Here is a 72089-nt window from a genome sequence, read left to right on the forward strand (position 1 = left end):
TCGAGCGTCTCAGAATTGTCATGCAATGAGACCCAAAGTTTCTTCGTGGTATCTAATATGCTGGAGTTGCACAATTAGATGCTGCAGTGGCTGTGATTGATTATACATTTCATGTACAGGACAGGATCTCCAAGTTGGCCCTCCTTTTCTAATGAGGTATCATTTGGACTAATGGGACATAGAGCATCTTTTAACCTTGCAAGCTTTGCTTGAGAGTTGGCAAGGATGCATTTATTACAGAGCAATAATATTTAAAGAAAGGACAATAGGTAAATTAAATACAACAAAGATACAGCTCCAACTGCCCACGAGGGAACATGTTATCCTTTAACCCAATGAATGCACAGCTGCCATGGTGGTTAGTGCACTGCCCTGTATGGTACCAAGCCATACAAATCTGGAAGATCTTATGTTCTGTTCCCAGTTTATGCTGAGCTAGTTGATCTCACCTGCGACAATGGTCTGCAGTCCTTCTGACCGCTGTGAAGCAAGTCCGGCTGGAAAGTGTGCATATGATGTGGTTGGCTGAGGACAACTTCAAGCTCATCTGTGGTGCTTCCCACAGTTCAGAACCAGCAAATACTCACTGTCTTTGCTGATGGATGAAGAAAAGGTTCAGGGGGTGGGGGTGTGCCTGATATCTGTAAATCCATACCCCAGAACAGTCAATATTTTCAGGAGAGGAGAGAGGGAGGAATTGGAGAATAATAAAACCCTATGAATGCTATAGGCAGATTTGGTCAAGTAAAATCCTTTAATGTATTAAAAACAATGTGGCAGTGTATGCAGATGTTATACTCCAGGCATTATACATTGTTAGAGGTAAAACAAATGCTGGGTCCTTCTGATCAGTAACCTGAAACGGACAAGTACGTTTCAAACTGCAAAGTTCCCCGTCCAAACAACAGTTAAACTCTGAGTGACCTCCGCCCGCTGTGTTTACTAAGAGCAACTAAACTTTCTAACTCTAGATGGACAAGCCAATTTAAATGCACCTAATCAGCAGAATAATACATTGTGATTTACATGGTATAATAGTCCTGTCATCATTCAATTTACAATGGGCTGCACTGCAAGAGGTCTTCTAGGGATGTATTAAAAATGATGCAACAATGGACGTTATCTTCACACTTCCAATATGTCACTTCTGGCAAAACAGTTTGGTATCACACTTATGTGAAGATTATTGCAGGTAACTGACTTAAAATTTTGAATTGTAAAACAGCAATAATGTAGAACAGCCCCAGAGAATCTACTAACTGAAATAAAAAAACACAGGAACCGAATTAATCAGATCACTTTCGAAATGTTTTTTGCTGCAACTATAACTATGAGCCCCAAACAAAATCTACCGTTTTAAAAAAAGCAGAAATTTAAACAATCAAATTGCTCAAAATGCTTTTCGAAAATGTTGCACTATGCACAAGTAAACATTGTTGAAAATAAGCTGTGTAACATTAAAAAGGCATAAAAAAATTCATACTTTGTAATATAACGGGCTCAATTTTCAAATCAAAGTGCGGGTGCATTGGGGGCGGGGGCGGGGAAAATCAGGAAAATCCCAAGCAGGTAAGGGACCCGGCTCCAACCCCCACACACGCATCTGTGTGCGCGGGCAGTTCTGGAATCCAGAAGTCCCGCCGGCAATTAAAGCCAGCGGGACCATATTTAAAGAAGCAAATGTACCTCATTAAGATACTTAAGGTACTTTACAACGATTTTGAACTTAGCTGAGCAAGTTTCCCATGGCTTCCGATTCACGCCTCGTTGGGCCGGATCAGGCAAAAATAAACTAAATAATTTAAAATGTAACATTTCACAAAGTTAAAAAAATAAATAAACCTACCTTTCAAACGATGTCACCTGCACCCCCCTGCTCCGATGTCCGATGTCTCACCCCCGGATGTCTCTTCTCCGATGTCTCACCCTCCGATGACTCCCGATGTTTCCCCCTCCTCCGACGATGTCCGATGTCGCCCCCCACATCTTTGTGTCCCCCCTCATCTTTGTCCCCCCCCAATCTTTGTGCCCTCCCCACTCTCTGTTCCAGCGCCTAATGAGGTCCCTCTCTCTTTTACCACCCCCCCCCACCTTGTCAATCAGGCTGGTTGCTGGGCGCGATACCCGGAAACAAGATTAATGAGCATCAAATACCTCATAATCACATGGCGAACGGTACAATTTTATTATCCGGATTTGCTCCCCCGCTGCCATCCTGCTGCCATTTGAAAATCGAGCCCAATATGTCTAAAGCTACCTATAATGTTTTTTTTGTGTGTTTCAGTAAATTCATTAATGTTGTTATTTGGAGGTTTCAACCTCTCTGAAAACACTAGGCTTTGAGTTGACTTTTTTCCCAGAACTTTTGCTCTATTAGTTGAAGAGAGTTAACTACACCAGCATGCCATTGTTTTACCAAATGCATTGTGGAGAATCTCGCACCAGGCTATCTTAAATAATTTTTGCAACGACTCAAAGCTTCTCATTCCTCAAACTGTAACAGTAATTATGTTTCTCTAATTGATTTCAAAACAAGCCAGAGCATAAGCTTTAAAACTTTCATTGAGGGTTTGACTATTTTCAAGTGCTTATTTTTACTTCAAAGAGAGAGACTGGCTGGGAGATGTGGGGCGAGAGGGCCACATACAGCATCTGCCTTTTTTGTTGCTTATACTGAGAACTCAAAAATAATGAATGTACACAGGGCAGATTCATTTATGTAGCTGTATTTGGATTTTCAGAAGGCTTTTGATAAGGTCCCACACAAGAGGTTAGTGTGCAAAATTAAAGCACATGGGACTGGGGGGACTATACTGGCATGGATTGAGAATTGGTTGACAGACAGGAAACAGAGAGTAGGAATAAACGGGTCTTTTTCCAGGTGGCAGGCAGTGACCAGTGGGGTACCGCAGGGATCAGTGCTTGGGCCCCAGCTATTCACAGTATATATCAATGATTTGGATGAGGGAACTAAATGTAACATTTCCAAGTTTGCAGACGACACAAAGCTGGGGTGGAATGTGAGCTGTGAGGAGGATGCAAAGAGGCTCCAATGTGATTTAGACAAGTTGGGTGAGTGAGCAAGAACATGGCAGATGTAGTATAACGTGGGTGAATGTGAAGTTATCCACTTTGGTTGTAAAAACAGAAAGGCAGACTATTATCTGAATGGTGATAGATTGGGAAAAGGGGAGGTGCAACGAGACCTGGGTGTCCTTGTACACCATTCGCTGAAAGCGAGCATTCAGGTGCAGCAAGCAGTTAGGAAGGCGAATGGTATGTTGGCGTTCATTGCAAGAGGATTTGAGTACAGGAGCAGGGATGTCGTACTGCAGTTATACAGGGCCTTGGTGAGACCACATCTGGAGTATTGTGTGCAGTTTTGGTCTCCTTATCTGAGGAAGGATGTCCTTGCCATGGAGGGAGTGCAACAAAGGTTTACCAGATTGATTCCTGGGATGGCAGGACTGACGTATGAGGAGAGATTGGGTCGACTAGGCCTATATTCACTAGAGTTTAGAAGAATGAGAGGTGATCTCATTGAAACATGTAAAATTCTAACAGGACTAGATAGACTAGATGCAGGGAGGATGTTCCCGATGGCTGGGGAGTCCAGAACCAGGGGTCACAGTTTCAGGATACAGGGTATGCCATTTAGAACCGAGATGAGGAGAAATTTCTTCACTCAGACAGTGGTGAACCTGTGGAATTCTCTACCACAGAAGGCAGTGGAGGCCAAGTCATTAGATGTATTCAAGAAGGAGATAGATATATTTCTTAATGCTAAAAGGATCAAGGGCTATGGGGAAAAAGCGGGTACTGAGTTAGACGATCAGCCGTGATCATTTTGAATGGCGGAGCAGGCCCGAAGGGCCGAATGGCCTACTCCTGCTCCTATTTTCTATGTTTCTATGTATCTATTTAGTTATTTATCTAGCTGCAGCAGGTAAGGAAAACATTTGCTTCCCTGTTTCTGGGGAGAGCTCTTACAAACTTTTTTATAAATTCTTTTACTTGAAGTGTTTGTTCCGTCCCCATTTCCGCATCCCAGCAACCCCCACCCTCTAGGAACAGCTTTACACCAAGACCGTTGCTACATCCGACCAGTTTCTGTGGTGTTAGCTGAGAGGTAAATGTTGGCCAGGACATTGGAGAATTCCCCTGCTGTTCTTTGAATAGTGCCCTGGGATCTTTTCCATCCACCTGAGCAGATGGGCCTCGGTTTAACGTCTTATCTAAAAGACAACACCTTCGACAGTGCAGCACTCCCCCCATACTACACTGAAGTGTCAGCCTAGCTTATGTGCTCGAGTCTCTGGAGTGGGGCTTTGAACCCTCTACCTTCTAGCTCAAAGGTGAAAGTGCTGCCACTGAACCAATGCTGACACCTATATATTATGTATTAGAAGTCTTGTGTATAGAATGCACTTTCTGTAAGTGCCACACTTATTTCCTGCAATGCCTTCATGTTTTATTATTTCCATCATGCTATTTCTGTCACAACTGTCACATTTTTCTCTCAGGCTGAAACTTACCAATTTATCGTACTTACCTCCCACTCCATCTTCAAAGCAGCTGGTGCAGTGGCCCATAATGCCACCTGTCTGAGGTCTGTGAAAATCGAGCTAATCACCCAGCATTCTCCACACAACTGCTCTCTGCTCCATCCTGCCACCTCTCCCACTGCTCTGTTCCATGAGGTAACCTTCCTTCCTCCCTGCTTGCCACCTTGACAGCCATCTGATCCGATCACCCGATCCTTCTTCTGGATGCCCTACACCAAGGAAATGCCAAAAGCCATGTTCCCATCCATGAGAACTGGCTTTAATTTGTTTGTGAAGTTTTGCCATGATACTAAAAGAGCATCAAGTACCTAAACTGCTTAAAGCCAATTCTCAGTCACTGCTGGGAACATGGCGTTTGGAATTTTCTGATGTTGGGAGAGGGATTCCCAAAAGGGCTTTCCGGCACTGAGCTGGGGAAGCCTTTGTTACATAAAGCACATGCTGTGCTTTTATTATAATTGCCAATAGTATAGCCACGGTTTGCACTTTAAATAACAACAGGTTTACCTTTGCTAAAACTGATAGGGGGAGGAAAACTGATGAAAGCTTATTGCCTTCTTGCTCCTTTGCCCCCTCCCCATGCCACTCTCTCCTTACCTGCGCCAGATCCCCATGCCTTCCCCCCTTGCTATTCTCTCCTGTGTCTCTCACCACTCCTGGATCAAGGACCTATGCCTGCTCCCTGCTCCCACTACCGACCCACCTACAAGGAAACCCCAATTGTACTTTGCGAACTATGACCTTGGAGCCAGCTTTAAATTCTTTAAAGCATTTACCATCTTAGTAACAGCGGAGTAGCTACTTTGTAGCACTTAAAGCTGATTCCCAGGTCACAGCCATGAACAGGACAAAAGACTGAGGGAGAGGCAGCCATTACAAGGCTCCTCCATTCCACATGGTGGGCAGGGAAGGAGAGGCGGGCAGCAGTTCCAGTTGAGGCCTACCACTGCCTCATCGCCTCCTCACCCAAATTTTTCTTCATTCTCCCATGTGACACCCTCCGAAATCGGGTAGGATCGCGGAGGAGGATCCTGGCCTACATGTTAGCTAATAATAAAGAATAATAATAATGAAGGAATTGCTTTACAGTTTCCAGGAAAAGGTGGAAATAATCACCATAATTCGAACCCAAAAGCACCATTCACTCTCCCATAATACTTTGTGATTTATTCAATCAAAATAATCAGTGTCCCTGATAATATGCTGTACATTACACAGCATAAAACAGCATATTCTGTGCCTTACTGTGAGCAACATCATGGGTGATCAGCTAATATATGTTACTACACAGAAACAGGCCATTTGTCCCAGCAATCTATATTTTCCGATGAATATTGTCCAATTTTCAGGCATTATTCCAGTGGACAGGGCAGGGATAATTTGCACCAGCCCCATCCAATTTTCCTCAGTCCTTTCTTGTAGACTGGTGAAGTGCGCGCCCTGAAATAGGACAATCTTTTCAGTGCCATCATGTTTTCTTCACTAGGCTGAGCACTTACAACTGGAAATGAGGTTTGTAACATCATAAAAACATCAAAAACAAGGCAAAACATGAAATCTTCAGCTGTTCTTGAGGTCATTTATCTAAAAAAAATTAGGTCAAGTGGTTGTTTAAAGTATGTTGTATGTGTGACAGATGAAACCTTAAACAGTGCTAAATTTTAACGGGAAATCTTTATATTACTCATGCTTGATTTGTTTAATGTATTCTAAATGGTTGCAACAGCTGCCTTTATTTTTTTCATTTATACTTTTGAACTTGAAAATATGGATTGTTCATATAAACAGAATTAATTATTTAATTGTGATATTTATTTATCTAAATGCAGTTGTTCAAGGAAAAACATTTTTTTACAAGAACCAATCAAAAATTCACTTCACTGTCTCTAGGGAGAACTCTTAAAATCTTTTTTCCAAATTCTTCCACTGCAGATGTTTAACTCTCCTCATTTCCACAGCCCTACGCCCAAAACATAACTTCTGATTCACCATAAGAATTGCAACAGGAGATCTTCTGGTAACATTTCAAATATATATATTTTAATTTGTTCACTTCAAGAGCATTGTGGATTAATGGAGGAGCGTCCCAGCGAGTGGAGACAAGAGTTCCAGTCTCTGAATACTAGGGTGACATCCAGCAGGATATTTGTGTCCGATGGGAGTGGAGTGGTGACCCCCACCCCGTCATTGCATCTAGCCGCCCGCCCCCCCCCCCCCCCAAGTCAGGCTAATGACCTGACCATATAAAAAGCGATCTTTGTTACAAAAACAACCCAGAGCATAATCCGCAGAATGTAAAAGCAGTGAAAGAAATGGGTTGCCTCATGTGCCACTAGGCATGGAAGAGAATAATAAGAAGAAGAAATAAAGTAGAACAAGTTAGGATGGGTTTCTATTGTTAACAAATTAAATGATTTATCATTTGTCTTAAGTCCCTGTTGTTTTTAACATAATTCTAATGAGGAGGACACCCCATTTACCAGTTGTATCTGTCCTTCGAAATCTGACTGAGTCAGATATAACAGTCTTGCAATACCTGTAATTGTACCAGGCTTAAAAACAACAAAGAATAAACTGGATAGACCTAGGCTAAGTGAGTATGAGTGGACTGTGTACTGACACAAGACTGTGAGCAGGCTGCCGATAGATTGCAGGCTCAAAGTAGGTCCTGCAACATATTTGGAAGATTGAATGAAAGGCTCAGAAGTGAATTACAGATGTGCAAAAGGTTCCCAAGTGGAAGTCAATGGAGAATTACAGAATCTGGAGTTTGTGATAAATTATGGATCTCTCCTAGGTTGTGAGTTTGTTTCTAGCATCCTCACTCATGCACAGGCAAACTCAACGCGAAATAGGGATCCATTGTCCATCCAATTGAGTCATGGTAATTAATTATATTTTTAAATAATTTTTTTCCTTCCTTGCCACAGTTCTCAAAATTAGCCTCAGTCAGATTTGTTACATGCGTAACTTCACAACCCTGTACCCTGTGACATAAATCAGTAACTTACTGCTTATGCAGCCACTTTCTAGTAGCCTGTAATATTTATTCATATAAGTAATTGTTCCTATTACATTCTGCAATGTTGCTATCCAGTACCCTGTAATACAAATATGTGACTGATAGCTTATTGGTAGATATCATCGCATTCCTATTAATCTAATTCTATAACTCTGTACTGAAAAGCTGATATTCTACAGAAGATGACTGGAGAACTCTTGACTTGCAGTATTCAAGCTGGTTGCATGTAACATTTACCCCTTCCATCTGGACTTATTGCCCAGGGCAGGATTTCAGTGTAAGAATATGCACCAATTGAATTACAAATTAAGCAAACAGACAACTCCAAAATCAGGCAGTCATCAGATTTGCAAATAAGTGGGCTCCACTGTCAAAATGTTAACATTCAGACTACAGCTCCGAAATGCATCCCAAGTAGTCAAAGGGTTAATGAGATAATCACCAGTGTTCAGCCAACATGTTTTCTTGTTGATGTTGGAAGCAGAAGCACCTGTCTGTGATTCTGGATATTGTTTTGTGAGTGAGAATCTCTTGTAGGTCACTGGAAGTCAATTGTATCCTTTCTAATGCTGGAGGCAGAGGATTCTTGTAAAGCATAGAATCCCTAGAGCTGGAAAGGATAGGAGAAAAGCGACTCAGGAGGCACAACTGTCAGACAACAATGTAATCATTCTTTAATTTGGGTTGTGTTGATCAGGAAGGGTTATCTGTACCGGGGTAGTAGAACACTGTCCCATTTTTTTGGCATCCAATGTCAGCTTCAAGCTCTCCCTGGTCATGCTAAGATGCGGAGTAAAGTTCCCTCTACTCTACTCTGTGCCAGTGATGTATCTTAACCCCTAATTTCAGAAATGATCCATCCAACTGCATAAGTAAAACTTTTTTTCACCTCCCATACGAATCAGCTTTCTGGGCTCTCCCAGTCTGTAATTCAGCCCAAATTAGTTTCTAACCCAGTTTTATGCTATGGACCTGTACCCACCAGGAACTAGGTTGAGATTGCCAAATTCCTATTATTTAGGAAACTGCATCCAATAGAAGAGATTTTCAACCTATTGGTCTGGGTTGGATTTGAGCCTTAGTCCTTGAAGTGAAAGAACAGAAATGATCTGATCAGGAATGTGTCCTTTTCAGCTAATGTGGGTTTGAGTTTGATTTCAATCTGCCAATTCCACTGGAAAATTACTATGTCTGAAACATATTCTCAATGTGTCCTGTGTAAATATATCCTATATTTAGAAAAATACTGACATTTTGCAATTCAACTATAACTCCATTAGCAATTTTAAACCAAATTTCAGTTTGCTTTACTGGAAGGCTGCTAAATCTAACCAGACCCATCAGCTTCCTCCCAATCATCAGTAAAGTAACAAAAGGAGTCATCAATAGTGCCATGAAGTAAAACCCATTCACTAATAACCTGCTTACTGAAACTCAGTTCGGATTCCACCAGAATCACGCAGCTCCAGACTTCATCACAACTTTGGTCCCGACATGGACGCAAGAGCTGAATGCCACGGGAGAGGTGAAATTCACTGCACTTGACATCACTCAGCATTTGACCGAGTATGGTACCAAGGGGACCTAGCAATATGAGGTCATTGTGGGGTTAAAGGGAAAACTCTCCAGTGGCTGGAGTCATACCTGACAGAAAAGAAGATGTTTGTCAGAGGCTAATCATCAGAGCCCTCGGACATCACTGCAGGAGTTCCTCAGGGGAGCGTCCTCGGGGAAACCATCTTCGCTGCTTCATCAAGGTCAGAAATGGGGCTCTTCACTGATGATTCTACAGTGGTCAGCTCCATTCACAACTCCTCCAATGAAGAAGCAGGCAATGCCAGTTTACAGTAGGACTTGGACAACATCCAGGCTTGGGCTGGCAAATGGCAGATAACATTTGCACCACATAAGTGCCAGGTAATGACCAACTCAAACAACAGAAGCCAGATATCTCCCCCTTACCTTTAAAAGCACCACCATCGTTGAGTCCCCCACCATCAACATCTTGGGTGCCATCGCTGACCAGAATCAACTCACTAAGGTTACTTTGACAGAATCTCTCTCCCCTCGACCACTGAGAAAGACAACAATAGCAATGTCATGAGACCACAATCACCTGAAAATTTCCCTCCAAGTCACACACCATCCTGACTTGGACATATATGGCTGCGACATATTTTGCCGCTAGTTTAATATCCTGGAATTCCTAACACCATTGTGTGAGGAAAGAAAAAACTTGTATTTATATAGCACCTTTCACAAGCTCAGGACGTCCAAAGCGCTTTACAGCCAATGAGGGATGGACAATAAATGCAGCCTTGTCATTGTCACCCACATCCTGACAATAAATTTTTATTAAAAATCAAAGTGTACATTCCATTTTCTGGAAATGCAGTTTTAATTTGGCAGGCCAACAGTCTGTCCACCACTCCATCCGGGGAAAAGGCAGGAGAGTGGGACTAGCTGGATTGCTCTTGCAGAGAGCCGGCATGGACTCGATGGGCCGAATGACCACCTTCCGTGCTGTAACCATTCTGTGATTCTAAATAGTAGGATGCAGGTTCCAATTAGTCAAAAGAACATGCCTTCAGTTAAAGCGATGGGACCCCACAGCGATTTGCTAATCACCACAAGCTTGTATGATGGAGTGAGCTGGATTGGCAGAATGACTTTTCTTGCCTCAAATTTAAAATTCTCTAAATCCCTCCAGTGCCTCATTCCTCCCTACCTCTGCAACCTCCTAACAGGAGCAACTGCTGGTGGCAGAGAAAAAAGGAGAAGGAACGTGCTATCCCAAGGGCCCTCTTGAGCTGTGCCCTGTCTGAAGACCCTGAGAATTTAGATTTCATGTTCATGCTTTTAAAAGACGGATGCTTGCTGAACATCAAGCCTTGGTGGGCGCTTTGGGGAGCTGGGCCAAACAAGTGTGCTGTAATTGTCAGCTCGGGTGGAGGAGTCCACTACCCGTGTATGCAGCACCATGAGAGATGGCTTAGGAACACTGAAGTCCGATATGGAGCATGTGGCAACTCCATGGACACCATCAGTGGTGCCCCCATGCCAGAGGCCCTAAATGGAATTAGGGCTTCGGTGATCTCACTTGTGTCATTAAGTCTGCTGTCACACTGATCAGTAGTCCTGGTAAGGCAGTGTTCAGCAGCAAGGGCTGGAATGGTCGTAGATGATGGTGCAGTCTCTTGGGATGGGAACACATTCAGACCCTCCTGCCAGTCTCCTCTGATGTCTACATAGGTGCTATAAAGCACACAGGCCCAGACTACCCATGCAGTAGCAGAAGTGTTACAATCTGCAACAATTCTACCTCAGGACTTAAGCTGCTTTGAGGCAAGAGCTGCCTCAATCCAAAAAAGCTCCCATTAACACACAGGAGCCAGTCACCTCACACATTTCTGTCATTGACGTAGCACATAGATGAAGCACCAGAGAACGTCATTCACACACTATCGTCAAAAATAAGCACCATGGTAGAAAAAAGTTGGCGCACTCACACACAATATTTGGAGATTAAAAATATGTTTGCACTCAAGTTGTTTGTGCACAAAGTGTTGCTGGCAAGGTTTGGAAGGTGGTTTCATGAGATTGCATGAATAGCACATTTGTGAGTTTTGCTGAAACAGGAAGGCATTGTAGCTGAAGGGCTTGGGAAAAATGTAGATGGGATTGTTAATGCGGTGGGCACATTTTCAGGTTAATAGAAGGTCTCCTGTATGACAGCTGTACGAATCAACTGCTGCCAGAGGGTCTTTTCCATTGGCACTTCATGTTCCTGCAGCTTTTCTTGATAGCCTTCTACCTGCATCTGGATGCACGGGGACTTCCCTCCTCTCCAGCCTTGATGATGATGCCTCCTCACAGGGTTTGGTTGTGCAGCATGCAGCAAACAGCAACAATTTTAGAAACTCTTGCTGGGTTGTATTAAAAGATGCCCCAGATCGATCCAGTCAACTGAGGCGCAGAGGTATCATAAACCATGACTTCAGAGGATAGCCCTTTTCCCCTGGTACATAAGAATTGCTAGATAAAAAAAAGATAAAGATCCATCTAGCTCGTGAAAATGTTGTTGACTAATCATGGCAATCAGTCTCTCTAAATTAGTCTACAACAGACCCAGACATGAGGCGAGGAAACCCCTAGTGGTGGAAAGCTTTGGGAACCTAAGTCCAACATCAGCTGTTCCTCTGAATACTTACCATATATAAGGGAACCACCCTGTCACTTCATTTTGTAGAGGCAAATATTGATGGGACTGCGGACTGTTGATTGTTGATGTTCACGATGCTCCCCATGGCAGCTTGAAAGGATCTTGGTATGTAAACATTAACTGTGTCACGGCTCGGCGGGTTTTGGCTGCAGGTCTGCTTGCAGTATGTCGCATAATTCCAGGATGGCTTGCCTGGTGGATCAAAGCCTCTGCAGGTAATTTTTTTTTAAACAAATGTAAGTATGTGCACCACTGCTTGTATATTCTTGTGTGAGGATACAATTGGGTTGGGCACTAGTCACACCATGTGCAGCCTGAACTGCCTGGCTCTGTTATTGTTCCATTTCAAAGAGCAGAGATATAAAGGGAAATCCAAGTGGGGAAAGCCATTATGGCCATATGGCAGCAGGAAAAATGCACTGCAGAAACAACCACTAGGCTCTTCAAACACATCAGTGGCAACAGGAAAAAAAGAAAATTCAGCTGTGACCTGACAAATGTTGCCATCTCAGTACTAGTCTATTAAATGGTTTTCCATTTTGGAGCTCAGCAATAGCAGCCCTGAACACCCAGTTTATCTGGGCAGGTAAAATAATCGGTATGCAAAAGTGGACCACTTTTTATTAATAATGAGAATCAGAGTTTAGAAAGTGAACTGAGAGCATAGCCCCCCACCCCTCCATCCACCGTGTGAAACGGGTAGAAATTACAGGAATATGATGTAATCACGTCACGATGCAGTAGTTTACATGCAACCAGTCACAAACTGATATGTGTTTCCTGCTCCACTTCAAAACCTGACCAGAGAAATGCAATGGAGGAACAATGGGCGAAAGATCCGACATAACTGATTTCCATCCAATTTCCTGTTCAGGAATTCCCGCTTTATACCTTAAAAACCAGTGGGGTGAATGTTCACTTTCACTGGCGGGCGGTAGCGGATTGCTTGCCTGTTTTACACCCTGCCTGATTTTTGCTACCATTTGAATTCAGTGGAAATACAAAAGTGGTTGGGGTGCAAAAACGGGCGGCCGATTTGCTACCGTTTTCCACCCAGCAGTTAAAAGTGAAAATTCTACCCCTAAGTGCATCGGTGGCAAACCATTCTTGCTCCCAGTAGGATTTTCCTGTGCTTTAGATCTGTATTGGTTTTTCCAACTGGAGCAGAATCTTTTTGCCGTGGGCTGCAGCTGTTACTTTGCCTGGACGGCATGTTATGTTTTATTGATGAGATGGGCAAGGAGTAGCTGATTCTAATTCTGCGCAGGCATCGTGACGCACATGCCCTCCAAGGTTGCAGCTCATGCACAATAACCACAGTCACAATAAACACGCACAAAGCAGCTCCCAAATGGAAGCTGCACAGCTGAAAGAAAGCAGCCTCCTGAGGCAAGCGAGAGAGGAATGAATTCCAGCTCTTCAATTTGGTCATTGCCATAGTAACCAACAAAGATTTAGTACGTGAGGTGTGTTTTTGTTTGTTGAACATCTATCTGCATCGTGTTAATTACCTAATGCTAACTGGTCAGGAAGGAATTCTTGATAACATGCTCTGAGCTATTAAGTGGTTGGCATTGGTCCACATACAGTACTAGGTGTATTCAGTGCAGTGCATATCATATTGGGGTTAACATCAGTTGTATAAGATCCAGAGATGCTGAGTGATTCTTAAATTGGAAGGTGGATGGAGGGGCTATTCTCTCAATTCGCTTTCTGAACCTTTGATTCTAATTATAAATAAAAAGCGGTCCACTTTGCCTAAGGCAGGCCAATGTAGGCCTGGAAAAACATCGTCTGTAGTATGTTGCACAGTCCTGCGCAAACACACTGTTTAAGAATTTTTTGACTTCTGAATCCACAATATCTTCTTTAGAATAGTGGTGTCCGTATGAAATTAAAACCTATTTTACGCAAGAGATTTATGATGGAGTCAATCAAAATCAATTGCTTCTCCACTTTGGTCCACTCTAATATTTTGAGAAGTTGTGCCATAATCAAATCAAAAACCATCTGTGCTGGGCTCAGGTAGGATCAATATATGGATTGTAGAGAACACAGATTGAAGGATATGACATTAAATGTAGGGCTCGGTTTCAATTATGTTTACATATACCTCAGAAATAAAAGACACCTTTTTAAAAAAAATGCATTTAATTCTAGGAAAACATATAATGGTAACTAGATATATTAATATACCATCTTAACATATTGCATTCGCATTCCATACATTTCCAATAAACCCATTCACCCCAAATTTATAGAATTCCAGTGACTCATACCGCTTACGGTTGTATAGGACTACAATGGCAAAACTAACTTCCTATTCACCATTATGTGGAATTAAAATGAACCAACTCCCTTTCCATTTGTTCGTTGAACACAATCCAATGCACTATACCATTGCCATTTATTCATATTGTATAGTGTTCCTAATCTTATCAGAAAACTGCTCCATGTATAAAACTGACATAACCCTGTTTTGAATATTCCACAATGAATATTGGCTGTCCAGAAACTGTGGCAGAAAACAAGCAGTGTATAATTAGATGCAGAATAAATCTCTCTGTGCCCCTAAACTGTGTCTTAATCCTACCTCTGAAAAGCACTAAAATCAGCCCTACAGTCTCTGATGGTAAATACACAAGATTAATTCTGCTGGAGCTCCTATCATGCCATGTACATATAAAGGTGTGACAAATAGAAAACTGGAGGCCACAAGAAAGTTCATAAATTTCTTTGATGTAGAAGCAGTCTTTTTGACGATTGTCTTTAATAAGCAGGACTGATAACACAGTTATAAGCCGAGCCTCCCATTACTGTTGCCACAAAGGTTTGTTGGTCCTTCAACAATAACTTCTGTTTGATTCGGGCCCGAGTGGTTATTCAACAAGCTTTAATATTGACTTACAACAGAATTGCACTACAGCTGTCTTCAACATTACATTAAATGACAAGCAATTCATACAACCTGGTTTTCCCACGGACTCAAAGTGATCAGACTCGCCCTCTGTAGGCTGCCTCTTGGCTATGAACTTCCGACTGTCCCGAGAATTCTAACTTTATAGATCTTTATACTATTCAGCTGTTTTGGTCTGCCCAAAAATGTGTCTCTTCGTGGTGCTGTTTTTCACCTTTTCAGCTGGCCTGGCACTAACAACCAACATCAAAGGAAATTACATTTTCAGACTGCTTTCATTGAGATGAATTCACAAAATAGCAATGTGGAGGATCCCCTGTAAACAGACAATGGGCTATCTTCTGGCCATCCAGACACGGATTGAAACAACAGCCATTATTGCAATGCAGCCAGTCATGTGTATTGGGCACCTACATACTAACAACGGCACAGAATAAGGAAATCCATTCTCAGAAATATAATTGGGTAATGCCATTTTTAATTCTAATTTACCCTATCTAAAATCATATAAAATAGAGACAAACATTCCTATTTTTACCCAATCATGGCTACACACTTCATACACAACTCTGTTACCAATATGAGTACCACTCCACGTCTGTACCAATGTGACCCTGATATGGAGGCATAGGTTTGGATTTTGGGTTCACCAGTGTATCTTGTCAAGTTTGTCTTCTGTCTGCAACATGTTAGAGCAATTGATTTGGCACTGCCAACATCCCATGACAGACCTTCAATGCTCAATGTGCGCAGCCTGACTACCAAATTTTGCAGAAGTCTCATAGACAGTGGAAATATCTGTTTTTGAAAAGATCTGAACCTATTGATCATATCTGGTTGAAATTGACCTTCAAACTGAGTGGTTTTGTATGTGTTTTTCTTTTGCTTCAAATTATCCATTTTACTGGATTTTAGATCTCCACAATACTCATAATAATTATGATGTGGAGATGCTGGTGATGGACTGGGGTTGACAAATGTAAGGAATCTTACAACACCAGGTTATAGTCCAACAGTTTTATTTGAAAATCACAAGCTTTCGGAGGCTTTCTCCTTCGTCAGGTGAGTGTCGAGATTCATTGAAAATAACTGTAATCACCAGGCATTGTTCTATGACTATATATGCGGTAATTTTCAATGAATCCCGACACTCACCTGACGAAGGAGAAAGCCTCCGAAAGCTTGTGATTTTCAAATAAAACTGGTGTTGTAAGATTCCTTACACTCATAATAATTGACAGAGGTGGTTTACAGTATACGTAATAGCATCAAAAACTATTTTATGTAATTATTATCACTCAGTTTGTGCAGCCTTTATAGCTTAAAATTATTTGAAACTACAAAAATCAACATAATATTGTAATAAGTTCTATTTCCTACTGGAGCATCTTCTAGAAAGGAAGACTTGCATCTACATCACATCTCAGAAATGTTTCAAAGTGCATCACATAAATTAAGTTAGTTTTAAGTGCAATGACTGTTGCTATCTAAGCAAAAGAAGCAACAATTTTGTACACAGCAAAATATCACAACTAGTAATGAAAGGAATGAAAAGTTTTCTTGGTACTTCTGGTTGAGGGAGGGATGGTGGCTAGGATACCAGGAGAACTCCCTGTTCATCAAATAGTGCCATGGGATCCTTAAGGTCTACCTGAACCAGTGGACTAGGAAGATGGAGTCTCATTTTAACATTTCATTGGAAGGTGCTACTCACCTGACAGTGCACTATAATGCAGCAGAAACTAATTTGCATGATCTCTAGCTAGTGATATGATTCAGTTAATGGAATTGCTAGTTAGTGGATCATTCATTTAACATAATTAAGTGGATTCTAGTCAGAGTGATCACTGTTTAATGCAATAGTTTAATGAGGATCTTTTTCATAAGAACCTTTTGCCCCCAATATATATAAAACCCATGTCGTGTATAATTGTCCCTCCACACATGAAGCAGGCTCTCTCTACCCAGTGTTGCTGCAATGCAGCTAATGCTATCACTGCTGGTGCATATATTGCTTTGTTAGTAGATTAAATTGATGAAACATCGGTGTTTAATCCTAGTTGGGAGCAAGTCATTTGCTGACACACTGACAATACTTTGATGTACACTTAGGCACAAGAGAACTGTCAGTTGACTTTGGGACAATGGTTCTCAAACATTTTCTGGTCAGCCAAAAAGTTCTCATCGCCTCTCACACAACACTTGCTATGAGTATGGACAGTGTATAATTTTTACACCAAATAAAGGCATCATTTTCATACTAATGCACTAACTATTTTGTCTTGGTTTGAACTTAAACCACTAGCCCTTCTACTAACTAACATCCATTTTTCCAGATTTCAAGAGTTGTAACTGCATTTTAAGGGCTATTCACAATAGTCACCCCTTCAGAAAAGTACAAAATAGAAAAGAAAAAAATAACTTGCATTTAGATAGAACCTTTCATGACTTCAGGTCAACGCAAACTGCTTCATTGCCAATGAAACATAGGAACAGGTGTAGGCCATGCAGCCCCTCAAGCCTGTTCCGCCATTCGTTTGGATCATTGCTGATCTGTATCTCAACTCCATTTACCTGACTTGGCTTCATATCCTTTAATACCCTTACCTAACAAAACCTATCAGTCTCAGTTTTGAAATTTTTAATTGACCTAGCCTCAACAGCCTTTTGGGTAGCTGTTTGTGAATGAAGTAGTTTTGAATTGTTGTCATTGTTGTAATGTAGGGAAACAAAGCAGCCAATTTGCATATAGCAAGGTTCCACAAACAGCAATGAATAAATGACTAAACAATCTGTTTTAGTCATGTTGGTTGAGGAATGAATGTTGGCAGGTCACTTGGAGAACTCCTCAAATAGTGCCATGAGATCTTTTAAGGCCACCTGAGAGGGCAGACAGGGTCTCGGTTTAACATCTCATCTGAAAAACGCCACCTCCAACAGTGCAGCAGTTTATCACTGATGTGTTAGCCTAGATTATGTACTCAAGCCTCTGGAATGGGACTTGAACACATGACTGTTTGACTCAAAGGCAAGACTACTACTACTGAGCCAAGGCCGACATCTAATATTATAAATTAATTTTATATATAGCATGCATACTGAAAACATTAAACTCAGAAAATTACTCTTTGTAATATATACATGAGGCATCTTTCAATTTTTTCCCCCGTTCTATGGTATTTTTGGAAGGAGATAAAGTAAAAGGCTACGGGCGCTAAATTGGGCCGTGTAGTGCACGTTGTTTCTGCGCTACACGGCCTCTCCGACATCCAAGATGGCGTCTTGGATGCGCACGCACGTTTCCTGCGTGACGTGCGCCAGACGCCATCTTGGTATAGGAGTTAGAGTAGGCGCAGATAACGAACGCTGGAATCATGTAAAGTAGGGAGAAAATGGCTTCAATCAGTGTGCAACGCTGATTTAAAGTGATAGACACCATTTTGGGACTTAACACTCAACTCAACGCACAGTCTTAACCCCGACCATCTGAACGTGTCTTAGAGTGCCTGGAAGACCCTCCACTGGCGCTATTTAAAGGGACCATGTTGGATTTACAGGTTAGTGGCTGGATTATTGCTTCTGGCAGCCAAGACATTTATCACTGTTTTTGGAGGTCTCCTAGACTTCAGTACTAGGACACGGGGACATAGCCTAACATTTAGAGCCAGGACATGCAGGAGTGAAGTTAGGAAATGCTTCTACATGCAAAGGGTGGGAGACGTTTGGAATGCTTTTCTGCAGACAGCAGTTGATGCTAGCTCACTTGTGAATGTTAAATCTGAGATTAATAGATTTCTGTGAACCAAGGGTATTAAGGGGTATGGAGCTAAGGCAGGTATATGGAGTTAGGTCACAGGTCCACCATGATCTCACTGAATGGTGGAATAGACTTGAGGGGCTAAATGCCACTGCCACTTGCTGCCTCTTGATATGCGCCACCTTTTCCTGCAAGAAAGCGGGACTTGTGTCTGGGTGATGTGCTTGTCATGGTTGAATAGCTGCCAGTGTGTGTGGCCTGTGAGTTGTGGGTGGGCAGCTTGAAACAGTAGCAATGTGTAAGGGCGAGAGGAAGCATCTGATTGGAAGAGTTGAGTACTGACGGAAAGAGTTTATTTGTATGTGGGGGATGCGGGGTGTCGTGTGTGGTGCAGTTGGTAGGAGACGCCACTTGACAGTTGACCTCACTCACCTTGACCGCTCATGTCAAAGCATTGATTTTCTTCCTGCATTGCATCCATGTTCATGTTGCTGTGCGCCTGGCATTGACTTTGTCCCCTGCTGCCTCCCACTGTCTTTTGAGTATATGTCTGGAGGGCCTCTTGCTCCCCCCCCCCTCCATGGATATAGGATGTCCCTCTTTCTGTCTACATCTTGCACCCAAGGTCTCTAGTGCACCAGCAGAGAACCTTGGTGCATGCACTCTCGCAGGCCTGGTACCAACTCAGATCGACAGATTGATGAGGTCTGGCGTGCAGATTGGAGGATGTGGGATTTAGTAGTGCGCAACCTTTATTCAATGTTCTAACATAACTCATCAGTGTGTAAACATAGGGATGGAATCTGCATCAGTATTTTATGTGTGTGATGTCTGATCTCTGTTCAGACTCCGTGCAGACAGTAGACTGTTATTTTCAGTAAATAACAGGTACCAGCTACCTTTAAGAGATTTCTAACAAACATCCTCCCTTTAAGAGATTGTGCTTCCTCTGGTGGCGGAAAGTGCGAATTGCATTGATTCCACGTGCAAGGCCTGGAAAGGAACACTGACTGGAGGTAAGTGCTCCCTTGGGTCCAAACTTGTGTCCTGCCTGCGCAGGGCCCGTCGGGCATGGGGTTCCACCCAAAACGGACCTTTATCGGATTTTTCCCCTAAATCTTAGTGTTGTGAAGGACGATATTTATGAATAGAACTCCAATAGCACCATGCGGAATGCAATAACTTCAGTTATTATTCACCGTTACAGGAAGCACATCTCTTGAATAATTTGCAAAAGGTTCCCATCAATAAGGGAACTCTTGATTATGCCATTACTTGTTACTAAGACATCCACTATTAAATTGTGCATTTCTTCAGTCAGTAAAGTGAATGAAGCTGCAGTGGGAGCCATTCACTTCTGTGTCTACAGATTCTCCTTCCCACATTGCCCACCTGGTGCAGCAGAACCTGAAAGCAGGGCCAGATTGCTTTTGGAACCCCGACAATGTTCACATTCACATATGGGTTGCAGGTATACCCATCATTTGATCATTTTTATTGCAGTCAAAAACTTGTAACGTACATAAAAGCACAGTTTGCAGCGATGGTGAATATAGAAATTCCTGAATAAAATGTGACTGGGGAACACTTGAGATTTAGATTCTAGGGAGATGTGGGGCACGTCCCTGCACAAAAGATTTTGATTTTTTTATACTTTATTTCCCAATATTTTTGTAACCTACCATGGGCCTGTTTTTCAAGCCAGAATTAGTTTCTCCTGGAAGGGGTAGAGATATTTTGCATTAAAATAAAAATAATTGTATGGACTTCGATAAAGGTAAAGTTTAAATAAATGGGTTAATGTCCTTCCATTAAATTGAATAGTGCATTGTCAAACGAACACATTGAACATTTGTCCAACATTATCACCGACAGTAAATTCTAGCCTATGTTGGTCTTTTGAACCTGCCAAAAAGGTTGATTTTCTTCTACGGGAGAATGGGCTGCCGATTCGCCATGAACCCGTTTTGCGCTACTGGCGAAGACCATTTTCATCCCCCACCCTAATGTTTGCGTTGCAGGTGTTGAAAATTCATTCAAAGCCTTGTATTACTTTAACTGATGCTTTTATGTCATAGGATACAGAAGTAAGTGGGGAAAATGAAATGTATATTTCTTTTAAAAACCACCCTTGATATCCAGTTTTCATTTCAGAAACTTGCAGGCAGCCCATTCAAAGGCCAAACCTCTGGACCAAAACCAAACAGCTGAGCCCTGTTTTCAGAGATTGTTTGATCTTCCAGCAACTAGACTGGTGCTAAATTATTCTTTAGATTAACATCAAAATCAAAACATTTGTAATATGATAACATGAGTGGCATTATTTCTCTTAATGTGATAGATCCAGAAAAGTAGGTAATCCTAACACAGACATGAAAAAAGCTACACATTCCTGAAGCTTTCCTTCAGATTCCTGAATAATTTGCATCTTTTAATCCAGTTTTGGCAACACTTTGGGAGACATTCATGTCCTTTATATAATTACTGAGTTGTTTCCAATGAAAGCAACTCACTACTGCCAATTTCTATTGTGCCAAATTTGTCCCTTTTATACTGTGGAGTGGATTCGTCAAGAATTCACTTGTGCACATTTTTTCCAAAGTCACAAATGTGAATTTAAGCTATTATTAATGTGCAGTTAGTCGGTACAGAGTCACATTCTACTGTCAGGGGAAGGTCTGTACAAGTCAGGAGAGATGCAAGCACATTACTGGCTTGTATGGGGAGAGAGCAGGAATACGGTATTGAGATGAAGGATCAGCCAGGATCATATTGAATGGCGGAGCAGGCTCGATGGGCCGAATGGCCTACTCCTGCTCCTATTTTCTATGTTTTCATCTTTCTATGTTGTGTGGATGAGAGGTCAGCCTGCTCATGGCTAGATCCTAAAATGGCAGACTTGATCTTTGTACCAGTTACGCATATTGTTTATGTCTGACCACTGTAAGTAGTTTGGAGTGGAGACAGTCAGTGAATTCTCATTCCAGAAGGTTGCTGCCGTTGCCAATGGCAAGGTTGTTGGGTCATTTACACTACATGCTCTTGACATCAGAGCCAACCCTGGAGTATAAAGGGGGCATTTCATGCCCCATATGTTGCTCCATGGCTGCTATTTGTTCTGTCACCTGCTGATGTTTAGCAAAAACATTACAAATTTAAGCTGTCATGATGCAATCGTCATCCGGACTGCTGATGACAACGATCACCATGTCCTTAATATAAAGTGCTGGGCAAAGAAGAAATTAAAAATGCAATCGTTTCTAAGGGACAGCTCTTAAGTGGGAAAGTAATTTACTGAAAGGCATAGACTGCAAGAGTACAGAGCTGGAGACATAGGTCTTCTCAAGAAATTACTGGCACATTGTTAACAGTCTCCAGTTGCAGGTAACATCCAGGCAAGTATCAGCAAGTGCAAGCTTGAAATTTTGGACCTTGTATTTAAATTCTAAAGCTGACATCAAACAATGTTTCTCAAATTGAGGTATAGAATTTAATATATTAATGATGTACTAATAATGCTCAGGAGCTTTCTTTTAAGAATGCTTAGAGACAAAACCCTCATTCTCTTTTCTAGTTGAAAATCCAGTTTGCAGTGATGTAAGGATGATGTTTCAACCCAATGTGGCCCGATCCTTCCCCACCCCACTCCCAGACTCAGTGATTCTGACCTTGATTGGAATTCATATTAATACTTAGTGTTTCACCGATCTGCTTCTTGATAATTCTGGTGTCTGTAACTTGTGTGTTGTAGAATGAAACCTGACCTTCCATTGATCTTGATTAAACCATTTACTTCATTGAGCCAGCCAGTTTTTTTCCAAACTACTTCAGTTTATTTCCAGTTTAATTAAATAGAACTGTGATATATGAACTCAGCAGCTATTAGTGATAGGATATCAGAAATGTGTAAGTAAACGTAGGATCTAGTTGGCAAAGCAGAGAAAAAATGCACTGCATGATGATGAATGAAAAGCATGATTCAGTTTAATACCACTTTAGCTTATGATACCTCCGTATAACAGCCAGACTTGAAAGTGTTGGGTCGGGGTAGGTCTGATTGCATTGTTGAGGATCAGGTTAAGTTGGATTAGATTCATTTGGGTTGGCTGAGGTAGGGTTGGGTTTTGTTTGGGCCAGTTAAATCTAACCAAACTGAGCCAGATTGGATTGGGCTGAACTGAGTTGGTTCCAGGGGTCTCAAATAGGTTTTGCAATTAATCCATCCTTCAGTGCAATTTAGTTTCCCTTTAAAATTAACAGTAAGTGTGACTTTCCTGATAGCAGTTTGGGTTACATCATCAGTAGAGAAACTCGAAGTTCTGCAGCTGGTTCTGATAACATGTGTTGTGGCTTGTTTTCATTCTTTTTAGTATAAACAGTAAAAAACCACTACTGTGGCTTTTGGAAAAGGCTGGTTACGACCATGCTGCTAGTCATGGAGATGAGGTAGGAATTGATCGCATAATTATCATTGAAGCTAATGTCTAGTCTGTGCAGGCATTTCCTTCATCTTACAGAGCAGCGTGGCCCTATTCTCCCTGGGTAAAACTATTACTTTTTGTAGAAGTGCAGGGTTGAATCAAAGTGTTGTTTGACTGTTCTTGAGATTGACTAGGAATAAGGATGGGAACATTTTATAAATAAATACATGTAAAACTTTGGATTATCCCTCCACAGCAAGTGTTCCGGCTCTCAGCCAAGGGAGAGGCATGGGCCAGAGGCTCAGTATTTTCTCACAGGGTGGTAGGAAAAGAATTGAAATGAGCACATATCACAGCACCTAGTTACAGCTTAACTTTGAAACAAGGAGGGGGTTTCGCTATCCACTTGCCTGACTTGCAATGTGGTCCGGGAGTCCTCATAGGAAGGGAGGAATACATTTTTTTAATGGATTTAGCTTTGCACAATCTGTGTTCCAGACATGATTAACATAGATTTGCAACAACTATCTATTCGTGTTGGTTAAAGGGTAATTCCATGCACTCAATGCATCTGCTGCAGCATGAGCTTTTCAACGTGGCCTTTCAATGTGTAGCTCAGATTTAATTAAAAGTAGCAGACTTGGAGGCTTCTCCAATGGTTTAGTTGGGAAATGCATTGTGCAGTGTGGCACTGCGTCATATAGATTAGGAAGATCTCAGACTTAATCACTGGTCTGTGCTGCGTTAGCTGACTCCAGGTGGAGTGGCAGTAAGGGTGCTGCAATTGGTTTCAACACCCTTAAGCTAAACCAAGGTTTCCGATGGACTTTCCTCTTGAAAAGTGCACAAATCTGGCTTGGCTGGGATGTATTTCTTCCTCCAATTGAATAGCCTACCAACACTCCTCTCTGCAGTCTCACATAAAGAATTTCACTTCATCATGGAATCGTGGGTGACCAGTGCCCATGGAACCATATTCCAGAAACATCACTGCCTTCAGAAGAGGGGCGAACATTGGAGAGGCAAAAAAAAGGCAACACCAGAACCTGCAAACAATGATATTACTGTCTGACCACATAATCAGACCCCATCCCCACTATGTACACATCCCCACTATGTAATGTTTTATAAGGCCCTTTACGATAGAGATTATGCTCTTGAAAAGAACAACACTGTACACCTGTACAGCAGGCATGTGTGAATGAAACCTATAAAAAGCAGATGGAACTCCACAGGAATTTTGGCAAAAACCAGACAGTCATTAACAGGGTTAAAGAAGACATTTCAATGATCACCTCTTAAACTAATGCCTCTGTGTAGGGAATATTTATGTCTTTAGGCTGGCTGAAAGAGTTCATCTGGAAGTTGCAACATTTCTTTTTCCTTCATTTTCTGACAATTTTCTTCCCTCCCCTCCTCCCTTGAAGGTATTGATTTCTTGCTCAGGTTGTAAGGGCTCCCATTGCTCCCTCACCGTTCTGTGTGTGCGAGCAAAGACAGGGAGTGCTGGCTGACCCGTTCATTTGGGGAAGGCGTCACAGCTGAGCTTGATTTAGTTTTCACCCAGTGTCCATACAAGCACATCATTAGCAGGGATTACCAGGTCATGATCTGGAAACCGGATACATTTCCCCCTCCCTAATACAGGAGGGCTGAGGCTAATTATAGCATCCCTACCATTGCCTTGATTGAGATCAGTTTAGTCAGCACAGATTGGGATCAAACTTGGTCCTTCATGATTTTTCCATCTAAATGGATTTTTAAAAAAACAATGCCAACAACAAAAGAGACTAAGGGTGCATCCACCCCCCAGGCCTTTTATTTATGTGTTTACTGGATGTAGGTGATACTGGCAAGGCTCCATTTATACCCCCCCCCCCACCTAGTTGCCCTGAGAAAGTGGTAATAGACCTTGTTCGAGAAACAATTGTTTGTACAACTGAGGGCATTAAGATTCAACTGTGGAATTGTAGTGTGACGAAGAATGGTGGGTTCCCTTGAATCAGTTGGGTCTTTTTCTCACCAAGGCTTCTTCGGCAGCACCTCCCAAACTCTCGACCTCCACCACCCAGAAGGACAAGGGTAGCAGGTCCATGAGAATAGCATCACCTCCAAGATCCCTTCCAAGTTACACACCATCTTAACTTGGACATACATTGCCGTTTCTTCATTGTTGCTGGGTTAAGATCCTGGAACTCCCTACCTAACAGCATCATGGGAGTCCCTGCACCACATGGACTGCGGCGGTTCAAGAAGAAAGAGAAGGGGAACTAGGGATGGGAATTAAATTCCTGCCTTGTCAGCAACACCTGCATCTCGAGAATGAATTTTTAAAAACAGTACTAGTTCAAAAATTGTCAGATTTATTGAATTCAATTTCACAACTTTCTATGGTGGGATTTTAACTCTCAACCATCTGGGCTGCTAGTCCAGTACCATAACCACTATGGTGACATACCCTGAATTGATACCAGAATACAATGAGAGAGCAATTAGGAAAAATAGTAAATACTCTTCGGAAACTGCAAAACAAGCACTGTTGTCTGCTCTCAGCATATCATAAAGACTTTGACCCGTTCATCGCCAATGTGTCAGATAGATGTGGTGCTGCAGGGAATCCCATGTCTCACATAACTCCAGTAAGTCAATGCCAGTAATATGGTCAAAAACATGGATCCACAGATAAGCTACTGATTATCCGGGAACAAGTAAACCCTCATTCTTCCACCATTATTTTCTCCTTTAGGAATCACTGCCAAGTAAATTTTGTTTCAGGAATGTTGTCTTTCCTGCATTCACCCTACTGTCTCTCCCACTGCTGCATTATAGCTTCAGACACTGTCACGGCTGGATCAGCCGCATGTTTACACCTCATCCGTCTTCCACTCAGACTGACAAAATACTGACATAGACTGCTAATGCAGGGTCAAACTGAAAGACCATGTTCACTGGCATATTTAGCCACACCCCTGCTGCCAGCATATGTTTTCTGGTCTGAAGTCAGTCGAACATGGCTATAATTTACCAGTTGACAAAGCGCCAAATGAGCTGCTTTTCCATTTGGAACTAATCTGCTGCGATTTAAAAAAAGGCACAAAAAAAACCCTGGTACTCTTTGCAGAGCCCAAGCATCAGCCCAGAATGAGGCACCCATTGATCTGTTTATGTGAGTAAATCATCTCAAGATTATTTTATGTTTCTTTTCCTCAGACACCTATGCCCCTCCCCTCTATAACGCCAAACATTTCACAGATGTTAATTGCTAGAACAGAAGGAAGCGCGAGATAACCCAATGGTCCAAGTACAGTCACCACTGTCACCCTCTCCTCTGAGTGGCGAATAGCCACACGGTTTGATTTGTTGTTGTCATTTAAAATACTTTTTTTTTTGGAAGGGTGTGATATTTAGGTTTGATGTGGGGCGCATGTGAATTCACCCTTAATTAAAATCTCTGGTGTTAAGATGATGTTATGACTTGGATCAGTCAACAGTTATAGAATCATAGAAGTTTACAACATGGAAACAGGCCCTTCGGCCCAACATGTCCATGTCGCCCAGTTTATACCACTAAGCTAGTCCCAATTGCCTGCACTTGGCCCATATCCCTCTATACCCATCTTACCCATGTAACTGTCCAAATGCTTTTTAAAAGACAAAATTGTACCCGCCTCTACTACTGCCTCTGGCAGCTCGTTCCAGACACTCACCACCCTTTGAGTGAAAAAATTGCCCCTCTGGACCCTTTTGTATCTCTCCCCTCTCACCTTAAATCTATGCCCCCTCGTTATAGACTCCCCTACCTTTGGGAAAAGATTTTGACTATCTACCTTATCTATGCCCCTCATTATTTTATAGACTTCTATAAGATCACCCCTAAACCTCCTACTCTCCAGGGGAAAAATTCTCAGTCTATCCAACCTCTCCCTATAAGTCAAACCATCAAGTCCCGGTAGCATCCTAGTAAATCTTTTCTGCACTCTCTAGTTTAATAATATCCTTTCTATAATAGGTTGACCAGAACTGTACACAGTATTCCAAGTGTGGCCTTACTAATGTCTTGTACAACTTCAACAAGACATTCCAACTCCTGTATTCAATGTTCTGACCAATGAAACCAAGCATGCTGAATGCCTTCTTCACCACCCTATCCACCTGTGACTCCACTTTCAAGGAGCTATGAACCTGTACTCCTAGATCTCTTTGTTCTATAACTCTCCCCAACGCCCTACCATTAACGGAGTAGGTCCTGGCCCGATTCGATCTACATAAACCCCAAAAATATTGAATGCCTAGACTAGTTAAATAGTAGTTGGCTATATTTCTTTGGACTAGACACTGTGATATCTACAGGCACATTACTTCGCAGTTCCGATTATGGGAGCCATAAGTCTACCAGCCTCAAGGCGCCGCTGTCCCCCACCTGCCACCGTTTTCCATCAGGTGCCAAGCAGAAGCAGACCCAGTGAATGTCCAAACCCACAAAGAGCTACTACCGAAGCAGCATCAGTCAGTACTTTTATATTTCCGAGTGCAGCCAACAAGGTGTCAGGGCACATTATCGAAGTGAAATTCAATTGTGTTACAGTAACTCTCACTGCATTCTGCTTAAGAAATTATTGGAATGCTTCGTCTTTTAAAGACAATGGGCCAGAGTTTACTGTCAAAATAACAGTGAGGCTAATAGCTCTCACCATCATGCGCAAATCGCACAGCAGCTTCAGGCGAGGGCAGATGCGCAGCCAAACGTGAAAATCCGGAAGTTGCTGTCTGAGATGCGCCATTCTGCCGTTAGCTTCACGAAAACGGGATCTCGCTGTCTGGCTCACCATTCAAATGCATTCAACGGTGTGAAGTTCCTGTATTTGCATGATAGATATGAACTCCACTTGCACAGAAAGTTAGAGCTTGTCCTTTTCGGTCTAAGTCTTAATTACAGCCAAACAACCTCTCTGGTACTGAAAATTAACTATTAAAAGTGTGGACTCTCATTCCTTCAGGTTTTAATTGTTGTTGGAGATTTTTTTAAAAACTTTTTTTTAACTTTTTCTTTCTTTTTTTTCTCTCTCAATCTAATCTTTCTTTCCCTCTCTTTCTTTATTTTGCTTTCTGTACCTGATTTGACATTGAATTCACTAGTCTAACTTACACTTCAATCTGATTGATTAAGGAGGTCCACAGTTGCTTGCCCTGTTCACGCAGGTCCAAGATGCCCCCTCTCCCCCCCCCGATCTTCCCCTCTCTCCCCCCCAATCTTCCCCTCTCTCCCCCCCGATCTTCCCCTCTCTCCCCCCCGATCTTCCCCTCTCTCCCCCCCGATCTTCCCTTCTCCACCCCCCCCCCCCCCGGTTTTCCCTTCTCCACCCCCCCGGTTTTCCCTTCTCCACCCCCCCGATCTTCCCCTCTCCTCCCCCCGATCTTCCCCTCTCCTCCCCCCGATCTTCCCCTCTCCTCCCCTCAATCTTCCCATTGTCTAGTCCAAAGAAATATAGCCAACTACTATTTAACTAGTCTAGGCATTCAATATTTTTGGGGTTTATGTAGATCGAATCGGGCCAGGACCTACTCCGTTAATGGTAGGGCGTTGGGGAGAGTTATAGAACAAAGAGATCTAGGAGTACAGGTTCATAGCTCCTTGAAAGTGGAGTCACAGGTGAAGGAAGCATTCAGCATGCTTGGTTTCATTGGTCAGAACATTGAATACAGGAGTTGGGATGTCTTGTTGAAGTTGTACAAGACATTAGTAAGGCCACACTTGGATCTCTAACTTACAGCAACTTCCAGCTCAGAAACTCGTGGAAAGTATATGGGCAAAGGCAAGTCTACGTTCGTTCTCTGGCTACAGTAAATTCTGGCCTGTTATGCTGTTATTGCCTTGTGTTCAATGCCTCTGCAGCATCAAACGGACTGAGTAAACCCTGAATAAAAAACAGTGGTACCAACATGAGTTTGACATTAAAACTGCCCTCAAGCTCCACAGCTCTGATTTCTCAATAGTTTCAGTGTTCTGAGATTGTTGCATCTATTATTTATATATTGAAAACAATGTTGCTAATGGAATAGGGCCGATAGGTGGTGCTCTCAGAATAATGTGATGTGACTCATTGGGCTCAATTTTGAAATGGTGGCAGGTTGGCAGCGGGGGGGGGCGGGTGAAGGTGCGCATGGCAAACCCGAATAAAAAACCTTACCATTTCCGACACGATCGCAATGTAATTGATGGTGATTAAAGTTCTTTCCGGGTTTCGCGCCTGGCAGCCTGCCTGATTGAAAGGCTGGTTGCTGACAGGAGCTGCAACTCTGAGGTGGGGGAGGGGGGAGAGAAAGAGAGAGAGCACCATCCAGCGCTGGAACGGAAGATTGGGGGGTGGAGAAGGGAAGACTGGGGGGGAAAGAGGGGAAGATCGGGGGGGGGAGAGGGGAAGATCGGGGTGGGGAGAGGGGAAGATCGGGGTGGGGGGAGAGGGGAAGACCGGGGGGGAGAGGGGAAGATCGGGGGGGGGAGAGGGGAAGATCGAGGGGAGGAGAGGGGAAGATCAGGGGGGTGGAGAAGGGAAGATCGGGGGGGAGAGAGGGGAAGATCGGGGGGGAGAGAGGGGAAGATCGGGGGGGGAGAGAGGGGAAGATCGGGGGGAGAGGGGAAGATTGAGGGGAGGAGAGGGGAAGATTGGGGGGAGGAGAGGGGAAGATCGGGGGGCGTGGAGAAGGGAAAACCGGGGGGAGAGAGGGGAAGATCGGGGGGGGAGAGAGGGGAAGATCGGGGGGGAGAGAGGGGAAGATCGGGGGGGAGAGAGGGGAAGATCGGTGGGGGGAGAGGGGAAGATCGGTGGGGGGAGAGGGGAAGATCGGTGGGGGGAGAGGGGAAGATCGGGGGGGGGGGAGAGGGGAAGATCGGGGGGAGGGGGACATCGGGGGTGAGTAAAGGGGGGAGATCAGGGGGGAGGAGGAGGGGAAAGAGGGAGAGATCGGAGAGGGAGACATTGGACATCGGAGCAGGGTGGAAAGGTAGGTTGATTTTGTGTTTTAACTTTGTGCAATAGTTTGTTATTTAATTTATTTCTTTTTTTTTGGCTGATCTGGCCCTTCATGCCTGGTTTCACTGGGTGTGAATCAGAAGCCCTGGGAAAGCTGCCCAGGTAAGTTAAAAATCGTTCTAACTACCTAATATGTCACAAGTAAAGTGCCTTAAGTCCCTCAATGAGGTACATCTGGTTCTTTAACTATCATCCCGCTGGCTTTAGTTGCTGGCGGGACTTCTGGATTCGGGTCCCCCGCGCACACAGGTGCATCTGTGGGAAACTTGGAGGTCGGAGGGTTGGAGCCGGCTTCCGAACCCACTCTGCATTTCTGAAATTTTCGCAGCCCCCCCGCCCCCCACCCCCAACGCACCCGCAATTTAAGTTTAAAATTGAGCCCGTTAATTCAAGTGGCACTCCACCTAACATTAGCTGACCATCAATCAACTGATCTGAAATCTTTTCTGTGAAATCTCAGTGCAATTACTAACTTTACCTACCAGCTGGTACTGCACCATCCTTGGGGAATATTGGACATTTAAGTAATGGTGAGTAAAGTAAGTTTTCTCATTCTCCTTGAGGCACAAGTAACATTCCAAACACAGTAAAATCCATTTATCACATTCTACAGGCTTTAAAGATGTAGTTTTCCTCCCAAGGAATCTTTCGAAGGAATGGATCCTGAAACAGCAGATCTCCATTCGACAGCCATGGTTGAGACATTGGATGACATGAATTCAAAAGTGCAAAAACACTCTTAAATTGTTCAGGAACCTCAGAAAAAAATGATCCCTGATGTCAGGCTCGTTCAATGGACTGATGTGTTCCTCTGCTGCTTCTGAACCCCACGGGGCCAAATTGAGATTGGATCGCAAACTAACATTGAACCCCCCCACAGCAGACCAGAAACTCACTTTCCACCTCTTCCTATGGAGCTGAAATTCCAGCATTGGACCTCAAACCCACATTCAATTCCTGCATCACTGAGCAGTAACTAGTAGCTACAGAACTCCCTGTCCCACTGCACATCAAACAAGAATAAACACCCAGCCACTTCTTGCTTCCATTACACACTACCCAAGAGGATTTACATCTTCCAATGCAGCCTGGACTGGAAGGTCACGGCCCTTCTCTCAAAGCTCATGGACTGGTAAGCCAGCTGACCAAACCACAATAACCAGAAAAAGCAGCCTGAGAGTCAGCACGTTGTGAGGAACAAGTTCTGGTAGGAGATGGGAGGGGATAACTCCACCTTAGGCCTCAATGTGACTCTTGACTAACCAGCCCGCCCTCCATCTGCTCCACAAGAGCCAGTGAAGCCTGCTATGATTGGTCCTTATCCAGAGGCCTTCAAATTAACTTTTAATTTTGCTGGTCTCATTTCTCAAAATCAGAAATTTCTGGTTGACCCATTCATATCTGTCACCACCGTCCTCCTCTGTTCCAAATCCCTTCTCATTCCCTTCTTTCTCCCCACTCAGTTCCCCTCTCCCATTGCCCATCTATCATTCCTCCCTTCTCATCTCCCCCTCCTCTTCTCTGTCTCCCCCTCTCTGTCCCACCTCATCCCTGTCTCCCTTTCTCCCCATCCTCTCCCACTTGTACCCACTTAATCTAAAGACTACACTTGGTCACCACGTGCTACACCACAGAGCTTCAAATCTGGGATCAGTCAGACCTTGTTGATAATCATTTAATTCGCCTGGATTTCCACACAGCCCTGAATCTTGCAAAGGAAGATACTTACTGTGGGTTTTTTCTCAATCATGTCTTGTTCTGTGTATTCTGTACTTTAGAAGTGCTAATAGAGAACATCTTTAAAATGAGACATGTGGGCAGGAATGTTTGAAGAACACCGGTAAGTGTACAGTACCTCCCTTTGAGATTAGGATTGTGCAGAAACCCACTTCACCTTCAGTGATTCTAAGTGCCCTGCAGCTAGCAGTACAACTCCCTCAGTGTCACTGCACCACAACGCAACCCAGTGTTAACAGTACGTTTGTGTGCATAATGTGTGATATTAGGTAACAAGTCATTGTTTAGTGGAGTTCAAGATTTCCTGGGGAGGCCTGGGTTAAAGCTGGTTTCAGACAGAGTTAGATTAGCTGCATGATGCACCATCGCTAATCCTTTAGATTTGCAGAGTTTAGATTCAGACTGACTGACTGGAATGAGATTGTGACACGTGCCTTACTGAGGCATGGCTCTGAATGAAAAGACATTTCATGAGCTCATTCCCATGGTGTAGCGAAGCTGCATCACTTCACCATCTTCTGCCCATGATGACTGGAGCCGTCGCATTCTCCATTCTGCAACCTGAGCCGGGATGAGTTTGCCACGCATTTATTTTTTGAGTGGGGGGGGGGGGGCAGGCTCCTAAATTGGAGACCTTGTGGGTGGTGTAAAGTAAACTAGAGAAAAACAGCGGAGCAGCGTTGCCAATTGGAGCAGCATAGTGGAGAATCATGGAGCGATAAGCTATGGATTCCAGCCCATTAGTTTACACACAGTTAGATCCTGGTCTCAGCAGGGCCGCATGGAACAGATGCCAACTACTTTATAACATGGAGGTGGGGCGGGGGGAGATCAGAGGATAAATTGTACACACGCACATCCTAATGGTCAGAGATAGAGCAGTATTGACAGAGGTCTGAGAACAGGCGACTTCAGGGCCCAATTGGTTGACAATAGTGTTTGATGCAATGAGGCCTTAAAGGGAGAGAAAAGAAAATGGACCTAGTTAGACGAATGGGCCACCACATGAGCTTTTACATAAAATTGTTCTGGGCACATCACCAATGTAGATTGAAACTGTAATTATGCACGCACAAATTGCAAACATCCCTCATTGCGTGAATGAAGATTGGCAACCCGCTGGCCTACAAATGCCGAATTGGTTCTCCAACTGTTTCAATGAGGAAAAGTGCATTGAGTTACTATAAAAATACCCGAAGAGTTTGGGTTTGAATGATTTAGTAAAAGAATGAGAAACTGAATGACTGAGTAACAGAATGAAAAAGTAACCAAATAAACAAATAAGAGAAACTGAAGGAGCAACAGAATGAATGAATAATAAAATAAGAAAATGATAGAGTAAGGGGATAAATTAATGAATTGCAGTAATTGAATAAGCAGCAGAATGGCTGAATGACAGAATGAATGAGCGATAAAACAACTGAATAATTGAATGAGTGAGAGTGTAATTGTATAAATGAGTAACAAAAAAAGTGAGTGATATAATTGAAAGTGTCTCTGTTAATAACAAACAATTACTACAAGAGTTTTAAAAATTAAATTATGGCATTGGTCCAAATGGCCAAAATTCTAATATAAAGAAAACAAACGAAGCACTAGGGTTCATTTCTACTGGGATATAATTAAAAAGCAGAGAATTTATGTTAAATTTGTATAGGACTTTGGTTAGACCACACTTGGTGTACTGTGAACAGTTCTGGTCTCCATATTATAAAAAGGATATAGAGGCACTGGAGAAGGTGCAAAAAAGATTTACTAGGATGACAACAGAACTGAGAGGTTATACCTATCAGGAAAGATTGAGCAGGCTGGGGCTCTTTTCTCTAGAAAAGAGAAGACTGAGGGGTGACCTGATAGAGGTCTTTAAGATTATGAAAGGGTTTGATAGGGTAGACGTAGAGAAGATGTTTCCACTTGTGGGGGAGACCAGAACTAGGGGTCATAAATATAAGATAGTCACTAATAAATCCAATAAGGAATTCAGGAGAAACTTCTGTACCCAGAGAGTTGTTAGAATGTGGAACTTGCTACCACAAGGAGTAATAGAGGTGCCTAGCATAGATGAATTTAAGGGGAAGCTAGATAAACACATGAAGGAGAAAGGAATAGAAGGATATGCTGATAGGGTTAGATATAGTAGGGAGGGAGGAGGCTCCTGTGGAGCATTAACACCGGCATGGACCTGTTGAGCTGAATGGCCTGTTTCTGCACTATGCATTCTATGTGATATACTTTTCAAACTCTGTAATAAGTGAAAAGAGATCAATAGGAGCAGGCTATTGGCATCGGGTAGAGACAGAGTAAAAGATAGGAAGAACAGTTCTCTAATTATAGAAAATTATTTAGTGCTGTCTTGGAGCAGGGGAATGATGCTTGATTTGACATTAAAGGCGTGAAGCTCCTTTTTGTTTGTATTCATAAGCTGTTTACTTACATGGTAAACAGTTCTATGGGGGTTTAACCTTTCATCCTTGCTGTACCCTGCAATGTTTGAGAAACTAAGGTGGTGGGTAAAGGCCCATAGTACAAGACACTACCAAGGTTGAACAGAGGTAGAAGAGACAATGAGGTAAAGAAAGAACTTGCATTTATATAGCGCCTTTCACAACATCCCAAAGTGCTTCACTGCCAACGAAGTACTTTTGAAGTGCACTCATTGTTGTACTGTAGGGGAACACAGCAGCCAATTTGCATATAGCTTGGTCCCACAAACAGCAATGAGATAAATGCCCAGATGATCCCTTGGTTGAGGGATAAATGTTGGCCAGGACCCCTGCTCTTCTTCATATAGTACCATGGGATCATTTACACTCACCTGAGAGGGCAGGCAGGTCCTCCATTTATAGTCTGGAGCCTCTAACAGTTCAGTACCTTCTCGGTACTACACTGAAGTGTCAGCCTAGATTTAATGAGATTCCATACCAGGAGCAGCTATTGAATTAGGCTGAGATTTCACACAGGGAGAGGGGTGGGTGGGGTGCTGAGATTCTTCAAGGGGAGTCAGTTTGGAGGCACTTTTGTACTTGCACTGGATTTTAAAAAAGCAATGCCAATGCAACCTTTGTATTACTCCCAGATTTCTATAATCCTGTGCTCCAGCTCTCCTGTAACCCTTTTACTCAAAATTTCAGCTCTTTGCTTTCTAAATTGGCATGCAGCCAATTTACTGCAGAACTGAGGTACAAGATGGCATAAACAATTTTTCAATTTATAAAAAGAAAAGGCCTCACGTATGAACAAATGCTGAGCTGGACCTGTGATTTCATGCCTGCTTGCATTATGAGTCACTTTTAGAGATTCATGAGGCGGCCAAGGTGAATTGGCTCAGTGCATTTAGATGGCCAAGGAGTGAGATCTGAGTATGAGCAGCAGATTGGGTGAAAGTGGCTGTTCACTGCTGTTGGATGAATAAGGCTGATAAGTTTTTATTTGTCAACGGCAGAAACACCGTGAGAGCTGAGCATGAGGAATCAATGACGTAAGTAATGTAAAAACACATTGAGATTCCACAGGGGAGCTGGTGAGTTGGGCTGAGATTTCTTTGCAAGAGGAGAATCAAACTATTGAGCCAGTTTGATTAATGTACATGGAGACAAGGCTTCCGGCTGAGTTTGGTGGTTCGTTAATAAAAGTTATGCTTCTGCATGTTTGGTTCATCACTTTCTCATGGGGTATTCTAAGTAATAAGATTAACAAATAACCAAATGATTATTGTCCACTTAACTAGAGAGGAAGTGATGTTATCAAATACAAGGCTTTTTACGAGTTGCGTACTGAGTTTCACTGTGGGATTATGTGGAGTCCTTCTTCCCAAAATGATTATGGTTTGGTCATAAATCTGAAGACTATTCTCCTCTTTCCATTACTTACTTGCCTTTCAAGTACTCATCTGAAGCTTTCTTGTTGACCAGCTCTCATCTAACCATCGGTTAAAACACTTGGTTTGTGTGGATCAAAGAGTATCAGTTTATGGCATAGGTTTTCAAATTAAAGTCCTAGGACTGTAGGGGATCCATGAGGTCATCAGATTTATGCCCTTCTTATCAGATTTCAGTATTTCACTGTATTTGCTGATTTACTAGCACATTATTTCTGTTACAGTGCACAAATAACAAATGTTTTCGGCAATGTTTTCCTTTTGGGTAGCTGACGCTATCTTTTGGAAGTTATGACAAAAGATCCCCACATATATGTCAATACTTACAACAGATCCCTGGGTTTATGTTAATATTTACAGGAGATCCAGTGAGCCAATATTTTCAGGGGGTCTCTGGATGTATCATAATATTTGTAATAGATCCCTGGGAAGGTATCAATACTTGCAGGAGCTCCTTGACAGCATGTCAGTATTTTCAGAGGGTCCCCCACATGTAAAAGTTTTTTTAAAAAACACTGGGTATACGAATCACAAGTGACAAAACAAAGCTCCTCCCTCTACAGTTATCCAACACCTAAATCCTTATGTTGAGTCAATTCCCAAATAAGGTATAGAAGTATCAAGATAATCCTGGACATTCAAAGCTGGTAGATAGATCTCATCTTATCTAACTCAAACAATAATGATGGAAGTAAAACATTTTTACAGGTATCTGCAAGTCTATATTTGACCTCTATCTCTTCCTCTTCCCTCTTTCCTATTCTGAAAACATACATTGCGAAAACAAAGCTAAACTTCTTTCCGAGTTATGTAACATCATTAACTTCTGAACAGCCAACATAAAAAGGTTGACGGAGGAGGAAATCAAAGAAACATCTCCTTTCATTTCAAGCTATAACTAAACAAAGGGCTGGGAGGGAGATAACCTCCTCAGATATTCCAGGGTATTCTGGGAAATCTGTGATGCTTGACCAGATAAGGGAAGACAGAATATTAGAGGGGTGGGCAAAAGGAAAATATCTATTGGTCTTGTGCAACGTTGTTGGACTTCTGACCAGAGATGCCACTAATAATGTACTGGATTTCTGGTCTGGAAATACCTTGCAACTATCCTCCCGCTCCTGACATAGGAGGAAGCTGTGCCCATAAACTCATACAGCATGTCTGGCAACAACCATAGGCTACGGTTATCATAGAGAGCATGTGAAAGCATTTCAGTGAGCAATGGCAGAATGGGGTATATCAGAGTATTTTATTAAGAGTGCGGAAGAGTGTGCATTGGAAATGTTATAATGTGGGTAGTGGGTTATATTGGAGAGCATGATACATTAATGTGAGGGGCATGGATATATTGGAAAGTATTATAATGAGAGTGATGTATGTCTACTGCATTTGTCATATTTAACACAGCATCCAGTAGATACTGTTGCCCATAAGGGGACCTGATTGCTTGAACTGATAGGGCTGGTTGCCTACGTATGGTTAAGTGTGGTTGCAGGAGGAATCCCAAGTAGATTTGTCTACCGAACTAAAGCAGTGTGAAATCTGAGGCTGGAGACTCAATGTATTTTGACATTTCCTTTTCTAATCCCCATCAATAATTAATCAAAGGCCCTTTTTGGAGGCTTTCACGTGGATTTGAAATGAGATCAAAGTGGTTACCTTCAGAGGAATTTGCTCTGTTCTTGGAGCTTCTGACTGAATATAGAAACAGTACTGTAGAACATGCTGTACAGCTAAAGTGTAATAAGATTTAAAGTAATCTCTTTGGTACTGCGCCTTTTTACCTCTAAACCCATATTAGCACGTCATGCAGGACTCCGGAAGCCTTATTGCAGTGTGCTACCGATTGTTTTGTGATATAACCTCTGTGTAGCCAACGTTATAGTGATGGACTATTAGAGTTGTGTGTGCTGTTATTGTATTTTGAAGCCCATGGAATTTGTTATAGTGTGTTTATTGCAGCTATGAAAAATATTACTTTTGGCTTTTTAATAAAAAAAAGTAATTTCATGTCTAAATACTAGACATCTCCTTCCGTGGAATATGTAAAAGTAAGGACGAGCCAGCTGAACGGTATACCTGGCCATTCTATTGGTAAAATAATTCTGATTACAATGCTCTGCAGTGCAGATGTGGTTCAGAGAATTTCCTAGCTTGAGTTTGCTGTATTATAATATGATAATGCAAGTCTTTAAATTGCTGAGGGGGATAGTTGATCTAAATGCAAGTAGACTATTTGGCTTAGGCTGTGGGAGCACAAAACAGGATGACTTGGCTTTAAACTACCATGCCTAAAGTAAATTGAGATTAGAAAAAACTCCTCCCAACACGCACACGCACGCACACACACACACACACATATGCACACGCACACACACACTACACAAATGCAAGTTGTTGTTGTTGCTATTCCTTTAAATAATAGAAACAGGTTAAAGAAACCTTGCCGTGATCTTACTGTCTTGTCATAATGCAGTGCAATCAGATGACATGTTTCCTCATCTAAACCAAATGTGATGACCCATTCAACAGTACTCTCAGAGCAAACCACTCAATGTAAGGACATCCAGTTACCTGCTGATACAGTGAAAGTATTAGAAGGCGCTGCCAACTTAAGTTATAAAGTGCAACTTTCAGAACAGTTGTGAAGTGGCCTTGAAACCAGTTCTTAGATTCCTAGTCATTTGCCCATCAAATGTATTACATTTTACACAGTTGCACAGAATGAAGTCTGTAGGAGAATGCAAAACATGAAATTAATGATGCTTTCTGAGAACTATTCCTGGAGGCTCCCCAAATCAAGAGGAGGCAAACTTAAGACGCCCAGCAGGATGGAACTATTACGGTGCTTTTAACTGAAAACTTTAAAAAGAAATGATGTTTTGCTCTGTGGATACATTATCGAGCCGTAACTTGCTGTGGCAGGGTATCTAAAAGCCTCTGCTGTTAGTTAGACTTGCCCTTGTATGTTTAAGTTTTTTAATTTTTTGCGTGGTGAGTTGCTGAAAGTGCGAATTGATAACGTCGCAGTGAGGGAAACAGGGCATCTGGGACCTGAGTGAACAGGGCAAGTAACTGGGTATCTCCTTAACCAATCAGATTGAAGGATTGTCACATAAACAGCGCAAGGAAATGGAAATTAGAGTGGGTGAATTCAATGTCAAATCAGATACAGAAAGAGAAATAAAGATAGAGAAAGAAAGATTGGATTAAGAGAGAGAGAAAAAGGAGACAGAAAGGAATAGTAAAAAAAATTTAAAATTTTACATTTTTAAAATCTCCAACAACAATTAATACCTGAAGAAATGAGATTCCACACTTGTAATAGTTAATTTTCAGAGTGAGGGAGGTTGATTGGCAGGAATTAACACTTATCATCATTAAAAGGACACGTAGACTGAAATGGACAAGACTTAACTTTCTGTGGCAAGTTTAGTTCTACTGTGCAAATGCAGCAACTTCATGCCATTCAATGCATGTCAATGGTGAGGCATACAGCGAGATGCCATTTTCGCAAAACTAACAGCAGAGTCACGCGACTTGGACAGCAACTTTTGGATATTTGAGTTTAACAGCACATCTGCCCCTCGCCTGAAGTTGCTGTACCATTTGCGCATAAATAACAGCGAGTGCCTTTAGCCTCACTGTTATTTTGACGGCAAAATCTGGGCCGTTCTTCCATTGTTCTCTTTTCTGCCCATTGCCTCTCATCCAATAGGCCGACTGTTCAGTCTGCTGTTGTAAACAGGTTCTGTCGTTATACCAAAGGGATGGATTAGTTGTGACAGCGGCTTGTTGTAGTACATTGGTTTGTTTTCATAAATTATTCAACGGGTTGAGCTTTGGGAAAATGTATCCCATTACCAGCGGATTGAGAGTGCGCTATAAAGAGAGGACAGTAAAGCCAAAGTTTTAGTATGAAGAATGGCTGCTCTCTGTGACTGATCCTTCATTACTTGAATAGAAATAGAGGGCCTTTTTCCCAGGGTACCCTGTGGGGACATTACTGTACTTTAAAGAAGATCAGAGATGATGGGCAGTGTGATAACATTTCTATTTCCCAAGTGATCTGAGATTTAATCTGTTGTGTCTAAGAACTGGAGAACTCCAGTAAATGGGAAGATTTAATGGGGTTGAAATTGCTCTTTTATCGAGAAAAATGGGAAAATGTTTTTCTCCCATGGTGTGGTAAACTCACAAAAACGCGCTATCTCCCTGACTCACACTCATTCTCTCTCTCTCACGCACACACACCAAAATATTATCACAGTCACACATGCAGGACCATTGAGGAAGGGGTCTGTTTGATATTGAAAAATTTGTGCTGCATTTTTATTTTCAAAAATATAAACAAAATAAGAGCAAAAAAACACAAAAGATCCAGGCAGCAATATTCTTGCCTTTTACATAGCAATCCTGCATCAAGCTCATAAATATTTATACTATGGTCAGCCGGGATTAGCAGCTTAAGTGAATGAAAATCTTACAGGAGGTAACATTAATTATTCCGAGGGCGAACAGTGTTGTGAAACCATTGACTCAAAACAGACACAAAAAAAAAGAGGGGCCGTTTACTTAATAACTAATCCGTAGAGAGTAAAATCAATTGTATGCCGAAGCAATGCCATGGTGTGTCAGAATTCGATGTATCAAGGATTAGTGCCAGCCAGCCTCCTTCAGAGAAGGCATGTTATGTCCCAATGTCAAAGTAGAACCTCATTTTACACGGGTAAGTACAAACCTTTACAGTGGTCTCTTGGGATCACAAAATCAGCTGGGTCTTGCAGCAAAACCAGTCCTGGCTCCAATGGGATTGGCGATAAAATTGATATTTTATTAACTTCCATTCCAGTGCCTCTTCAGTTTCGTGAGGTCCGTCACATCTAGGCCAGTTCATATCAGTACATCTAATATTTTGATAAAACAAATACTCATTAGAGGAGTTATATCAGAATGGGGGAGAAGTACTAAGTGGGGCCACAACTGTTTCTAATTTACATAAATGATCTGGATTCAGAAACTCAATGCAAAGTGATCAAATTTGCAGATGATACCAAAGTAGGAGGGGCGGTGGAATTGGAAGAGGAAGCTCAGAAATTACAGCATGAGTTGGACAAGTATAAGTGGGCAGAAAAGTAGCAGATGGAATTTAATGGACACATAAGAACATAAGAAATAGGAGCAGGAGTAGGCCAATCGGCCCCTCGAGCCTGCTCTGCCATTCAATAAGATCATGGCTGATCTGATCCTAACCTCAAATCTAAATTCATGTCCAATTTCCTGCCCGCTCCCCGTAACCCCTAATTCCCTTTACTTCTAGGAAACTGTCTATTTCTGTTTTAAATTTATTCAATGATGTAGCTTCCACAGCTTCCTGGGGCAGCAAATTCCACAGACCTACTACCCTCTGAGTGAAGAAGTTTCTCCTCATCTCAGTTTTGAAAGAGCAGCCCCTTATTCTAAGATTATGCCCCCTAGTTCTAGTTTCACCCATCCTTGGGAACATCCTTACCGCATCCACCCGATCAAGCTCCTTCACAATCTTATATGTTTCAATAAGATCGCCTCTCATTCTTCTGAACTCCAATGAGTAGAGTCCCAATCTACTCAGCCTCTCCTCATATGTCCGCCCCCTCATCCCCGGGATTAACCAAGTGAACCTTCTTTGTACTGCCTCGAGAGCAAGTATGTCTTTTCTTAAGTATAGAGACCAAAACTGTATGCAGTATTCCAGGTGCGGTCTCACCAATACCAAGTATAAAGTACTACACCTAGGAAGGAAAAATAGAAGACACACTATTCCTTGAATAGTATTGAAATAGCTAAAGATGAAACTGAAAGAGAGCCAGGTGTCTTAGTACACTTGACATGCCCAACCAGTGCAGAGCAGCAATCAACAAAGCCAATAGAATGTTGAACTGCATAGCCAAAACAGTAAGTTAGAGGAAGTAATGATCAAACTGTATATTGCTCTGTTCAGACCTCAGCAAGAATACTGCAACCAGTTCTGGTCGCCAAGGAATAAGAGAGACATTCAAGCACTGGAGCCAGTGCAGAGAAGAGCCACAAAGTTGATCCCTAATGTCAGGATCTATACTTCCTATCTTGGTATCATCTGCAAATATCGACATCACTCTCTCTAGGCCTATATCATTGATATAAAGTGAACAGAAGTGGTCTCAGAACTGAACCCTGAGGGACACCATTACCCACTTTCAACCACTCTGAAAAACTGCCCTCAGCTCCTACTCCTTGTTTTTCGCCCTTCTAACTAATTTTTAATCCAGTTTGCTATTCCCCCCCTAATTTTATATCCCTTAATTCAATGAGGCTTGTCAAGCACAATCGTCCATTTTGAAGTCCGTGCTGGCCACTTTTAACTATTTTCTCTTTATCAAGATACGTGGTAATTTCATCCTTAATCAAAGACTGAAATTTCCCCTACCGCAGATGTTAAGCTAACTGGCCTGTAATTACCATTACCTCTTCCTTTTTAGAAATGGGTACTATATTGGCCACTCTCCAGTCCTCTGGCACACATCTACATTCAATAGAGCCCTGAAATATAATTTCTAGGATCTCAACTCCATTGTATGGAGGCTATGCAATAAGTCTTTCTTTAGTATACTTTTTGCCTTGTTGAAAGTACATATGATTTCTCTTTGGAGAGGAATCAATTAATCCTTTATTTAACTTTCTGATTCCAATATGCTTTAGCCCCTTTGTTATTTTATAGATCCAGGGTTCGATTCAAAGGGGGATAGGAAAAATTATATTTTTTAAAAAATTAATGCAAGGTTCTGTGATCCTCAGTTGGAATATGGGGGGCAATTTTCCTTGATCTCTGTCTGTAGCAACATCAAACATGCATTCAAAAAGAATGTGTTTATGATATTGCTACAAGTTGCAACCAGAGCATTTCTTCTTTCTTGGAGCTGACAATGTGACATCAATTTGATGTCATTAGTTGGCAGAGTACTTGCTGTCCATTTTGAAAGCATTTAAATAAGATATATAGTCCATTGCACATTCCATTTGCTAAATTCCAGTTCAAATGAAGTGAAAGACGTGACTGAGAACTCACATCCTTCACAGGACTATCCATTTGTCAGCCACAAAATAATTTGCAGTTTTTAATTGAGATTTTTTTTTAAAAGTTGGATTATTTCTGTTTTATCTTCAATAAGTTTCATTCTGTATCTGTAAAGGCATAGCATGTCAAGTAATGTAAAAGTCAGTCAAAACTCTTTGAAGGCCAATCTTTTCTGTCTGCTCCTTAAATCGGTGATGGATGTTCTTAATCTGCTGGAACGCTCTTTACAGATGATGTTTGGCAGGTGTCTGTGGTCCCTGCTTGACAAGCCCATATGTTTGTGTTTGTTAGCATTCTGCTGCATAACTCGGGGCTACGATCTAAATTGATGAGTCTTGTAGTTACACAAGATGTGAATGCCAAAAATCCTACATTTGGTGTTCCTAGTCACACTTATAAGGAGGCTAGTGTGGCAATTTATTCATCTAAAGATCAAAAGGAGCAAGCTCATCATTATTAGCCATTACTGTAATCACTGCATTACAATCACAGCATTGCAATCATGGTCATGTTACCTAATTGTAAACAATTTTACAACACCAAGTTATAGTCCAGCAATTTTATTTTAAATTCACAAGCTTTCGGAGGCTTCCTCCTTCGTCAGGTAAATGTTCAGGAGCTCCTTGAAGTCTACGCATTTATACATCACAGAACAATACATGGTGTTTACAGACTGCCCCTGCAACTGCCCGTTGCCAAGGCAATCACCGTGTTCAGACAGAGAGGTGTCACCTGCAGAACCCCCGAATACACATTCAACAAAAAAACAAACAGGAAAAAAAAACAGAGAGAGGCAGAAACATCCGGAAGGCAGAGAAAGCCAGCAAATGACCCATTATATTAAAAACAGATAACATTTGTTCACTGGTGGGGTAACGTGTAGCGTGACATGAACCCAAGATCCCGGTTGAGGCGGTTCATGTCACGCTACACGTTACCCCACCAGTGAACAAATGTTATCTGTTTTTAATATAATGGGTCATTTGCTGGCTTTCTCTGCCTTCCGGATGTTTCTGCCTCTCTCTGTTTTTTTTTCCTGTTTGTTTTTTTGTTGAATGTGTATTCGGGGGTTCTGCAGGTGACACCTCTCTGTCTGAACACGGTGATTGCCTTGGCAACGGGCAGTTGCAGGGGCAGTCTGTAAACACCATGTATTGTTCTGTGATGTATAAATGCGTAGACTTCAAGGAGCTCCTGAACATTTACCTGACGAAGGAGGAAGCCTCCGAAAGCTTGTGAATTTAAAATAAAATTGCTGGACTATAACTTGGTGTTGTAAAATTGTTTACAATTGTCAACCCCAGTCCATCACCGGCATCTCCACATCATGATTTGAAGAGCAGGGGAGTTCTCCTGATGTCTTAGCCAATATTTATTCCTCAACCCACATAACTGAAGCAAAGTATCTGGTCATGTTTGTGGGATCTTGCTGTGTGCAAATTGGCTGCTGCATTTCTTACATTATAGGCGTGACTACACTAAAGCTGTGAAGTGTTTTGGGACATCCTGAGTCTTTTCCTTTCCTTTTATGGTTTTACTACATAGTGGCTATGTATTTATGTTGTGTAGGATGTTCTTTCTCCCTGTTGGCTGCTGTATTTATGTTGTGTAGGATGTTCTTTCTCCCTGTTGGCTTGCACACAATAACCAACAAGTAACAACCCTTGCTGATGGAGAGTAAGGAGTTTGAATGGTGTTAATATAAAGCAATGGATAAAAATGGGGGGCAAGAAAGAGGAGGCTGTGAAGAAGTATGATGGGAGAGAAGAAACTAGGCAGGAATGTACAAGATCATATCAGTGGGGGCAAGAGTGGAAATCCTCTGTAACCTCCTCCAGCCCTACAACCCTCCAAGATTTCTGCTCCTCCAATTCTGGCCTCCTGCGCATCCTCAATTCTTATCACTCCACCATTGCCGGTCGTGCTTTCAGCTGCCTAGGCCCTAAGCTCTGGAATTCCCTCCCTCAGCCTCTCCGCCTCTCACTTCTCCTTTCTGATGCTCCTTAAAACCTACCTCTGTCACCTGTCTTAATATCCCCTTATGTGGCTCGGAGGCAAATTTTGTTTGATAACGCTCCTGTGAAGCACCTTGGTACGTTTTACTACATTAAAGGTGCTATATAAAGGCAAGTTGGTGTTGTAATTGTTGAGAGTGTTCATATTTTTGCACCCCACTGCCACATGCCCAGAACAACACAGGAATTCGAGGACTGACAATCACCCATAAAACACGCATATAATTTCAGAGTAAGGAAATGTTCAAATGTGTACCCCGCATTGAGTAATTGGTTGTGATAAGAGCAGGGGGCAGGAGAAGAAAATGATTGGCTCAGTGGTGAAGAGCTGCAATGCCTACGTTAGGGGAAGAATTTTGTGACAGGAATTGAAAACTGGTAAACATCAGGGTGAAATCAGGACTAGGAATGACAGTTTGTATATCCAGACTGTGCCAAAGAAAATTGTAGCAGTCATCAAGCGTGTTTGAAAGTGCATGAATCAACACATGAATAAATGACTGCTCTGAGGATTTCCGTGCTTTAGTGAGAACAGATTGGAGCTGGCAGGGGGTTCCCAAACACAGTCTGTGTGTGTGTGTCCGCTTGCTGCTCCTGTTGCTTCTTACAGTCTGCGTTAAACTGCATGGGGACAGGCAGCAGAAGCAAGCACACCAGGTGGGAGGTTTCAGTGCTGAAGCCTGATGCTGGGTTGGTATAGGAAGACACTCATCACCATCCCAACTGTAATGGCACTTGTATTCTGCACGCTGTCTCAGTAGGCCTGTAGCATCAACAACATTCAAGGCCTGTTGATTACTGATGAACTAGAAATCCAGTTTCAGAATTATTTTGTCATATAATCCATCGTTTGCCCAGGAATAATTGGCTTACAGGCTCTCTGTTCTCAAAGGAAAGGATTAAAAGCTGGAATAATTTTAAATTTTAAATTTTAAATCTAATAGTGCGCAGCCTAATTCTCCACAGAATGAGTTTCCAACTTCAGCTCTACTTTTAGATAGAGGTGGTGAAAAGGTAACCTGTCTCTAACCGCAAGGACAATGAGAGGATGATGTGGCGCTCTTGTGCACCTCCTAGAAGTGGCTCGATGGCAACACTTGGCAATGGCCTGAAAGCAGGTTATCGCCCATTCCGGGAAACTCCCAAGCAAAGCAGGAGAGTTAACAACCCTAGTGGGAATGTGGCCTGGCGAGTGGCTGGAACCGGTCCATGAGCACTACCAGAGAGGCTCGGCCGAGTAGGGGACGGCAGCAGGCCAGAAGCTTTTTCTGGGGCCCATAGGAGTACCCCTGCTGCTCCTGGCCCCACAAAAATATTAAAGAAAAAGAAACACTTACCTTTTAGGCAAGGCCATCTAGCGATCCTTTTAAAGCCATTGGTTAGGCCTCTCAACGCCTGGAGAAAATGGGACTGGCATTTGCCACACCTGCTTCACCCGTTTCTCCTTGAAAGTTGCAAAGGGGGTCCTACCACAGGCATAGGACCCCAATTTGTATATTTAAACAGCGTCTCGCCTATTGTGGGCCGGAGTGCTGGACACCCATTTCAAGGCCTGCCTGAAAGTTGATTCAGGAGGGAAATTGGGTGTGCAAGGTCCTCACCAGATTTTCAGCTGCCAGTAACCCATTTTTCAGCCAAGAAGCGGATGACCAGGAGTTGTAAGTCTCTCATTTTGAGTGAGAAGAGCCTTTTATAACTCGCACGTGTTTTTATCTTAGCAGATGATAAGGTCTCACTCACTCACAGAAAGCATCTGTTCGTTAAATAGTGATCCCCACTGTGGGTAGGTGTTGCTTACAAGAGGTAGATGTGTGTGTGCATGTGTGTGTGTGGCCAGGGGAAGGCGGGGAACAAAGTGAGGTGATCACAGCCAGAACACGTTGCCAGGAAGGGTGTTTTGAGACAGAACGCTGGACTTAATTACAAAAACAGCTAGATGGAAAATAGTACGGTTGGTATCACAGAAAAATGAACTAACGGGCCTTCTTCATCTGAATCTATCTTGTAATACATCTGAAAAACAGAGCAAAGTCCCTGCAGTTTCTTAAGTAAAGAGTAATCAATCTGGTTTGTAGAGAACTATTGGCATTCACTTACTCTGATTGATATTTCCAATATGTTAAATAATAGATTCCCAAAAGCTCATGTTAATAATTTTCTGTATCATCTGAGCATAACCGACTCTGCCAATTTAAAGAATTCCTATCAGGAGTTGCATGGACTGTTAAAATGTCAGAGATCCTCCACTATATTGGTTTCATTAATAATAAACATAGTTTTCCATCACAAGAATCTCTATCAATATAGAAATATTCAGTTATTTAACAGCCCCAAAATCTTTGCCTGACTACTTGTGTTTCTTTTCCATATCCTTTCCTCAGCTGTTTGCCTTGTGCTGGGCTGCATGATATTCCCTGATGGATGGGACTCGGAAGCTGTCAGAAACATGTGTGGAGATAAAACGGGAAAATACACACTGGGAGACTGCTCCGTGCGTTGGGCCTACATTCTGGCTATCATTGGGATCCTGGACGCATTAATCCTCTCCTTTCTGGCATTCGTACTTGGGAACCGGCAGAATGAATTCCTTCAGGAAGATCTCAAAGTCGAGAACAAAGGTGGGTTCAAAATTTCTGTGCTAAAACGGTTAAAATTGGTGATTTAATAATTGTAAAAACAGACAGGCAGCTTGTGTTACAAAGGTGCCCCAAGGCCCAGAATATGCGTACGAGGCCCGAAACAACAAGCAACTTTCTGGCTTAGTTTCCAGCCCCAGCTATTCAAATTATTGTGTTATGATACAGAGTGGACATAGAATTTTCCTGTATTCAATTCCAGGTTCCTTTTCTTAATAAACTTGCACTGACAAAGTCACAATTGTTCATTATCTTGTGTGAATGTCATCGTGTGTCACGCATGGAGAGCACCAACAGCAGGCCTTCCAACCCGAGAAACGTTTTATGAGGGTGAAACCTCCGCCAAGTGCTGAAGATGCAAGGTGCTGCCAAATGCTCTGTTTTGTCACAAATCCCTTCGTTCGTTCGGTTTGATACAAAATGTGCCCGTAAACCAAGTAATGAGATAAGTGTGAGTATTTTTTTTACAAAATGTGAGTGTTTGTACAGGAACTAGGGTGCCACCTTTGAAGTGAGGGTGAGTTGGAATATCTGCAACAATAACAGCCATCCACACTGACAGCCACTGTAGTCCCAGAAAGGAACCAAACACTCATTCCTCCAGGTATTAAAAATACAACAGTATGTATCGTACAATTAACATGTATTAGGGAGTAATTTCCAGGCTGCTCTCTAATCTCAGGTCCAGTAACAATTTAAACTGTTCAAGTTGCTCCTGTGATTTGTGACACAATCTGACGCCATGTATTAGATTGCCTAACATCACTTATAGATATTCATGCTATATGTCACTCACAACTTGCCTGAAGTATGCAAGATTCAATATATCTACAATCTAAACCCCTCCATTAGATTACAGCCTGAACTTCACTCCTAAGTACCCATTATTCTTTTATATAACCATCTGAACTCTATGATTGAGATTAATCTGAACCCCTCGATTTAGATTACAGTCTGTAGCTCGCTCCCAGTTATCTATTAGTCTGTAATGTGATCTGTCTGAATCCCTCGAATAAACTACAGCCTACAGCTCTCTCCCAGATATCTATTGTACTTTTATCTAAATCATTGGAACTCCTTGCTTTAGATTACAGACATGTACCTCACTCCCAGGTATCCATTATTCTTTTATATAAGCCACCTCAATCCATTGAGGTAGATGACAGACCTGGAACTCACTGCTAGGTATCCATTTTTCTTTTATATGAACTATCTAAACCCATGAATTAGACTCCAGTTGTAGCTGACTCCATTATCCATTATTTCTTCTGTTGTTTTCACTGGTGTGAGTTATTGCTCTGGCGGAAAGTGAAATCATCTTTCACTCCCACAGAACAAACTGATGTTTTGAGATGTACTAAATGTGTGAGTAGATTGTGGTAACGAGGAAGGGGCTTAGGGAGCAGTCTATGATGTTTGTAATTACTAATGATGGATAGCGATTGCTGTATGTCTAAAGTCCATTGGCCTTGACAATACACAATGGGGAGCTGTACATCTAAAGTACAATGGCCCTGAAATTACACAGTGGGATACTAGAATATGAACATTTGACACATTCATCTGAGATTCTTCCTTCTGCTATTTTAGTTGGATATTAACCCCTTTAAAGTGATTAGATTAATGCCTGTACTAAAATAAAGGAGAGAGGAATTTCAAATATGTTAAGTGTTCATATGCTAGTATCACATGGCGTAACATCAGGGTCATTATGCCTTGGAATCTGTACGAAAATTGCAGCAGGCTCCAAGATGGCCCCCATATTGAACCTGCCCAAAATTGGCTCCATGGAAGTTTGTGTTGCAAAATTTTTGGTCAGATAAAACCACTCCTTTAAGGGCAGAATTAACCTTTGCTCATTCTGACTTCTTGTGGAATTCACAGCCACTTTTTACTGCTTTGTGTGTTAAAGGGTTAAAAGGCCTGAGGAACTTCTGGTGACAGCAATTTAAATAGTACACGTGCCCGTCAATCGTGATATTGAGCTGATGCATGTAAGCATATTTTTGTATTCTGTTATATATCCACATGCCCCAAGGAATGCGCTTCTATCTGCCCAACAAGCTCCCTGAAGCTGCCAGTACGGTTTCTTACAGACATGGCCCGTGACACCTAGAACCGAGAACAGGAAAAGTGAACACAAACCATAAATAATCCAGAGAATTTTTTAAAAATGGAGCCAGGAAAATCCCACTTTTGATCCCTAATCTGTGCTAAATTAGTTGATCTCAGCCACATTGCTGGTAAGAGAATTACAATTGGCCTCACTGCCCCCATGCTAGGAAGGGGAAACAAACAAGTCAGGGTTGTCTTTCCTGATCGCTATCTAGCAAGCCTTGCTGGAAAGTGCACGAGGGGTGGTACTCTGGTGAGGAAAAGGTTGGATTTGACCAAGGTGCCCCTACAATAACTGTCTAGGCACACCCGTGAAAAATAACTACTTAGACAACTGGTATCCGTGTAGCAGTTTATAAGGGTTTTCAAATTACCTGAACTTTATAACACACCATTCCTGTAGTTCAGTTATGTATTTCCATATATTTATTTTTAATAAGATTCATGTAATTGCTGATGTGTTTAGTTGTTGGTATTATCTGTATTTTTATACATTTAAATAACTTTAATGATAGCATTTTGAAGTTTGGCAAGCATTTGATTTCATGGGGATGAAATTGGTCTTTTCTACAAACCTGAAATGGGTGATAGTGAATGGGGGGCTCGATTTACACTGTGCCTGAATTTCTTTTCCATTGACTTCAACAGAAAAGAAAATTGTGCACAGTGTAAAACAGGCTTCTGATTTGTTATCACCCGTTTCACACTATTGCCGAAGACCAATTTCACCCCCTACAAGTTTAAAATAGAGAGGAATTAATTTACAGCATAACACGAGAAGGTCTTGATTGTATGAACTCTTCCTTTAATCTTCAATGATCTGTGAAGTACTCAGGCTATTGAACTACTCATTAGATTTTTTTCCTGATACAGTCAGTACATGTTGCTGAAAAATACTCCTGGCATCCATTTATAGTGAACTTAAATAGAATGGGGTTGAATTTCCGCAGAGATTCTCCCAATTACCCACCGTAACTTCAGCTGCAGGTCCCCAAAACTCCGGAGAAATGGCGGAAATCGCTGTTTATGCTGTTTCTCCAGTGCTTCCGCGGATCTTTCCCTGAAGTTACTGCGAACAATTGGGAGAACCCCCTCAGAAATTTAACCCCGAGTTGTGCTAATCTGGATCTGTAGAAGAACAGCTTAACTAAACGTTGATAACATAGGGTGTCTCTTACATAATGTATGTGTTTTGGGAAATGCTAAGGATAGTTAGTGAGTATAATTTTCCAACTTCCTGCCTTTGGTAGGGAGCCTCACTCTTTGGGAGTGCACATTTAAAATTCTAGTGCGTGCCCGGAAAACCGTAAACATTGCGTTCCTTAATGTTTGGTTTGCAGTCCCAGCTTATGAGGCTCTCTACTGAGAGCAATAAGTCAGAAAAGAACCCCTAGTGTTTCTTTTCCTTTTAAGTGTGTAGTACAAGCAGACAGCTGCTAGAGCACTGCTCAGCGATAGCACTATGCTCTTTGCCTGGTTTCAGTCTCAGCCTTATCTTTGTCCATTAGGGCTAAAGTGAAATCCTTAATTTACACTGAGGGCAATGCTAGTGAAAAATCTTGAGAATAAGAGGTTAAGCAGGGGCTACACAATGTGGGAACTATGAAATGTTAAAAATATACATTGAATAATGATAGGAATTGAAGGATAAACAATAGGATAGATAGAGTGTGATATAAAATTACTCATTGAGGAATAGTAGGATATAGAGGATACTCAATGGGGAACAGTAAATGTGACAATTTTCTGATTTGCCCTGTGACAGATGTGTTTACCTGTCGTATAAAGTGCCACTGAAACTGCTCTATCTCTGCCACCGTACAGATACTGGGGGTAATTTTTTTTTGGGTGATAGTCAAGAGAGGTGTTTAACAGGTGGCCAAGCCCATATCGTGTGTTTTACACTATCGTCCAAAGTCAAAATTACCCACACTGAGCTGGGATGATGAGGTTGCCTTTGGAAAGCCAGCCTGGATGGCAATTTGTAATGTTTTAGTGTGCCATCAAATCTTTGTTTCATAACCTACTTCACTCCTGTATGTATCCTTCACTTTCTGTGGTTGTAAAATGCCTCGATTGGCTATGGCGCTATGCATTGCAAAAGAAAAGCTGAAAAGGGAGAAAAATCCAATAAGAAAAAGTGGAATTAAAAAAAGGAAATTGGAATTACAAAAATAACAATTAATTCCAATGTCATCTTGAATCTTGCAAGACAGAAACCAATGGCAATAATGTCCCTAACTGCAAGTTTCAGGGATGGAGGAGAAGGCTTGTTTAAGTCCCTCCCTGATGCCTTTTCAAGTGCTTTCCGTTGTGAAATAACAGACTCAAAGTCAGTTATGAATCCAGCAACAGTTCTGCAATATTTCACAGAAGTTAATTTTAACATATATGAAATAATAGGAATTGATGCTTTTAATATTTGTGTAATTATACCGATCCTTAACCCATGTCTCAGAGGTGAAATCAACTCATCATAATGTTCTATGTGTAGACCAACAATTATACATTAAACAAAAGCACTAGGAAGAATATACTGAGGAAGTTGTGAATGTTGCCATGGCAATGTTGGATAGGGCTCCCTCAATAGTTCCGTATATTTAATTCAGTGAGTAGCTGAGCCATACAAAGCAGGAAAGATCCCAGGTTCAGTCTCTGCTAAATTAGCTAGTCTCATCCGGGCAATGAAAGAGGAGCTACAGTTGGTTAGAGAAAGGAAAATTAAATCAGGATTCCCACTCCTCCAGCAACCCCTGTTGGAAGTGCACATGTGGAAGGACTACACTTGCCTGTGTTACTCCTGTGATCAAGTAGCCTGCAGATGCTCACTGTCACAATAACACATGCATTATGGTTACTTAGGTGAGCTACTAGAGGGTGCTCAGATGAGGAAGGCTACTATGAGGACGGGAGCAAATGGTGGGAAAAAGGGGTAGAAAATAACATGTTGGATAGGTTGAATAATCATTGATATTGAACATATACCCACTTCTGATATCAACTATCACTGCATGGCAGTGCCAAGGTTGATCATATGTTACTTCAGAATTATTCATATTTTTCAGTCCATTTCCATATCTGAAGGTGCTTACTGAAATATGTCATTGTTTTTATGTGTAAGGACTACAACGCAAATGGTTTTCATGAGAGTCGATAAATGCATTGGCATTAAAAACTGCTGATGTGCTGATGATCTGTTTAAGTATGAAGAATGGCTCAATGCCAACCTCTAACACTAAACCATTACCAGCTTTAGATCAACTTCACATAAATGTGACCTTTTGTTTATGTTGAATTGTTCATGAATTATAGGAAATGAGAAAAGGCCCCTATGTCCATCAACTCTGTTGCTTCCATAAAACATACAACTTGCCTTAACATGCAGGGGCAATTTTAATCATATTCATCAGAAACTGGGTGAGTGAGCAGTTAGTCACCCAAATTACTTCCCTGCCCCCTCCAACCATCCGCCCCCCCGCCCTGGAGCCACCGGGAACTGCCATGTTCCTATTTTTACCTGCCATAGAACAGGCGGCAAGGACACCTGCCTAAAGCTGGCAGGGTCCTTATTAACATAAGCATGTTGGGTCCCAATGACGTCACTGGGTCCCGACTGCAATTTTTACTCCATGACCTGACCGAGTTTTCCGCCAGGCCAATCCTGCGACGAAGAGAATTGGGGCCAGAAGAAGGCCAAAAAGGTAAGTTTAACATTTTTTTTGAACTTTCCTTGTGGGGCCAGGAGGAACAGGACTGTTCCTGCAGACCCCACAAGGAAAGCTTAAACATCTCCTGCCACGAACTCACACCCCCACCCCCATCCCCCCTCCACAATCACCCGGCAGCCTATGTCGTTAATCACATGCTGTCGGCGGGTAGCCTCCGGACTATGAGATTTTACGCTGCTTCTCGCCAACGTCCTGCCCAGAAAAGGTGGCAAGTCGGCTGGCGGGATATAAATGAGACCCGGGAGTTAAAATACCCCGCCTTCAATTCTGAAGCAGCAGGTGAGTTTCTACACCGCTACTCACCCGCTGAGAACAGATCGTATGTTAAAATCGGGGCAATGGTCTCTACCCAACTCACCCAATCTCCTGAGGGAGGGAAATACGCACAGGAAAACATCTACGAAGGAAAAGCTCTTTGGAATTTCTCCTTGAGCCTCCACAAACATTCAAACTAAACTCCAGAATATCAACCGTACTTTACAACCAAGATCAGTTGCATTCCACAGGCTAATCATGGTGCTGTGTAGCATATTAGATTAGTGTCAGAGGACTGAGTTATAAGGGAAGATTGGAGAAATGTGGGCTTTTCAGCCTTGAAAGGAGTGGACTGAGAGGGAGCCTCATATTAAATAGTAAATGGAATGGAAAATGTCACTCCAAAATAAACTGTGACAATAGGAAACAGGAGCACAAGTTCAAATCAGCAAGGCAAGTTAGGATTAATATTAGGAAGTTCTTTGTCACACATTGGATGGATGTCCAGGTAGGTTAAAGGGGGGCAAAGATCCTAAAAGTATCTAAGAAACAGTTGGGTATTGTGATGGGGGACTGTAGGTCCTTTCTAAACAGATGAGCTTGGATGGGCTGAATAGCCTTCCTCATCTGTATCTCTTTAGTGATTTTGTGTGATCTGCTATAACCTTCAATCCTATCCTTCCAAATGTTTATCCACCTCATTTTGCTGCTGGGTGTTTATGCCACGTATTATCCACATGTTATGCCCCTCTCCATTCCTGGCCTGAAGATTGAATAAAATCAATGATAAATTAACAGGATTCATTAGTCCGAAGATAAACATGTTGATGGCAGATGTTTTGCAATGTCCTAAAAGTAAATTGTCACATAACATGGAAAGCCACAGAAAGAAACCAGCATGAGTCACAGAGTGCTGGCAATCTCACAGATAACTTGAAATAATACCACTGGTTTTATAGAGAGAGCTTTCTCTAGAAATTCTACCTATGATTACTTATTCATCTTGTTGAGGTGAATACATGGACCATTGGAAGGAGCAGGCTGAATGTTGACAAATGGTCTCTTCTCACCCCTTCTTTCCCCCTGCATTTTAATATTCTTGCGCAAATAAAACTTTAAATGTGCAATATAAGATGAACAATCAATTTAGCACTACAAATAAAGTACCCGGCAAAGTTATATGATAACATCAATATTTTGTTGCTCCTTATTGATTTCTCAATAGCCTAGTTTACATGAAATCTTGTAGCAACAAATTGCTGTCAACTTGTCTTCTTAATTTTTTCCCCCTCTTTCCTTGGTTCATTTTGTGTTCATTGAAGTAAGGGATGTCAGGTCTGAGCAATGGAGCACTTTTCCCATTTTGGGATTCAACAACCTCATCGAACACAGCCACAGAAAGAGCAAGGCTCAGAGAAAGTTCACTTGACTGATTCCTGGGATGAGGGGGTTATCTTATGAGGAAAGGTTGGACAAGTTGGGCCTGAATACACTGGAGTTTAGAAGAATGAGAGGTGATCTTATTGAAACATATAAGATCCTGAGGGAACTAGAAGGGATAGACGCTGAGAGGATGTTTCCACTTGTGGGAGAGACTAGAACTAGTTTAAAAATAAGGGGTCTCCCATTTAAGACGGAGATAAGGAGAAATTTTTTCACTCAGCGGGTCTCTCAGAGAAAAAAATTCTCCTCATCTCTGTCTCAAATGGGAGACCGTGCAACTCCCTTCCCCAGAGAGCGGTGGAGGCAGGGCCATTGAATATTTTTAAGGCTGAGTTAGATAGATTCCTGATTAACAAGGGAGTCAAATGTTATAGTAGGTAGACGGGAAAGTAGGGTTGAGGTCGCAATCAGATCAGCCGTGATCTTATCAAATGACAGAGCAGGCTCGAGAGGCCGAATGGCCTACTCCTGCTCTTAATTCGTATGTTCGTATGTAAGGCTGCCTCAAAAACTGTTGTCTAAAGACGCTCTTTGTTGCTACTTCCTACCTTAAAAAAAAGTCCCATTTTTAAAAAATTCTCTGATTTTTTAAAAATACATTTTTATTGTGATTTTCTGCTGTCATTGATGTAGTACACAAGGGTTTCCTCCAAATAAAAACATGTATACACACACTCTTTATCATCATCTCTATATCACCCCTGTCAAACACAAGCACATCAAATGAGCATTGTAATCACAATCTGCACAAAATTGCAGCAGCAGGCACTTGTTTTACAGTGATATTATTGCAAAACGATTCACCATGATGCCAATAATGCTAATAATCTAAGTATGAATGATCTACTTGTTACTGAAATACTAGAAGAGAAATCACACTGATGGACCTCTTTTTTAATCTACTGCCACAGCTCCTTCCAAGGAGGACTGTTTTGTCACAACATGTCATGTTATCCGAACTCCTTTCATAATTTTCTGCTGCCCAACTTCATGCATAATTTTAATTGTAACAGAAATTTTCCCAAAATCTAAATGGTTTTGTACAATAGTTAGAAATAAATGCTGGAAATGCACAACAGATCAATCAGTATCTGAAAGCAAAAGATAGGTTACCAGTTTTTGGGTGCAACCTTCATCAGAACTAGCCAGAAATTCATTTCTTCCCCCCAGGTTTCCAGCATTCATGGTGTTCCTTTCACTGCTTCATGCAGTTTATTTTTAAAGGGGGATTGTTCCCAGGGAAGGAGAGAGACAGAGAAGCATGTGTGGTTCTCATTGCAGTGACATTTTGGCAAACAAACAATCTGAGGTGTGACAGGCACTTAATGGGGGTTTTCAGCTATGTATAGCTTAGCAGACTGTAGAAAAAATAGAAGTCACATCATACAGAAGGTGGCTGTGAATAATAGAATATTAACAGGGTCAAATGTGTAACGTGAGCAAGAAAAGGTATTCACCAAACAAGAATTGCAGCTCAAATGTGTCAGTAACCAGGAGTGAAAACAATGGCAGTAATTTTTGGATTTTCATCTTTTATTCACTTAACAGAAATCTTTTCTAATCAGGTATTCTTTTTTAGTCTTTTGTTTATATTGATCCAAGTTTTTATTTATTTGTCCAACTCCCTCCTCCCATCACACACTACTCCCTAGTAGAACAGGCCTTTAGTAATATTGCTGTTTACATGTCTGAGCCTCCAGGTTTTTTTCCCTTTGGAGGAAGCAATTCATATCCATTTGGCGCCTCTTTCTTGATAGGCCAGCTATATCTCCTTTCAGGAACTCACCTAAGCTGAGTTGAGTAGCAGAAATACCACATCAGTCAAGACCAAATATCCAACCAGAGGAAAATATTGGAATGGCCAACAGAACGATTGAATGATAAAGAGGGGGCAGTGCCCAGTCACACTGGCAGGTGCACCAGCCCAGGGAACGGTATCTGGCTCTGGCTGCAATCGTAAGTCCCACTGACCAGTGATGTCATTGGGCCCATGCTTGTCATGGATTTCAGTGATGGAACTGAAACTGGAGTGTTATATGTACAAAGATGACTCTCCAATGCCGAAAGAATGAGACGGGCAGAGGGAAATTGCATTAAGTCGGACTGATTTATTTGTGCTTCTATGAGGACAAACTATTCATTACATTTATTGCTTTTTTTAATTTCTATTGTTTTTCAGATTTCACCGGTGCCGCGGTAAGTGGATACCATGTTATTTCATGTAATGTCGTCTGGCGAACAGAGCAGTGAGATACAGGCTACCAATTTAACACCAAATGGCTGTGTTAAGAAAATCTGGTTTACGTGTGCAATGAAAACAGGTTTTGAAACTGGGAACAACTGTTGTTTTAAAAAAAAATCAGCGTCTTTTGAACAGTGACCATCCCTTTTGCACAATGAGGACGTGGGATTCATACAAAGCTTACCTTCGATTAGAACTAGCAAAGGGCCCAAGATTCATTGTGTACCTTTTTTGTTTTTAAACAATCCCTCCGCTTCTTTAAGTCTCTCCGCATTGTGCATCATCCCTCAGTGAGTCAGTAGATAGATGAGCTCCTTCCCGTACCTCTGCCAAATGCCTCTCTGCATCATAGGTGGTTTGGGTCAAGTGCTTGCTTATTAATTTGGAGTATTTCCCCTCCTCCCTGGCTTCTACTTGATATCTTCCGTCTCATGGCGCAGATAAGATCAGGAACTTTCTGTTGGGAATCACAGCAAGCACCCTTTTTATCACCCAATATCACAAAAGCATAGTACCCTGTGTACGTTATATACAAAGTAAGATATATAATACCTGATGTATCTATGACAGGAAATACAGTTCTTTGGCATACCAAAGACAATGAGATACAGCTCCTTCTGTATACAGGTATTCTAAATTGAGGGGTACACAGTACCTTGTGTGAGTATTTTAAATAGGAGGATACAATACCTTGTTTATAAATAATAAATGCAGAATCTAATCAATATATTCTGACTAGAGGAAGATATAGTATTTTATATATTGTATATACGGGAGAATGCAGTCTCTTGTATATAAATACAAGCAATGCAGTGTCTTGTATATATTACATATATAGAGATTGAATGCTTCACATATATTACATAGGCATACAGTGAGTATCTGGCATATATTTTAAAAAGAAGGATACAGTGTGTGGTATATAACCCAAATATTTACTTGTAAATATCCATTTGTAAGGTGCAACTGATTCTTTTGCAACAAAATGTTTCTCGTTATTTTAAAATTACAATGTTATTTAGTTAACTAACTGGTTCCTTACAGTTATCTCTTAAGAAGTGAGGAGTGGGACTGCTGTACTGCATCCTGTGCTCAGTTCGCATGTAACGCCACACAGGAGCAGTGTTTGTGTCGGTGACACAATAGTCTCAAAATACTAAGGCTTGTTTTTAAATAACTATATTCCTAAATTTGGCCCTAAAATGGCCTTTTTATTTTTAATATTTATTGTCAAAACTCTTTGACCAATATATGTTGACGTAAGAAATTACTTGCATGTTAGACCTACCACTTTTGTGGCTAGTTTACTGAGACATAATGGGTCTCATGACTAGAGCAGACGTGACATACTTAACATTCTGGCCCTTAAAAGCCAGTCTCTAACTTTTAGCATGATGTTTGGAATAGGGCAACTGCCAGGAGAGGAGTGCATTCAGCATCAGGTGTAAAGCTGTACTGAACTTTCAGTTTAACGCAATATGTTGAGAATAATGGATAAACTGGGAGCACCTACATGTCAGTTGTCTAAATTTAAATTAAATCACAGACCACAGGAGTGAGGCTAAAGGTTTTATAACCATCACAAAAGTCAGCAACATTAGATTGTAGGTGTAAACACACTCCGTGTCATCTTTTAAAAAAAGAAATAATTATTGGGCCAGAACTTAGTGTAGCCAGTTAACGAGCGGTACCTGCTGTTAGTTAGACTTGCCCTCGCCCGTTTCATTTCCCTGAGACTTTGTGCTGAAAGTTGCTGTAAGTGGGAGATGGGAGTGGTGTGGCGCCCCCTACAGGACATCTGGGATCTGTGTGAACTGCGTATCTCCTTAGCCAATCAGATTGAAGGATTGTGAAAGGCCTAGCGCAGTCTGAACCAGGAAGTGTAAGTTAGAATAGTGAATTCAATGTCAAATCAGGTACAGAAAGGGAAAGAAAGATTGCATTAAGAGAGAGATAAAAAAGAGACAGAAATTTTTTTAAGTATTTAATTTTTTATCTCCAACAACAATTAAAACCTGAAGGAATGAGACGCCACACTTGTAATAGTTAATTTTCAGTGCCAGAGAGGTTGTTTGGCAGTAATTAACACTTATCACACCATTAAAAAGGGTACTTGGACTGAAATGGGCAAGCCCTAACTTTCTGTGGCGCGTTTAGTTCGTATCTACCATGCAAGTACAGGAATTTCACACCGTTCAATGCAGTAGTGAGTCAGACAGCGAGATCCTGTTTTTGGGAAGCTAACGGCGGAACGGCGCATCTCGGACAGCAACTTCCGGATTTTCGTGTTTAACCACAAATCTGCCCTCGCCTGAAGTTGCTGTGCGATTTGCGCATAAATAACGGTGAGCGCCATTAGACTCACTGTTATTTTGACAGCAAATTCTGGCCCAGTATATTTACAGACCAATTAATTTCAGTTTATATTTGAAGGCTTGTTTATTATTTTTCTCCTCTTGCTGCCTCTTGGTGTCTCTGCGGCCCACATCAATTTACAATCATGAGGTGGGAGGATAACCTGCTCCCGGCTTCTTCCATTGCTGCCCTATAAACAGACATTATAGGATTCAACCCTCAGGGTGACTCCCATTCCAGTTTCCCCCTCGCCCCTGTGGAGACACACCTGGTCCCCGTTATGTGCCCTCCCATGACAACATGGCTGAAATAGGAACTCACCAAGGACCGAATCGTTAGGTGTAAATTCACATCCTACCAAGCTAGTAATGCATTGCAATTGGCTCTAATACACTGTCACCAGTATCATTGGTTCATTTAGGAATTCTATTCAGTTTTGCAATCATACATAATGCTAGAAGTTCCCAGTGCTGATATCAACAGTCTGTGTGCTCCATGTAACTGATATATGATGCCATTCACACACGGATTAAGCATTGTGTGGTGCCATCAGTGCAGGTTTATTGAGAAATAAATGCAGTTAATTACCAAAGGATTTTTATGTCATTATTTGATTATAATTGAGAGATGCCTAAATGAAGCTCAGCTACTGAACAGTCATGGTGTGACAACTAATTCCAGATGGAGCCATAAATCAGAATGGGAACTTTCAATCATCTGGCTCTGTGCATATTATGTGAGAAAACGTCCTCTATTCACTATTGTAGCAAAATCGTAAATGCATTCTTTATACGCATGTTTACAGTTTCACTAAAAAATAACAAGCAAAGGAAATTTCCCTTCTCCCCTCTCCTGCCCCAGTATGACAAATGGCTTCTCGGCCACGGTGGAAATATTGGCATGTGGTTCTGACGCAAATACGACTGGTAGGCATTTGCCTTTGCATGGGCCACTACTGGGAAACATAGAAACAACTCATGAAACCAGAGAACATTTCCAGTTAGGAGCATTTTATTTTGTGCTATTTGGCCCCAAGTGTGCACGTTGGGGAAGGGAACGCCATTCCATTTTCAAGCATTGCAAGCAGTTATGATAAGGACCAAACTCAGTGTAATTGCCTCCACTCTGTTTCAAACCCTATCCTCAGAAAAGCACTTCTTAATACACTAATGTGTAGTTCCCCACATTGGCATAGCAACGTTGGTAATGACCTGCCTGAGTAAGATCATTAATTTAGTGTTAGTTTTATTACATATAATTAGCAATTTTATGGGGTGGACTCATGCTCATTAGAAATTGGGTCGAGACTGCCCAAGCTCATTTCATGTCGGACCCTCGCAACCAGTCGAGAGAAAGATATTCATCCCATTAGTCATGGTTAGATTTGAATTGAGATCCCAGAGGTGAAGGCCCAGGGGGATGATTTTCATTTCCTCTGCCGGGCAGAAAGAGGGAACTAATGTGGTGAAAATTATGGTGGAACACTTACCACCCCGAACCTGCCAACGTGCAGCCTGCCATAATTTTGGAGCGGGCCAAGAAATAGGCGAGCAGTGCTCCCACCCAAAACAGGCGGGAGTCTACTTAACATATGCAAATCAGGTTCTATGACATACATGAAAATGGGATTCCTCTGGCCTGTGTGGACTACTGCTAGGAAATCATGATTGTAAACAATTTTACAACACCAAGTTATAGTCCAGCAATTTTATTTTAAATTCACAAGCTTTCGGAGGCTACCTCCTTCCTCAGGTGAACGATGTGGAAACCCCAGTCCATCACCGGCATCTCCACATCAGGAAATCATGAGGCATGGCAACTACTCATGAAATCAGAGAGTGATTCTAGTTCAGAGCATCTTTAAAAAATGTTTTTTTTGTACTCTTTGGTATCAAGTGAATGGAATTAGGGAATGGAACACTGTACCATTTTTGGCACCAAGTATCAGCATCAAGCACTCCCAGATCAGGAATAGAATATTAGAGATCAGCATTTGGATCAGTTTGAACTTTGAAATCGGAGTGTTGGAAATTTAAATTCTGCAAATCCAAATAGTGATTCAGTGAAAAAGATGATGAAACTGGGAAGAGAGATCTCTGGAGTGTCAGGATCAAACTACTGTAGATTCAGGTACATGCCGAAGACTGTGCTGCCCCAATCCAGGATTGACCATATATTCAGTTGCACATATTAGATCACCTGGGACAAGTGGATCAAGTAAGATAGTTGAGCTAAAACCAGAAAATGCTGGAGAAGCTCAGCAAGTCAGGCAGCATCTGTGGAGAAAGAAACAGAGTTAACGTTTCAGGTCGAAGACCTTTCATCAGAACTGGAAGATGTTGGATGTTAACTTCTTCCAGTTCTGACGAAAGATCTTCGACCTGAAACGTTAACTCTGTTTCTTCCTCCACAGATGTTGCCTGATTTGCTGAGCTTCTTCAGCATTTTCTGTTTTTAGTTCAGATTTCCAGCATCCGCAGTATTTTGCTTTTGTTTTAAGATAGTTGAGCAGCTTTCTCAAAAAGCAGGAATTGAATAGGAACAAACAGTAACATTTCAAAAGGGGTTGTCTTACTGACTGTGGGCATAATGGCACTTTTGGCAGATTTTTAATCAGTTTTGAGGAAAAAAACTCTGCCCAGCTATCTCCACCAAACCATCCACCATGACAGCCAAAAATTCCCACCACTGGAATTTTCTATTAACAGAGAATTAAGATAGTTAATCACATAACTGTATCTGTAATTACCACAATGGGCGGAAAATTAATCCTTTGGCTTGTATAAGAACATATACAGAGATTGGGTCGAGGATGAGCAGGCAATGAGAAAACCAAAATTTACAAAAAGAGAGCATGGGTTATGGTGGTGGACGAATTGATAGCAAGAGGTTCAACAGTATTTAACACCAACAAAGAACAACTTAATCCCAAATTTAGAAGGGAGGCAATTACTCAGCAATTAAATGTGTCACAAAAAGATCCAGGCAGGGTAGCCGAAAATTTTTAAATAATACCTAAAGGGTAGCGAAGCAAAAACTGGTCTTCGACAGACTAATTTGAAATGGAACTAGTGGAGGAACACAGCCATAAAGTATTAACAATGGCAAAGGAGAAAGTCCTCCAACTCTTGCCTGCTGAAACCCTGCATGATATGGGGAACCCTGAGCCAGGAATTGCCTCCACATAGTCTGGTAAGTAATTGTCATTGTGCTTTGTACATTTAACAATAAATGAGTTATTTTAACAAATGCAATGAATCCAGTACAAACAAATGTATTACATAAATAGTTGGATATTATTGAGCGATGCACAATTATGTTTATTTGTGAAGACTTGAAAATTCTGACGGCAGAGTGATGCTAACTTAATTATATTCTTCTCTCCACAGATACATCTGGACTCTCTGCCTCAGCCACAAGTCAGAATTCGCCACCACTTTCGGAAGGACCTGCCCAACCAGCGACATCTGCCTCAACAACAGCATCTGCATCACCCACTGCTCAAATTGTGCTCACCAGCACAGCTCCTATTTCGACTTCATCACAATCATTGATTAGATCTCCTGCACATGAGCATGCTAATGGCACAGAAGAATTAGCAGTGCCAGTTGAGGAAGGTGAATCGGACAGATCTATTGCAGATTGCAGCAGTCATAAAGAGGCGTCGCCTGAGCATGAAAATGTGGACACAGATGTTGGTGGGCAAGCCTTCAAAGCAAAAGTATTAGTGCATCAACAGGATATTCATCAGGCAGTGAAGCACTTTCACAAGTCCATGAATCAAAGATTAGAAGAAATTCAAGGATCCCTCTTTGATCTGAATGAGGTGTTGGACTCAAGAATGGGTGCCGTGCAGACCTGCATGGTGACCCGTGGAGTGAGTGACTTGGTATCAGTTCTGAAGGAAGGGCTGGTAGATCTCAAAGAAGGATTGCAGACAGCTATCAGGGAAGGTTTCTCAGAGCTTAGGGAAGCCATGAAAACTGGTTTCAACCAACTGGATGGTCGCCTTGAGCATATGGAAGCCACACTGGAACAAACCTTGGGGCACCAAAGGCCAGACGATGGAACTCATACCAGCAATTTGTCTTTGTTGGTGACAAGCTCAAGTACTATAACCACAGAAACATATCAAGTAGACATTGGGCCCTCCATACAGATGTGTCAAGCGATCTCTTGCCATGACGCACAGACATCAGCTAGTGCTGCTGCTGTGTCCATTATCCACACCCCACAAATTGACGTATCCCTTTCCTCAACTGATATTGCTATGACAGGGTCACAATCCTCCACCAGTGGACACTCACTGAAAAGATGCTGTAAGGTTACACTGGAAAAACTACCACAGTACAAACATTAGGCACGCACATTTCATCAATTTGTAAATTAAAAAATTGTCATTTCATTTCTTGTATTTGCTTCAGTTATTTGTAAAGTCTTTAAAACTTGAACGATACCACATGTATAGTGAATGAACTGTATGAAAGTATTTCTCTTTCATGCAGTTTATTTGGATATTGAGTTCACGTTTATATGATTGCAATACTATGTGATTATTCCATATAACTCAAGATAAATATAGACTCATGTTTTATAAGCATCAATATTATTTCTGTAAACAGCACAAAAAGGCAGTTTGTCACTTCTTCATGTGAAGTAGTTTTCAAGCCAGTGCCAAGACAATCACCCTTTGGGGCAGGCTGTTCAAGATCCTTGACCTCTGCTTGCACAGCACACATTCGCTCCTCACCAAGTTGAACACCTTCTTTACTGCCAAATTGTATAACACATGGCTCACAGCAAAGATTCGCATCCCTGGCTGGCAAAAATGAGATACCTCCATCTTGGCTTCAGTCAAGCACATCAGATCAGTTGTGGAATATCCCTCTGGAATAATGAAGTTTCATTCTGCTTTATTCCATGGGTTTTGCAGTAGTGTCATCAGCCACGGATTCAAAGCAAAACCTTGGTCACCCAAGAGCCAAACTTGCACACAGCTGCCCTCCTCAAACAATGCTGCTACACATGAATTGTGTAAAATAAAGGAATTGTATATTGATACAGGGACTTTTGCAGTCATCTACATGATGTGCAGCACAGAGCGTCTGAATATTTAGGGAATGGAATTCTTCTCGGTTGATGCAGACAAGAGAATTTTCAGGGGTGCCCAGGTTGTGTGCAGTCAAACTCAGTTTGAACTTATGAAAACTCTGAAACAGTACAGAACGTCAACTGCCTTCAGAACTGTTCTCTCTTGGAGAAATGAACAAAGAATGAAGAATGCACCTTGAATGCCTCAATCAACACGTACATTGCCCTCTGAATAATGACGGTGTAATCTCTGCCAGGAGATTGGAAAGACCTTGTGCCAAAAAGAAATTCAAGTTAGGTGTAACTTTGAATGTCACAGGTAGAGTAATGGAATTGACTGGAGCAATCAAATCTCAGATCTCTGTGTTGCTCCTCAGCTCCTGTGAGCCTTTACGTGGCACTCTTCAGAAAGACCTTGTCCCCATTCCCAGCATCAAAATTTCTTATTTTCCATTTTTATTTCAGACTTGCAGCATCTGCAGTATTTTGCTGTTCGCCAGTATTCCTTATTTTGGTGAACACTGGGCCTCTCTACCATAAACAAAGGAAAAAGGTTAACAGACAGAACTATCAGTACTGCAGATGCCAAAGTACGGTATTCTGAAGCAGTGTTTAGCATTGTATTTTTTGAGGAAAACAATCCTTTATTTGATCTCTTTCTAATCAAATAATGAACCAGATTGTAAATTTATCTCTGCCATTCAGCGAGCTAGAGAGGTTATAATTATAACATGAATTAACCATTAATTCAAAATAGCTGCAGGCAGTTAAAAAGCGGGACAGAATTTGCTCCCAAAATAATGGAAAGCTCAACAGTGCTCTCCGTTTTTTATGGCGAATCAAAGGAGCAATTTGCAGCATTTGCACAGGCGCAGTAAAATGCGGAAGTCGTGAACTTGCTCCTATCAGTTCGTTGGCGATTTGACTGCTGCTAATTAAAGGGTCATCACACGCGACAATCATAGAAATCACTGAAAAATCGCAAACTTGCTCATCTGCCCAGCTGGAACATAAGTAATCATGCCACCAAACAGGTACGCTTGAAAATTCCAGGTCTAAACTAAGTTTTAGAAGTGACTACCAAACAACTAAAAATTAAATTTTAAAAATGTGGAGTCTCATATTACTCCTTATTTTAATAGTTTTTGGTTGTTAAAAAAAAATTAAAAATTAATTTTTTTTTAAACTTTTCCCTTCTGTCTCTTTAATTTAATTCAATTATTTCTTTGGCTTTTTATATAAAAAAATATTATTTTTATTTACAATGACTTGCAGGATACTAACTTTAAATGAATGAAGACTGCTTGCCTGCTTGTGGGTGTGACTTCTCTTCCTGACAGATTTTGTGGGCGTGTCTTCTATTCTCACAGACATTTCCCATGCGAATCAACCCACGCTGTTCAGAGGCTGGGTTGATCCCGCACATTTCTGTAAAACTTCAAAATCACGCAAGTCGTCGCCAGGGAGCTCGCAGTAAGTACATTCGTAAATTTAATTCACAGGAGCTGCAGCGATCGTTGCCACACTGCTCTGTGCAATTTCCGGTCTATTTATGATGAACCAATCTTTGACAAGTCTGGTTTAAGGAGCCCCATTACTAGCTGAATGCATATGTTTTTAAATCAGCTTCCCCCACCCCCCTTTCATGGAATCTTCTGCATCTCATGTTGCTCCTCAGAGAGGTCAAATACTAGGATTATCCAAATTGAGACCTAGGTGGAGATTCTGCCAGTTTTTTAATAGGGTTCTGAATAATTTCACTCTTCTGATGGGAGACAAAATTCATGGTGATTGTCACACTGACTCAGAAGTTGATTGGATTTGCTCCCTATTAATGGAATAAATTCGATAACCAAAACAATGCACTGAAATCTCTTCTTTCCAAATATAAACGTAGTGTGGGTAATTAAAACTGGTGGAAAATTGGCAAAGAAAACAGATTTCCATATAAAATCTATTATATATGTCAGAAAATGGACAGGGAATTCACCAGAGAATGGAAAGGAGTTTTGGCAAGTAACAAAGCAGGCCAATGAGAAAGATATAATAAAACTGGATATGCACATGTCTCTCAGACAGTATGCCTGTTAGATTACATTTTTAAAATTATTTAATTATATTTTCCAATTAAATTATCAATATCTTATTGAGGGTGATTTTAAACCCAAAGAACGGGTGGTTTGGGAGCGGGTGGGAGTTGAAAATAGTTGTTTTTCGGGTCACGAACGCAACCCGGCTTTATTTCCGGGTTTAACGTTGGCGCGTAAAAGTACAGGCTTCCCACTGGGAATGCAAAGTCCGAAAATTTTGCGGTTGCGACCCAAAAAAACCCAACTATCTTCAACTCCCACCCGCCCCCAACCCACCCGTTCTTGGGGTTTAAAAGAACCCCCATTATATCTGCACAACTCAAAAAAAAACTTTTATAAATGGAGATTTAACAGTACTTTGAAACTGTGAAAGTATTGCAATCCTCAAAAGTTTACCAATGTGACAGGATGGTACAGAATGGATTAGTCTACTGCCCTTTCATTTCTGCAACTCAAGAGTAATCTCAGATCCAATTCATCCAGATTGAAGTTGGCTCATTCTGTTGGCTATAATGGTTCTAAATGAAATTAATTGTGCAGCCTCAACTCAGTTCTTAGCGGCCTTGAGTCCACAGTACAAAAATGCCCTTATATTGGCACAAAGTTAAGTCTTATTCACAGAGGCTATAAAGATGGTTGATGTGGGAGATCAAAATGTCACATTGGTCCAGTAGGGCTCTTTGGAGATCAAGGTTAAGACATTTTGGGGCAGAGTAGAGGGAGTTTTAGTCTTCATCTGGCTGTGCTAACCCAACCTGTGAGTGAAACCAAAAGCCTGATACCAAAAGTGAAAAGATGTTCCATTCCCAGCATCAATATTTCTTACTGTCCATTTTTATTTCAGACTTGCAGCATCTGCAGTATTTTGCTTTTTGCCAGTATTTCTTATTTTGGTGAACACGGGGCCTATCTACCATAAACAAAGGAAAAAGGTTAACAGACAGAACTATCAGTACCGCAGATGCCAAAGTTCGGTATTCTGAAGCAGTGTTCATTCAGCATTGTATTTTTTGAGAAAAACAATTCTGTATTTGATCTCTCTATAATCAAATAATGAACAAGATTGTAAATTTATCTCTGTCATTCAGCGAGCTAGAGAGGTTATAATTATAAAATGAATTAACCATTAATTCAAAATAGCTGCAGGCAGTTAAATAATATATGGTCCGTTTATGATGAACCAATTTTTGAGTCTGGTTTAAGGAGCTCCATTCTGCTGCTTTGCTTGCATTGATCTGGTTACAAAATTCTCCAGCCAGGGGCTCCAACTAGTTTTAAATCTTTCATTGCAGTAATACCCACTCCAAAATAATATTGTGTACATTTCTCATTCTGGATATTGTAAAGTAAAACTACACTGAGTTGTTTTAAGTAAGCTTAAAAATTTTATATAGCTTTGTTGCTCTTTCCCTTCCTTTAGTCTCCCGTGTCACCGACTATAATTGGCTAAGAGGGGTCGGAAGGAGCCGTCAGAAGGTGGGGAAGGGGAATGACTCATCCTTTCCATGTTTTGTTTTCTTCCCTGCCACCCTTCCCCTCACCTGTGGAGAAGTGCCTGATTCACCACCTGGGAATCTTACCTAATGGTGTGGCTGAGTCTCACGCTCACAACATCGAGTTACATCGAAACTACAGCCCAGAAACAGGCCGTTTGGCCCAACTGCTCGAAGCCGGCATTTATGCTCCACACGAGCCTCCTCCCTCCCTACTTCATCTAACCCTATCAACATACCCTTCTATTCCTTTCTCCTTCATGTGCTTATCAAGTTTCCCCTTAAATGCATCTATGCCATTCGCCTCAACTATTCTTTACGGTAGCGCGTTCCACATTCTTACCATTCTCCTGAATTCCCTATTGGATTTATTAGTGACTATTTTATATCAAAGACCTCTAGTTTTGGACTCCCCAAAAGTGGAAACATTTTCTCTACGTCTACCCTATCGAACCCTTTCATTATCTTAAAGACCTCTCTCAAGTCACCCCTCAGCCTTCTCTTTTCTAGAAAAAAGAGCCCCAGCCTGTACAGCCTTTCCTGATAAGTATATGTTCTCAGTTCTGGTATCAACCTTGTGAATCTTTTTTGCACCCTCTCCAATGCCTCTATATCCTTTCCATAATATGGAGACCAGAACTGTGCACAGTACTCCAAGTGGGGTCTAACCAACGTTCTATACAAGTTAAACATAACTTCTCTGCTTTTCAATTCTATCCCTCTAGAAATTACATTCTGCAAGTTTATTAATGTCCTCTTGCATTTTGATGCATTTTTCCTTTGTATTAACTACACCCCCAATTTGGTGTCGTCTGCAAATTTTGAAATTGTACTTTTGATTCGCAAATCCAAATCATTAATGTAAATTGTGAACAACAGTGGTCCCATCACCGATCCCTGTGGAACACTATTTCCCACCATTTGCCAGTCTGCCACACTGCCAGATGGAAGGGCAGAATATTTTTTTTCATTTACATTCATCTTGGAACAAACATTGGGCTGAGGTATAGGTTTAAAAATAATACATTTTACCATCACATTAAATGTCCCACCTTTTAGCTGCAGGTTTAGAAAGGAAAATTTGTTCATGTGAGTGCATAGAGGAGGAAATGAAAGGGATTACTTGCCTCTTCTCCCTAATGACGTGCTCTGCCCTTTGGTTCTGTCAACCCAACATACTCACGAACTGATTTTTGAATTACTTTTTTTTTCTGTGGCCTTTTTTAATGTTGGACATCCAATTACCACCTATCTGTCACACCTACTTAATATGATAGATGATAGGGTCAAACTCTTGGTGCTGTGTATATTTGATTCTTTCATTGTCTAATTTAATGTAAATTTACTTGAACATTATCTCTCCTCCTTTATTTCAAATAAACAGAAGACTTACTGTTAACCTAAAAGGAGAGAGGTTCAGAAAATGACCGCACGTCACTTTCACGGTCTGCGGCAGTTGAAAAGAATGGGGGTGAATTTCCGCAGGGATTCTCCTGCTCATCTGCCCTGATGTTTATGTCAATTTTCCGGGATTTCTGCAGCTCTTCCACTGAAGTTATGGCAGACGGCAGGAGAACCCCTGAGGAATTTCAGCCCCATGGAGTCTGCTACAATAAGAGAAAATTTCCTCTGTCAAGTGTGTGTAGCAAAACTGTAAGCATATTTGTAAAGAACAGATTTACAACTTCGTTACACTGTATCAAGAAAACCGTCTCCAAATCTGTGATAAAGATAGTCATGAAATATTCTAAAGGTACAGGGTTTTTTATAGAATATATTTTTATATATGTACAGTTGAACATCTTAAACCATGACTTCTTTGTAAACCTTTGGGTGGGCTTGCATTCTTCCCCACCCCAGGTAGGTCAGTTTTTGATATTATGAAAGATTTGACTGCAGATTGACCTCAGGAATAGGGTCGCTGATTAGGGTGTTGGAAGCTACTGTAAGCAGCACACTGCCTGAGGCTCACAAATGTCACAGGCTTGTAGCAGTGTTAAATAGTGCACAGTCACTGCACCAGATAGAAACACACAGGGCAGAGGAGAACAATCCTGTCCTTTCATTACTTCTATCAAAGCAGCGAGTCCCTCTTTCCCTCGATGCGATTTACAGTTCTGATTTTCCTTTCTGTCAGATTCCATTCTCCTAATGCCTGGTAAATGAGGAGCCCTTTGGCGTACTATTTCCATATGATTAAAGGAGCAGCTGCCTGTGACTGCAGACTACACAGTGTGCTTCACTGCTCTCATAACAGCAGCGTCCCAGCCAGTGGAGAGCAACGGCTCCCAGACCAGAGGGTACATACAAACCAATCCTGATAGAGAAATCTTAAACTATGTGTTAGCCTTACAAAGGGTTACATATGGCTTAACTTCAATTCACTGACATTCTTAATCTTTGGTCAAGGTGGAGAGAAATATCACTTGCTTCAGTACATAGATTACATAGAACGTACAGCACAGAAACGGGCCATTCAGCCCAACAGGCCCATGCCGGTGTTTTTGCTTCACACGAACCTCCTCTTCCTTCCTCTACCCCTATCAGCACATCCTTCTATTCCTTTCTCCCTCATGTGTTTATCTAGCTTCCCCTTAAATGCATCCATGCTAATCACCTCAACTACTCCTTGTGGTAGCAAGTTCCACATTCTAACCACTCTCTGGGTAAAGAAGTTTCTCCTGAATTCCCTATTGGATTTATTAGTGACTATGTCTTATATTTGTGGCCCCTAGTTCTGGTCTCTTCCACAATTGGAAACATCTTTTCTCCATCTACCCTATCAAACCCTTTCATAATTTTAAAGACCTCTATCAGGTCATCCCCCAGCCTGTGCAATCTTTCCTGATTGGTATAACCTCTCAGTTCTGGTATCATCATAGTAAATCGTTTTTGCACCTTCTCCAGTGCCTCTATATCCTTTTTATAATATGGAGACCAGAACTGTGCACAGTATTCCAAGTGTGATCTAACCAAGGTTCTAAACAAGTTTAACGTAACATCTCTGCTTTTCAATTCTATCCCTCTAGAAATGAACCCCAGTGCTTTTTTTTGCTTTTTTTATGGCCTTATTAATCTGCATCACTACTTTTAGTGATTTGGGTATCTGTACCCCACCCCCACGATTCCTCTGCTCCTCTATCCCATTTAGACTCTTATTATCCAAGTAGTATGTGGCCCCCTTATTCTTCCTACCAAAATATAATACCTCTCACTTATCTATATTGAAATTCATTTGCCAATTACACGCCCATTCTGCAAGTTTATTAATGTCTTCCTGTATTTTGTCGCAGTCCTCCTCAGTATTAACTATACCCCCCAATTTGGCGTCGTTCACAAATTTTGAAATTGTACTTCCAATTCCCAAGTCCATATCATTTATGTAAATGGTGAACAATAGTGGTCCCAGCACCGATCCTTGTGGAACACCACTTCCTGCCTTTTGCCAGTTTGAGTAACTACCTTTAACCCCTACACTCTGTTTTCTGTTTGGTAGCCAGCTTGCTATCCATTCTGCTACTTGTCCCCTGACTCCACATGCTCTGACCTTAGTACACATGGCATTTAGTATCAGAGGTACAAATGTAATTACCAGGCCAAGGCATGTAGATGTAAACTTAGTATTATCTTTATGCATGTTTACTCATTACTGCATCTGATGCAATATTACACTACAAGCAGGAACATTACTGCTTTCTTAGTCTCATCATATACCTTGCAACATATAACTAAAACATCACATTTTTACACATTTATAGGTAGCAGTCCGTATTCTCAAGCCTGAGGGCTACAATAGGCTAAAGGCCTCAAGAGAATGGCTGACTATACTCAAGTCCTGCCTGAAGTAAGAGAGAGATATTTTGCCCAATTTTATCAATTTTGGTATCCTCGCAGAAGGTTCTACAAGACAAAAGGGTCACAACTGCTCTCGCTTATCTGCCAATTAGAAATTGTGAGAGCTGATCACATAAATCAGTCTTC

Source organism: Heptranchias perlo, chromosome 17 (genome assembly GCF_035084215.1).
Source record: "Heptranchias perlo isolate sHepPer1 chromosome 17, sHepPer1.hap1, whole genome shotgun sequence".
NCBI classification, from domain to species: domain Eukaryota; kingdom Metazoa; phylum Chordata; class Chondrichthyes; order Hexanchiformes; family Hexanchidae; genus Heptranchias; species Heptranchias perlo.